This window comes from Ammodytes marinus (assembly GCF_949987685.1).
Source record: "Ammodytes marinus genome assembly, chromosome: 18".
Lineage (NCBI taxonomy): Eukaryota > Metazoa > Chordata > Actinopteri > Uranoscopiformes > Ammodytidae > Ammodytes > Ammodytes marinus.
In genome coordinates, this window is record NC_137222.1 from 25,395,257 (window position 1) to 25,447,743 (window position 52,487).

Sequence of the window (52,487 nt, forward strand, 5' to 3'; positions counted from 1 at the left end):
GGAGTGCTAACTGCAGTCACTGACAGGAAGTTAGCTAAACTGACCATTCCGCTTACTGAACCTTTAAGCCCTCATAACAAAGAGAAATCAACATTAACAGAGCTCAGTGTTGCAAAGAACCATTAACGATGGTCAAGACAGAGAAATAAAGTGATGGGTCATTCTTCAGCACTTTCTACACCAGTGTGTGTGAGTGCATGTGAGGCTACAGAGGAAAAAAATGAATAGATTTATATTAGATAAAAATGATTTATTTCATTAGTGTAAAAAGGCACATTTAGAGACCACACAGTACAAAGAAGAATCTTCTTCCAAGCCAAACCTCACCAGGTAACTGTTTGCTTCCTGCTGCAATGACTCATAGGTCAGTGTTGGTTTACCTCACAAGTGCATACACACAGTTCAGCCCAATAGTTATGGTTACAGTGGGCAAATATAATATGATTAAACAACAATCAATGAATCAGATAGTAGAATTCTTCTTTAAACTAATAGATTACATCTGAATGAGAACCCTCTACCCATCAGACCGTTCTAGCTGTGTCCCAGTTGCATTCTATAGATTCTGAATGGATTTAGCACATTCACTCTGGAAGGATTGCTAAAGGAAGTGTATGTAGAAAGAGCAGCATGCTGACTAAACTTGACTTTAGACTGAGGTGTTGATCAGGCTAAGCAATGAGTGCTATTCCCTGCGTTCCAAATCACATACTTTTTCTTTTTACTACACTACATACTAAAGTACAAAAGAGTTTTAGGGCCACAGGAGAGAAAAAAAAAATTAGATAAGGAAGATTTTTTTTAAAATGATGTCAAGAAATGTCAAGAATAAAGACGAATACTCCAAAATGCTATTGGAGTTAGTGGGGCATTTATGTATTTTCAGCATACTACAACTGACGTGCATGTATTGGGACATCCTTAATCTTTTTCTGGCATACTAAATAGTAGGGAAGTATGGAGATTGGAACGCAGGGTAAGTCTCTCTCATCATAGTGCAGGATTGAACTCTTAAAAAAAAAATGCAGTAGCAAAGCTTGACCAGCATAGCTTACCATTTTGACTATCAAATGCTTCAAAACAATAAGTCATATTCATATTGATTCAATGTTTTGTAAAGTTAATCTGGGGAAAGCATCTTAAGGCTGCCGGTTCCCACAACATGAGTTATGGTCATTTTTAATAAAACAAGATGATGTTTGGGCATCAAGTGACTTTATAAGATGTTCCTTTAGATGTACCTGACCTCAGGGACCTGTGTCAATATCTAGAGGTTATACCTTCATAATGAACTCTTCATTGTTAACATCTTATTCCCACATTCATTTGTGTTAAATCGACAGTTAAACACACTGCACATTATTACATACATTCAGCAGATGAAATAAATATAGGAATACTGGGAGAGGAGCTGGGTTTGACAGGGGCCCACATGCTCATTCTAACTCTATGGTTGAAGACATTTTTTCAGACAATAGGGAGAGTTATTTTGAGCTGAAAAAAAAGAAAGTTTGACGGTTGATGGATGGCTCCAGAAACAGCTCAGAAATGAAACAAACAAAATATATTTTGTACCATCTGTTTAAGGTTTTGAAAGGTGAAATTGGCAGGATATCATTGTATACTCATTTCTATATACAGTATATAACATATAGGAACTCAGAAAGGCCCTCGTAGGTTTCCCAAAACGAGGGATCCATGACAAACGTTACAGTATATATAATACAACTGGGACACAGTCTGTCATTGTCTGTCCAATAACACAAATCATTCAGAAAACTAAACATGGCTTCACTGTGTGTGAAGGCTGTTTCTATCAATATACATGAAGTGTAATCTTTCAACAAGGACATGATTAGTTAATATCAGAGTTGGCAACAAAGATATGTGATGGGGGCTTTCAGTCAAAGCATGTTGGAATGTCAGAAGAAGGCCTGTGAGCACAAACACCCATATCTTTTTGGAACATGTACATTTGGCTTTTGCCCCACAAGAACACCCGGAGGCTGGACGGAGAGCTAGGAGGAACCTCCCTGTGGCCATCAGCTACTTCTTCTTGCTCTCTTCCCAGTGTGAGACAGAGCCACACTGGGGGGGGGGGGGGCATGGAGCCTCACATAGTCCTGGGGGGCAGCTGCTGTCTGTAGAGCCCAGCCAGAGCCCGGGCGGCGCTGTGGAGCATGTGGCGTTGGCTCATGCCCGTCACAGCCTGGTGCCAGTCTGTGCGCTGGATGTTGGGCAGGTTCCTCTCCAGGACTTCCCCCACCGTCACCACCAGACCCGACCAGCGCAGGCTGTAGTCAGGAGGGGTCATGGACTGAGCCTGCACAGGGGGAGCAAGCAGTGGAGTGAGTCGCTGGAAGTTTGTGATGCCACATTGTATCTCCTGCCGGCTGCTGCGTAGCGCAGCATTGTTACTTTATCTAATTTTCATGGCATGCGCAGCATATAATTTTCATTTCATTTTTTCATTTAACTTTTATTTATCCTCGAGAGACCAATTGAGGGGTGACCCTCATTTTCAATGGTGTCGAGTTCAAACAAATTCGAAGGAAAAACAACAATGCATACGCAATATTCAAATAATACACCGTCATTGGTTCAAATACACATGAGGTGGGTTTTGTTGATTTTTTAAGACCACGTGACCACCCAAAAAATATGTGGTTTGCCGAAAATCACGTCAATAAAAAAAATAAAAAAATAAAAGTGTATTACAAAACAGTTAGTGGCGTTTGGTGCGCAAAATATAGGTCTACTATAGACTACTGACAAAAATCACACAACACATTGCATCTATTTATTAACAATATTTATGAATTTAGGCTATATTTTGCTGGTCCAACTCAAATTCAGCCCAGCCAGGCGGTAGTTAAGTTTCAGTTTAGTTTTCATCTCCGTGGTATACAGCCGTTTGGACCAGCTGATCGGCTCCCGACAGTCAGTCTGCGTTCCAGTTGTACTGGGAAGTCGGATTAATGGTGCCAGTGATAATTGAACTAAATAATAAAATAAAGCTATCTTCTCCTTCCTATATCTGTCTCTCTTTATCCCTCCACTGCACACTCAGTCACTACTATCCATGCTAAAAGGAAGCAGGATTATAACCTCATTTAGCACATTATTTCTAAATATTTCATATTATTTATTCTTTTTTTTTCTCCCTCATCTAATTTTGATGATTTTCAGAAAAATGTGTTGGTTTGTAAGCGCTAAGGGAGCATTTTTAAATACAACCTGTGAACCTTAACTTTTAAATGTATTTTATTTCATGTTTCTATGTGCTACACAGGCTTAGATATTAAGGTTTTGGTAGACTTTACAATTCATACTATTTTTTCAGAAAACCCTCAGGCATTAAGGACATGCATCCTAGATTGCCATAGGGTTAGCCAATGGGTTAAGACAGATTTGTAGAGACAGAGATGAAATGGGGCAGAGAGGGGAATGACATGCAGAGAACGACCTGGGCTGGATTCTAACCCGGGTCTGCTGTGACGAGGACTGAGACTCTGTTGCTTATCATGTCTAAGGCTAAAGCTGATTTTTGTTTCCATCAATGACCATGTTTCTATGCACAACAATACTGTAATATAAACCCTGTTAAGATCATACTCTGAATAAGACAACCCCATGTAAACATTACTTTCTGCTCACCTAAAGACATGTGGAGTATTCTGATCTTAGTCACATTATTGAGGCATGTACAGTATACACCTTAATCGCTCTAAATAAGTCCACCGGAGTTTTTGCTTCTTTTTTTCCAGCCACTGCTGCAGTTTGGCTGAATGCAAGACAACGATAATGACATGAAGAGGTCATGTTCCTTGGATGGGACGGTTGATGATTGAAATGAATATTGCTGTAGCTGCTGACAATGGAAACACCTGGTTTGGATATGCTGTGATAGTAAACGTGGTCAATGACAATGAACCAGACTGCAAGATGGAGGACCAAGACTGACATAAAGAATACAAATGAATTCAGAACTAAAAGATTGAAACCCCACCCACCTCCATACAGCTGACCAATCACTGCATGAGATATATTGCATATATATATATATTGCATATTCCACATTGTAAATATTTTTCATTTGAACTTATCTACTTTTTACTTTCTATTCTATTTTATACATACTGTTTTATATTGCACAGAACATTCCTTTGCACTTCTTAGTATTTAGAATGTATCTTATGTAAAGATTGTTTGTTTATCTTATTTAACTCTATATTTTTTATTTTATCGTTCTCACTTCACTGTGGGCCAGAGATAGACGCCATTTTGATTCTGATGTATGTCTTGCATATATCAGAACTGACAATAAAATACTTTGATTTTTGAGATGGCTGAATGTTTTGAAATGCTCCTACACTGATGTGATGTAGGGAAGGTGTGGAGGGGCTTAGTGGGCCCCTTACTCTATTCTCCTCTTTTTCTCCAAATATTACTTCTTAGCAGAGTATTCCCAAATAAGGACTGTATTATTGCAGGCATTGGGATACTAAAATCACATAAAAAATTTGTAAAATCAATCCAACTCACCACAATTTAAAAACCTGTACATAGCACTTATTGTTTTGTTAAATTGTGATTTTTATATTAAAATAAATACTTTATTATGATAACGTTAGATTTGATGTTTTTTTATTCAACTCAGAAAGCTCAATGCATTTCTTAAAGGCCTACTTCACCAGTGGGAATATGAAGGTGTATCTGAGATCCTATTTAGTATAAATGTGCAAACATTTTAGAAATTGTTTCGTCCTAGCCTGAGAAAAGGCAGAAAGAGTGTTTTATGGTCTCACTGTCTAACCCTACATTTTTCCCAGTTGTGACATCACAACTGGGCAAACTGTAGGGTTAGACAGTGAGACCTTTAAGCAGTGGTGCTGGCATGTACCTGCTGTACATGGTGCAGAGCCAGGGGCGTGGCCTGAGTGAACACCTCCATGTGGATGCTGTGTCCAGGGTCTTCCAGGATCAAACAGCCCATGTCAAACCACCTGCACACAACCAAAGGATTTGACATTGAGGCTTTTAGATATGTGGATCTATCATTTACACACAGTGAATGGATCATATACAGCACAAGGACAATGCTGGGTAGACAATTATTCATCAGTGGAAAAATACATTTCCAACACCAGTGGAACAGCACAGAGCCTTTGTGTCTTAACCAAGAATACATTCCATATTCTGCAGCCTGTGGGCACAACTGACTATCACTTCTAAATATACAGTCCCTGAGTTCCAAATCACATGGAGAGAAAAAAAAATCAGATAAGGAAGTTTTTTTTTCATTATGTCGAGAAATGTCAAGAATAAAGACCAATACTCCAAAATAATATTGGAGTTAGTGGGCCATTTATGTATTTTCAGCATACTACAATTGACATGCATGTATTGGGACATCCTAAATCTTTTTCTGTCATACTAAATAGTAGGGAAGTATGGGGATTGGAACACAGGGAGTGTCTGTCCTCTGTACAGCATCACTGAAATGAATACGAAAAGAAACAAAACAATGAATAAAAAAAATAACATCCCCAAAAAATGAACAGAGCAATGGACAAAGTGGTGGGTGCAATAAGTATTATTAGACTACAGGAAAAACTTCCCTGACACAAAAACATATTAAAAGTAAAGGAGAGAACGCACAGTTCCCCACACACATCACACTGAGTGTGTTGTTAAGATTACTTCTGATTTGACTCTGTAATGCATGTGACTTGTATGCATTGACGTATGGTACTTGTGATTAACATGACTTCAGCAAAAGTAAAATGAAAGAATGTTAATCAATTCAATTGAAACATTTATCAAAAGAATAATCTCTCTTCTCTCTTTTGTTACAGCGAAGAGAGAAATGTTTTATCTTTGGTTATTTATTTATTCATTTTGCTTATATTGTTCTTTGAGTTCAAAGTTCAGGTTAATTGTTATTCAATGTTACATTAAGTTAAATGTTATTAGAAATGTTATTAAAATAAAATACGTTTCAAATAAAATAAGTCGTTGTATGTATCGAATCGTGTGTCAAAAATCGTGAAACAAATGGAATGGTGAGTTGGTGTATTGTTGCAGCCCTATCCAACCCTGATGCAAAGGTGTGTGTGTGTGTGTGTGTGTCTCTGTGTCTCAGTGTGTGTGTGTATGCTGCTGTCAGTCTGCTGTTCTTCTTACTTGTCAGGAAAGAGCTCAGCGATGAAGTGTTCTATAGAGACCACCGGCTGCTTCTCATGGATCACACCAGATCGACGCAGGCTGTCAATGCGCTCCTGAGCCCCCTACACACACACACACACACACACACACACACACACACACACACACACACACACACACACACACACACACACACACACACACACACACACACACACACACACACACACACACACACACACACACACACACACACACACACACACACACACACACACACACACACACACACACACACACACACACACACACACACACACACACACACACACACACAGGAGCGTTTAATGATGTTGTTTAGATTTCTTTTTGACTGTCAGCAGAGGCACGCTAACGCTACCCTTGACTGACAGTGTTTGAGCTAAGCTAGCTAGTGATGTCAGTTGGTCTGGTTGGTCAGGAGGATAATCCGGCCCCTAGCGTAAGATGTTCCCAGTTCCAGACCAGCAAAGAGTTGGAGCTGCTCTGGCACCAGTTTTGTCTGGTCAAGTACCGGTTCTCTCACAATGGAAAAGCAAAGAACTGGTTCCACTGGGCACTGGCTACGCACCGCCCCCCCCCCCCCCCCCCCCAAGCTGTCGCTGTGGAAAAGGGTTAACAGTAACTTTGAAACAAAAACTGAACAAGAGTTTAATAAGCAGTTTGTGAGCGGACCTTGACACCAGCTGCATAGCCAACAGGCTGTGGGGCGATGTTAGACTGGCCAGCCTCTCCAGTCACCATGGCCATTCCAAACACCTCCTGGAAGGCGTCTCGCACTGCCCCAACATACTGCTCCTTATCCCAGGTCACCACTATGTCCACGTCCCCTCCAGACTCTGCACAGCAACAACACAGCATTAACCTCAGGAGCATGCCCTCATGAAGAGGCAGCATGACCTAACAGCAGCTTGACTTACTGATGTATGGAGCCATGCCAGGATCCAGAGTGGTGATCATGGACTCCACAGAGTGCTTGGTCTTGTCTAAGACAGTCTTGACTACAGTGTTACCTGCCACTCCCTGAGGACACACACAGACACACACACACACACACACCTGTCACAATACCGACATGGGCTGGGCTAAGATCAATCACACCACAATCACATGTTCACAATATGTGTTAAATTACATATTTTCTTAGTCCTTAATAAGATGACTCTGTACTGATTCATAACTTGGAGTTACAAACTATGGAAAGAACATTGTGGAGGTGCATATATATATAGTACAACATATAAACTCTACCTTGAAAAAGCCCCAGATGCCTCCACCTGTGTTGGTGTCTGCAGACACTCTGGGGTCTTCCTGCTCCTCTGGGAACGTGATGGGAGAGCCAGTGTCTATCCCCCCTGTCATCAGCGGCTGCTGCTGGACCAGAGGGCTTGATACTACACCTGGAACATTCATGTGTGACAATGACATGTTCTAAGAGAACGCTTCATGAGACACACATTCAATCCAGTTTACAGTGAACAGACAGTAGCCCCTGGAAAAGCCATGTTGGAGAAATGCATCACAAATGATTGTGAAGATCCTGTCTGGTCTGTAGTTACTACCTACACCATGTAGAGCCGTGCATATTACACTTTTTTTGCTCTGAATTATACAGTAATAGGAAAATGATAAAAATTGATAACCTTAACAAGGCACAAGCTCATTTTTAGCAGCAGTTCACTGAACTCATGTTAGCTCCGTTTGTTACGGCACTTTGCTTATAATCATGTCATAGTGGGTACAAAGGTAACATTTATTTTTTTATAAGTTTTGATTATTATTTCCCTAATGCTGGGCTTACACTACACGACTTTTCACACGATTTGACAGTCGCAGACAATCTTCCAATGTCGGACTGAAATCACAGAAGTCGTGCTGGAGTTGTGGCGCGCGCACGTAATCTCAGTCGTTAGGTATGGTGGTCTTCTGACCCGATTTCAGCCAGTCTTCTTCCCGTCTTGACGTTCCGACATTATCAAACATGTTTGATATTATCGTTAGTCTTAAGGGGTTGGCTCAAGCGAAATGATGTAAACACTGTCACACACTCGCATGCACCAAGCACGACACAGGAGGAGCGGCCTGTGTCTGCCTGTGAGGCACTTATTTCGGACACTTTTACCTAGCAGCCTCGGCTGGAAAACCAGACTGACAGCCGCGCAACCTTAACACTTTACCGTCACATTTAGGGTTGGGAGTTAACTTTACTGGGGGACGGGATCCGCAAATAAAGCTGGTCAAATAACTAAAGGAAGTCCCCCGCTCGGAATATTGAATTAACTTGTTTTTAATTAAATAATCACTATCGCGTTTGTGGAAATAATATTAATCTCAAAAGGAATCTAGCTGTCGTCTTGCAATATGAGACCCCCTGTCTTTTCAAAATCTCACTCTGTGACTGAAAACTAATGACTAGTTGTCTTCAGGTGTGAGTTGATTGTCTTTAGATGTAAGAGGGTTTCAGTCTTCAGTCTTTTAAAAGTCCTCTAGTGTAAGCCTAGCATAAGACTCCATGCAAAGCCCTCGATCTACTGGTGCAGCTTGGTTCCCACCCCCTCACCTATGGTCATGAAGGCTGGGTCATGACCAGAACCAGATTGAGTTTATAGGAGGGTGGCTGGCTGCTCTCTCAGAGATAAGGTGAGAAGCTCAGTCACCTGGGAGAGTGCTTCATCCTCCTCTTTAATCATTTTATAACATGTGTTCCATGGATAAAGGCCTGTGTGCCTGATTACCTGACAACAGTTGGCTTAAAGGTTCAGTAAGCGGAATGCTCAGTTTAGCTAACTTCCTGTCAGTGACTGCAGATCCGTAAGTCTGATAAAACATGATAAAAAACTAAACAGACATTGGGAAGGATTTTTATCTGCTCCGCCATTGTAGGCGCATACACATTCACCCATCTGTCGCTCTGCACGTGCACCGGCAGTGAGACGGGTGCCGAAGTACCATTCTCTCTTCTGATTGGTTATCAGTAGTGGGATCCCCGAAAAGTTTATTTGCCGATTACATGCAGAGCGAGTGACTGAGAGATCGGCTTTAAGAAACGTGCACGCTATATAAGTGATCACTGTATGTATAAAGAGCGATTTAACATTTATATTAACATAAATAAATCGTTACTTCCCCTTTAAGGCTCATTTTGCTTTATGAATCAACATTATGAAACAGTTCCACGTGCTGATGATAGAAAGAGTTACCTTGCATGGTGGAAGGACTGGAGAATGTGGGCATCAGCGGAGTCTGTGGTGTTCGACCAGCATGGCCCCGTGTGATGTCATATCCTGCGCTCATGGAGAAGCTGGACGGGCCTATGGGAGGGGCGGACATGCCGGCGGCCATAGGTGGAGGGGGTTGAATGGGGGAAGCCAGCGGAGGCAGAGATGGAGAGGGGAAGGCAGGGAATGGAGAGCTGCTGGTGAAGGCTGGGGGAAACGGAGAGGACAGGGAGGGGCTGGTAAAGACAGCCAGGGGCGGAGAGGGCAGGGAGGGGCTGGTAAAGACAGCCAGGGGCGGAGAGGGCAGGGAGGGGCTGGTAAAGACAGCCAGAGGCGGGGCAGAGAATGGAGGGGAAGTGATGGAGACAGAGCTGGAGCCTGGGAGGGACAGAGGGCTGGACAGACCTGAAACACACAACAACACATACTCACAGACTCACTAACGTACAGATCAACCGTTGATACAAGGCAGGATGGATCCATGCTTTCATGTTGTTTACTAAATGATGAAGCTACCATCTGAATGCCCCAAATGAAATAGAATCATCAGACCAGGCAAGATTTTTCAGATCTTCTATGTGCAAATTGTAGCCTCAGTTTCCTGTTCTTAGCTGACAGGAGGGGCACCCGGTGGGGTCTTCTGTTGCTGTAGCCCATCTGCTTCAAGGTTGGTTGTGTTGTGCAGTCAGAGATGGTATTCTGCATACCTTGGTTGTAACAAGTGGTTATTTGAGTTACTGTTGCCTTTCTATCATCTCTAACCAGTCTGCCCATCTTCCTCTGACCTCTGACATCAACAAGGCATTTTCATCTACACAGCTGCCGCTCACTGGGTATATTTTCTTTTGACCATTCTCTGTAAACCCTAGAGATGGTTGTGCGTGAAAATCCCAGTAGATCAGCAGTTTCTGAAATCCTCAGACCAGCCCTTCTGGCAATATGAACCATGCCATGTTCAAAGTCACTTAAACCCCCTTTCTTCCCCATTCTGTTTGAACCTCAATAAGTTGTCCCGTCCAGGTTTACATGACTAAATGCATTGAGTTGCTGCCAAGTGATTGGCTGATAAGTTATATGTGTTAACAAGAAATATAACTGGTGTACCTAATAAAGTGGCCGCCGGTCAGTGTATATATGATCATTTTCACAACTTCTATAATTCCATATTGTTTTACTGGGTGGATTTGATTTTCTTACAACATACTGTAACTCATCAATGCTCTGCTTCATGTCATATTTGCTATATTCTGGGATATTAGAATGCATCACCACGGACAGTATTACAAATGCTCTCAGATGCAGTATGAACCACACCATTATAATGGAACTCTGACATGGATCAGAAATGACTGTCTAACCTGACCTCCTGGTTTACTGAAGTCAACTAGAAGCAAACCACTGCCAGCAGGTGGTGTTGACTAAAGAATACTGGATTAGAGCTGCAACGATTAATCAAATAATCAATTTTTAATCCATTATTAAAATAATCACCAACTATTTTGATAATCGATTAATCGTTTCAAGACATTTTTTAATAAAACATTTCCAAATTCTCTTTTTTCCAGCTTCTTAAATGTGAATATGTTCTGGTTTCTTTAATCCTCTAAAGACAGTAAAGTGAAATATCTTTGTGTTTTGGACATAACAATACCTTTGAGGACGTCAACATGGGCTTTGGAAAACTGATCAACATTTTTCGCCATTTTATGGGTTCATGGGCCACACATACAGTAAAACATATAATGACAATGAATCGCTACAAATAAATGGTACTTAAGGTCGTGTTAACTCAATAGATATAGTACTGCTAACTGGAATAAACTTGTCAGAGGCATTCCTTTCTTCTTCACTTTTAATCACATCATTATAACAATTGTTGTTCTTACATATTTTGGAAAATTCTTATGATTCAACAATGTTGTTGGAATCATCACAAAACAGAACTACTGTTCATATGAGACAGTTTGAGCCTGTTTCAGTCAGTGAGAGAAATTGCACTGCCTTGATTTAGCTATTTCAGCATAGTTTGGCTCATAAGTTGTAAGGCCAATCCTGAGACACTCATGCAGCTTCATAAACCAGCCTTATAGGCATGGGTAAAACAGATTTACTGCATTTGTTTTATTTATCATATTACACCGTGTATTGCACACGCAAACCAGATTTGCAACAATTGTTCTAAAAAAAAAAAAAGAAGGGCCGTATTCGGCCCACGGGCCGCCAGTTGAATAGGCCTGGCCTAGAGGAAAGAGGGGACCACTGGTAACCATGAGGTCTCTGGTTGGATCCCCGGCACCGGACAGGAGAGTGTTAGTAGTAAAACAAGTGGTGGCTGCTATTACATCTACGGTGCCCACCATATGCGAAAAAGACATATTTCAAAGTGCCCTGTGTACAATGGACTACGTGGACTTACTTACCCACAGTCATTGGCGTGGTGCTGACAGTGGCAGCCACAGGAGGAGGAGTAGGGCTGGCAGGAGGCGTAGTTTCAATCCCACTCTCTTCCATCATCTTCTCCACTTTCTAGCCGTATAACGTTAGACCTGAATAAAGCTGCAATGCAATGCTGTCATCAATCAACTTGTTGTAGCTAATTAGCTTATCAATTGGAATGCTTATACAATGCGTATACACTGAAGGGCACACTGGTACAGTTAACCTTGTGAAGCAGATAGGCCCTTGGCTTCAAATTAGAGCTGATTCTATAGGTGGTTTTTATAAGTCACATTACATATGCAGTCAGAGCAGGCCACCAACTCAGCTTTGAGAGCCACAATAATCTGTGATAGCATTTTAAATGACAGGAAAATGAATCCAATGAGTTCCATGCAGTGAGACACACACTAAATCTGTTCAAAACAGTTGAGTACTCAAATTGGAGAAAAAGCCAGCCACTGTTCCTACCATCACTGCTCTTAGGAAGCTGTATAGAAAATGAAAGGCTGGATGAACTAGATGGCAAAAGAAGTTGAGCACTCTGTGGGCCCTGAGGTCACGGTGTACCTTCATATTGTTCATTTCAATTCCAATAACTATCCATCAACAGCAGGGCAGTTGAAAGATGCAGAATGTATTTAGAATATATGCACCACCATTACTCTAAGATACAAATAGGGATGATAAGGCCCTCAAGCTTCCTGCATCTTTATCACCTCACTTCAGCTGGATTGGTCCTACAGTCAGCTTATCACATGCTAACTCACAGTTTAAAGAGTGAAAACAGTGTGACATTGGCCCACAGCAGGTTAACGCTGCTCTGAGGATGTGCACCCTGGAACACTTGCTGGACGCTTTTATTATAACATTATGCCTTTATACTGACAGGAAGAGCTCAGACGTTACACACACCTGCCATGTTAATTAAAGATGGGGTCAGCGATTCTGAAGAATGCTTGTTACAGAAACCACTTTTTGTCAAAATCAGTGAATATCTTCTCACATCCCTCTACCCGTAGCCTACTGTGTTAATACACAGCTAATGCTCTGTAAACTGCTATATGTAAACAAAGGGTATGTAAACAAAGGGGGCACCATGGGAGATATTCACCCATTTTGACAACGTGCATTCTCCAGAATCGCTGTATCTACCTTTAAAATGTAAAAAAAACAAACAGACTCACAACTTATGTCTTGGACAACACATCCCAGCACTGTTTGCAATTGTTCGGGTTAATGCTGCCTTTATTGAACAGCAATGGTTCACCAATGAGGACATTCATAGATTAGGCAGGCCAATGTGCATTAGTCTGAAGCCACAAAATCAAAATGCCCACCCAAACTTAATTCAATATTAGCTTCCTAGTTCCTACTGCTGCAGTCTAACATTACACTCGAGCTGTACACGTGTACTAACCTATTTAATAGTCAGTTTATGGTAGGCTATGGCTACTAACGCGCTCATCTCCAGCTGCACAAACATAACGTGACGTGATGTACATTGCCTCCAGGAGATAGCCTACGCCTCAGTGAATGATATGCAACTGTCTTTAAACATTAGAGAACAAATATTTTGATAATTACTGACCTGCTAGATGGACTAGCTCAGAACCACCATAGACCACAGACCCACTTTGATGACGTCATTGGTTGCCACGTCTTCGTCTCCTCCCATTACCGGGAGGTGCACCTCGCGGGAGCGCGTATCGCTTAAACGACAACTACGAGAACAATATTTAAAGCTTTAGTGTGTAACTTTTTCAAAGGCTATGAATGTTGATTACATTCAAGCCATTTTCAAACTAGTTGACATAGCCCAGTTGATTAAGCCTATGAGCTTCACAAAACTCTCTCTGTATTTCTCAGTATGGCATCTTTACAAACTGGTGCCGCCCCGGTCCCCGGACACTGTTGCAGGAGCTCAGAAAAATCCCAAGAAGATCTTCCTGATACATATGACATATCTCGAGGCTAACAAAATACTTGTAATTGGGCTACTCAAAATTCCTCATGTGGGGAAGTTACGCACCAGCCTATAGCTTCCAGGCAAAGTAGGCCTACCGTTTAACAACCATATTCTTTTTCAGGTTCAGTGGTGAAAATAAAGGATCTGAAGTCTATGATTTTTACATTAAAGGCCCTTTGCCACCGCCGCGCGGCAACGCCGCCGCCTCCATTCGTTTCAATGAGGGAAGGGCGGCTGAGGGAAGGCGGCATGGGAGGCGGTTCAGCCGCGGCGGTTGGACCAGGAAGCGGTTGCCGCCCACGTGAACGCGCGCAGATTTTCCCCAACCGTTCAGCTTTCCCCGTGTTGAAACTTTCAGCGGCAGCCGCCCGCCGGCAAGGCGGGTGTACAAGGCATCGTTGCAAACGGAGTACAGACATAAACAACACGGATCTACCATGTTTTAAGTCAATGTTAAAGTGTCTGTCGTTTAAAAAAGATTGGATATATATTCGACGTTGAACACAAACATGTGGAACCAGTGATTGAAGACGATTTTCTAGGGGAAATATTTTTTAGACGGAACTGTATTTTCTCTCTGTACTTTTATTCTTCATAAAAGCTCATATAGAGAGACTATGACATCGTTATACGAGAGAGAAAGAGAGAAATAAGTGTGGTGGACTTCTGGTCGGGCTATCAACGATACGATCACCGAAGCATCTCGCTGTCATGGCCGCCGAGGCAGCAGCCGCTTCTAAAAACGCCGGGCTCACCGGTGGAGTCCTCCGGCAAGGAGGCGGTTGAGAGGGCGGTTGCCGCGCGGCTGTGGGAAAGGCCCTTTAGAGTCATCAATATGTTATTGCTTGATAAAGTAGCATTTCCTTGCGGTGCTAATCTGTATTGTGGCCCAAAAAAATACGGAAGCCGGAAATGATGGGACAGCTCTCTAGACCATAAACATCTATGGACCATAAAGAGCACCATTTTTAGCAGAGAGTGTCGAGCATGGTGTCGAGCAGTCAACAAGGGTTCATGCATGCGAGTACTCGCTGAACGAAACAAACAAACACATTAAAACAATGGGTAGCGATGCAATACTGTTGTCAGCTGTTTGTGCTACCCGCCTCACTTCCGGGCTTCACTGATTCGCTAGCCCTCCACCAATCAAATTGCTCCGACTGAAAGACTGCCTGACGCCAAAAGAAGCCCGACGACATCTACGACAGCCGACGTCACCGAACACACCAAACAGATTCGTGTCCCCGCCCCCTCCAGACTCTCCGACCATGTCCGATGGCCGATAATCGGGCCGGTGTGTCCTGGCCTTAAACTGGTATGTAAACAAAGGGTGTCTAAACAAAGGGGGCCCACCGTAGCTAGCAATATGTCAGTTTACAGAGCCTAGGTTGTTTTAACACTGGATTTTCCCCCTAGCCCACACACAGTAAGTACAGGTAGTGGATCGTGAGGAGATATTCAAGTGATTTTTGACAACAAGCATGCCTCAGAATCGCTGACTCCCCCTTTAATAAAATTGGCTTGACATTGACAAGGTTTTCTTGCCTAATCTCTCAATGATCTTAGACTGGTGAACTCATCTACATTTTGAGGTGATTGGAGCAGGAGTAGGACTTAAGATAGTTTGACTAAAATGTGTGTTGTGTTTTTTACATGGGTGGAAATGAACATGTCATTACTGAGTGTAAAGGGGTGGATGCATTATTCGACAGCTCTTACCCCCTATTATTTAAGCTGAGAGATCATTCATTCATGTTTGGGATTCCCACTGACTAGCCATAGCAGCCCATGATGAGCTGGTAAAAGCATTTGATTCAAACATCTCCTAAAATGATGTTACTTATCATATTATCTCCTTAAGTAGAAGTGTTATTTTCCTAACAAGTAGCCTGACCCTGAAGCAGCTAAAGAAACATTTGGAACAGAGTCTATTTGAAAATGGACTTGACTTATAAAGCTCTTTTCAGCCGATTTTTTCAGCGACAAAGCACTTTACATTTCTTACCACATTCACCCATACACTCATACACCGATGGCAGTAGCTGCTATGCAAGGCGCTCTCTGATCCTTCGGGAGAAATTTAGGGTTCAGTGTCTTGCCCAGTGACACTTCAACATGTGGCGGGGAGACGGGGGATCGATCCTCCGACCCTGCACTCAAGAGGCGACCTCCCTACCCACTTCACCACTGCCTCTTTAACACCAATAATGCTTGATTAAAGATCCAGTCACATTCTATTATTTTCATTCTACCATTGATCTTGTATTAAATGATCTTACTGTGCATTTCAGTGGGTCTGCTTCCTGAAAGCTTGATCCCACCACAGAACACAACCCACGACACACTGAAAAACTGACTTCATTCATCAGACTTCCTTTTCCTGTTGGCCAATACAATGCAGTGTATAATGCATATTATTCAGACCAAAGATATACCACCAGTTAAATGTTTAATTATGTTTGTCAAAATGTCATATTGTTCATCATTCATACATTTCAGCAGTTTGTCTACAACATAAGTTAAATGTTCATAAAATAGTATCTTTTTATTAGGGATAAAAATAGTGCTTTCAATTCTACGTCATTTTATTGTTCTTATAAAAATTGAATTGTGTTATCAATGACATGTCCAAGTCATTAGATGAGTGGCAGTCAGTGGTGCTTAGTGCTATGCTAGCTAAGTGTTTACAGGTGCAGAGTTTGACGTTTATTAAAGCAACACCATGAGAATAAGAATCCCGGATCATCTTGGAGAAGACGGCAAATTCTGAAAAGAATGTATTTCTCATGTATACATATTTAAATATACATGCGTTTAAAAAAACATGTTGTGCCTTACTTTTCTTTCCCCAAATGTCATATTTCAGTGTCTTTTCTTGTAAAATGAAAAAGGAAAAGGTGATCTCTTCAGGCTGATAACAATGATGTAAAAACAATCTGAAGAAGAACAATTCATTGTTGCTTCAACTGCTCACAACTTGTGTGAATGTGAAGCCCCTCACTGATCCCAGAACAGCAGTACAGACATGTGACATGGAAATGTGACCACAACATGGATTGTCTTGATTTTGTGTCTGGCGACTGTCAGAACTCCTGTATTCATTCAAGCTTTATAAATGGATCTTCCCAGACACAATGTGCTGGTACAGAGATCCAGTCAGGAGGAGATAGTCCTGCTGACTGACATCCAGGAAGTAGAGAGGATCCTGGGTCAGGTCCGGGTTAAAGCCCTCCAGGACCAGCTTGACCTTCTGCTGTTTGAAGGTCTCAGTCACATCCAGAGAGCTCTGGAAACAATGAACAATATACCTTTACACGAGGACGTGTCAGGGTATATATACTGTATTCTCATAACTGAATGAATAAACTTGTTTTTTCACAAAGGAAAATGTGATCCCTGGAACACTGTTCAAACAAAAACCTACCATTAAAGTTACTGTTTCACTGTTATTGTTTACATCAGCAGGGCCCACAGTTTGGTTTACAAACATATTATAGTCTTACACTTGGTTCCAGGTGCCTCAACATTTTATTAGCATTCATGATGATATAATTACATGTAGAGTACATATTTTTTGTAAATAAATAAATACCTCCCCACTGAAACTGCATAGTGCACCTTTAAATATACATGGGGAAGATAAAGACTTACCTGTATTCTGAGAAACCAGGGCCAGGCATATGTAGGAAGTGTTTTTACTAAATGCTTGAACAGCTGTGTTCCATCTAGTGTGTGATCCTGTTTGAGGACAATAGCAGCCATACCTGCTCGACCTTCATATCCTGCACACACACAGTCAGTTAGAATGAACAAGAGAAAACTGATGGTGATACCTTCAATGTGTGTCCACATAGTAACACTCAAGAATCCTGTCAAATGTATTCTACTGCATGTTAATGTTAATGCCGTCAATTTGAAGGATTAACAAAAATAAATCTATTGGAGAACCCCCCTACAAATTCTATCTTTAAACCTTTCAACAATAAATCTGGCGACTGTAGTTATGCCGTATGATAAATGACAGTGTCACAGACCTGGTATGGTGACTCCGTAGACGTTGGCCTCCTGGAGAAAATCAAGAAGACCTAAAACCTCTGACACCTCTGTGGTGGACACATTCTCTCCTTTCCACCTGGAAGACATGGTGACATGCACTAAAGGCTGTTACACACTCCGCCAGAAGAAAGAACAAACTTCTCGCTGACAGAGCTGCGAGAACAAGAACAAAGTTCTCTCTGGTCTGGACATTTCATACTTCACCAGAACTCAAGAGGGGACTCCTCACCGCGGCACACGTCATGTGCTGTTACCATAGTAGCGCAAGCTGATTGTCCATTCATCATTGACTTCAGACTGACCAATCACACAATAGTTCTCGGACAAGCGGACTCAGTCTAGTGACTGTTGATCAGCTGGGGTCCTGTGTCTGCCTGCTGTGTACTGCTGAGCAGACCGTGCACAGAGCATGTTGAGGGTTTTCTCTGGAAACAGCTGCTTATTGTGGATGAAAACTCTGCTATAAAGCTAAAGAGGGGATACATCTGTGTATGGTCCTTTGAGTGATTTCATATTATCACATTGTTCTCACATTCTATTTGATACAGTTTTTTTAAAGAATGATTGATCATAGCCACTTTAAGTATACTGTAAACAAGAACATCAAAAACAGATTAAAACAGGCATGTTGTTAGCTACCAGTTTACAGAGCCTAGGCTGTGTATTAACAATTTATCTTTTTTTCAGCGCACGAATAGTATGGACAGGTAGCAGATCATGAGGAGATATTCACTGATTTTGACAAAAAGTGATTTTGACAACAAGCGTTCTCCAGAATCGCTGACCCTGACTTTAACAGCCTTTTGAATTTCTACCTTTAAACCTGTTATTAAAAGCCACTGAGGCTTTGAAATCAAATGAATGAAAGCAACTGTAATCTCAGGTCTAATATTGTTACTTTTGAGATCGTTTTAGTTTTTTGATGGACGATTTATTGGCAGATGTTGTATGTGATGGCTACCACAAAGCCAACAAAGTTAACATAATGTACTAATAAGTCAACATATTTATATTACTGTCTATACTGTTTATATCTGACCTATAGTATATTCATACTTATACTGGCATACTACTGCCGTACTGTTAGCATTACATCTGCACTCTGTTATATATTGATAGCTTTGCTGTCTGAGTGAGAGGGTGTTCGGTGTTTTGTGCCCCCAACGGAGCCCTCAAGGCAGCGCTGGTTAAGGTTAGGGTTAGAGGACAAGGCCTTCCAGGCAGCGCTGGTTAAGGTTAGGGTTAGGGGACAAGGCCTTCCAGGCAGCGCTGGTTAAGGTTAGGGTTAGAGGACAAGGCCTTCCAGGCAGCGCTGGTTAAGGTTAGGGTTAGAGGACAAGGCCTTCCAGGCAGCGCTGGTTAAGGTTAGGGTTAGAGGACAAGGCCTTCCAGGCAGCGCTGGTTAAGGTTAGGGTTAGAGGACAAGGCCTTCCAGGCAGCGCTGGTTAAGGTTAGGGTTAGGGGACAAGGCCTTCCAGGCAGCGCTGGTTAAGGTTAGGGTTAGGGGACAAGGCCTTCCAGGCAGCGCTGGTTAAGGTTAGGGTTAGGGGACAAGGCCTTCCAGGCAGCGCTGGTTAAGGTTAGGGTTAGAGGACAAGGCCTTCCAGGCAGCGCTGGTTAAGGTTAGGGTTAGAGGACAAGGCCTTCCAGGCAGCGCTGGTTAAGGTTAGGGTTAGAGGACAAGGCCTTCCAGGCAGCGCTGGTTAAGGTTAGGGTTAGGGGACAAGGCCTTCCAGGCAGCGCTGGTTAAGGTTAGGGTTAGGGGACAAGGCCTTCCAGGCAGCGCTGGTTAAGGTTAGGGTTAGGGGACAAGGCCTTCCAGGCAGCGCTGGTTAAGGTTAGGGTTAGGGGACAAGGCCTTCCAGGCAGCACTGCCTGGAAGGCTCCGTTGGGGGCACAAAACACCATTGAGCACTTGAACTGCTGCACATGCTCAAACTGTACATATCATTGCCTATTCATATCCACCACTTATTGTTTATTCTATATTTTACTACTCTACATATGTACATTCTTCTGCAATTTATCTTAACTGCATTCCATTGTCTCAGTCCTGCTACACAGTGTATTCCAATCTAAAGGGTTTTTATTCAATATGACACCAATAAAACATTTCTATTGTGTATCCACATTTTTAACTTACTAACCAACTGAAATACAACTAGCTAGCTAGCTAGTTAGTTAGCATTGTTTTAATCTAGAGACAGTAACGTACCTGAAGGTATCTCCGACACGGTCCCTAAAGTAAAGAAAGTCCCTTTGGTCATGGAGCAGCAGGTCTCCAGTGTTGAAGTAGACGTCTCCAGCTGTGAACACATCCCTGAGGAGCTTCTTCTCAGACTGGCTCTTGTTCCCAGCATAGCCCAGGAACTGGTTCATAGCCGACAGAGGAGCCACCAGGATCCCTGCCTCTCCTGGACAGGGAGTGGATGGATACATGAGGGCAGGACTTTCTTTTAGAAACATTTCATCATAAAGTTGTGATTGCACAACAAAGGTTTGCATGCAATTATTATAGATTTTTTTAAAGATAATTTTTTGCATTTATTAGACAGATTAGGAGAGACAGAGATGAAATGGGATGGAGAGGGGAATGACAGAGCATGTTCTCTACACCACCAATGCCCCAATTTAAAAACTAAGAATGAAGACATGGAATTCATTTGCGTCAATGTCTTTTTAAAAGTATTCCCCCCAAAAAGTAAAAACAAACAAACATGTATATTAAAAATTACACATCAAAATACGCTATAGCACTTGGCAGGTCATTCATTTACCTTTCTGAGCTGGTATGCACCTCCCACAGTGTGTTCGGACTGGCTCATATGTTAGTGGATCATATCTCAGGAGCTCAAAGGGCATAGACAGCTGGAAAACAAGAGAGGACTAGTTGGTACTTGTGTTCACTGTCACAGTCTAACTAACAGCTTCTATTGCCAGGGAAAGCTTTGTTGTATAACATACAGTCAGTGATTCATTAATATACATTTCATCTTATCACTAGATATTTCTTGTATGTACTGTATATATTCTGGAAAAACTTGTATGATATTGTATTCTTTCTAATTTACTCTATTAGAAAGAATAAAGTTCTTCCAGAATATACAGTCCCCTCTAATAGTATTGGAACAGTGAGGCCAATTCCTTTAGTTTTGCTGTAGACTGGAAACATTTGGGTTTGACACCAAAATATGAATATGAGACAATAGATCAACATTTCAGCTTTCATTTCCAGGTATTAACATCTGGATCCGATACACAACTTAGAAGATAGCATTTTTAGGCGAGCAGAAGTATTGGAACAGATAGACTTTAAATAAATTAAAGTGAAAAAAACGTAATATTTTGTCGCAAATCCTTTGCTTGCAATAACTGCATCAAGCCTGTGACCCATTGACATCACCAAACTGTTGCATTCTTCTTTTGTGATGCTTTTCCAGGCTTTCACCACAGCCTCATTCAGTTGCTGTTTGTTTTGGGGGGTTACTCTCTTAAGTCTCCTCTTTAGCAGGTAAAATGCATGCTCTATAGCGTTTAAGTCTGGAGATTGACTTGGCCAGTCTATAACCTTCCATTTCTTGCCCCTGATTAACTCCTTTGTTGTGTTTTGGGTCATTATCTTGCTGCATGATGAAGGATCTTCCAATCAGTTTGGTTACATCTTTCCTTAAATTGGCAGACACAATGTTTCTGTAGACTTAAGAGTTCATTTTGCTGTTGCCATCATGTGTTACATCATCAATGAAGAATAATGAGCCCGTCCCAGAAGAAGCCATGCAAGCCCAAGACATGACATTGCCTCCACCGTGTTTCACAGATGAGCTTGTATGTTTGGGATCATGAGAAGATTCTTTCTTTCTCCAAACTTTAGCCTTTCCATCACTTTGGTAAAGGTTCATCTTGACAACAACACAGTGACACATGATGGCAACAGCTAAATTAACTCAGAAGTCTACAGAAACATTCGGTCTGCCAATTTAAAGAAAGATGCAACCAAACTGATTGGAAGATGCTCCATCATGCAGCAAGATAATGATCCAAAAAAACTGCAAAAACAACAAAGGAGTTCATCAGGGGCAAGAAATGGAAGGTTTTAGGCTGGTCAAGTCAATCTCCAGACTTAAACGCTATAGAGCATGCATTTTACCTGCTAAAGAGGAGACCGAAGGGAGTAACCCCCCAAAACAAACAGCAACTGAATGAGGCTGCGGTGAAAGCCTGGAAAAGCACCACAAAAGAAGAATGCAAAAGTTTGGTGATGTCAATGGGTCACAGGCTTGATGCGGTTATTGCAAGCAAAGTATTTGCGACAAAATATTACGGTTTATTCACTTTAATTTATTTAAAGTCTATCTGTTCCAATACTTTTGCTTGCCTAAAAATTTGGTGTTCCTTTTCAAAGAATGCTATCTTCTAAGTTGTTTATCAGATCCAGATGTAAATACCTGGAAATTAAAGCTGAAATGTTGATCTATTGTCTCATATTCATATTTTGGTGTCAAACCCAAATGTTTCCAGTCTACAGCAAAAATAAAGGAATTGGCCTCACTGTTCCAATACTATTGGAGGGGACTGTATATAGGTATATATGTATGATTTGTTTTCTGATAAAAAAAAAAAAAAAAATCTATTGGAGCACATACATACTGTATGAGCATGTGACAAATAAAGCCTTTGAATCTTTGAAATATATACATGTACGTATATATACTTATTAGACAGTCAGTTGACCTACGGCACATTTGAAAGATGGTTAATTATGTTTCCAAAGCAATCATTTAACTCAATATAGTGTTATCTCCAAAATGGGATGTAATGAGATGCACAGTTTATCAGGGTTCAGAAGAAATCTGTTCTTTCTTACCTTGTTAAAATAGCTTGCCCTCCCAATGGGTCCCACCTCCTCCGTGTAGTTGAGGAAGCCTATGCTGGCCTCAGTCAAGCCGTAACCCTCTCTGATCTTGACTTGACCAAAGCGTTTGACAAACTCCTTCCAAACATCTGACCTGAGACCACTGCCTGCTGCCAACCGAACACTGTTAGCTGTCTCCTCTGGAACCTGCAGACAGGAGTGGACTTACTGTTAAAAAGACAGATTTTTACTTTTAACCTTTTATTTCAATTTGATTTCTTTTTGGTATTTTGCTTTTATTAGACAGTTTGGAGACAGAGATGAAATGGGGCAGAGAGGGGAATGACATGCATAGTACAACCCGGATTTGACTCGAACCCGGGTCAACAAAACAATCCTACCTTTTGAGAAATGCGCTCATGTACAGCAATTTTAAAAATTGTACACCACATGCATTGCAGTGTCCTGTACAAATGACGGGTCTGGGATGTTTTAGCTTAACTTTCACCAGGAATGGAAGAAGTAAGAAACTGCTTTTTAAGAGTGAAAACAGACTTTAGATCTTCTTTGGTGATTTGCAGACAATATCAATGTTGAAGTGAAAATGAGATGATGGAACATATCGGACCATTTCCACTTGGTACTACACAATAATGTATAGGCTACTTTTGTGATGCGTAGGTTCATATGATTCAAGTAGTAATATTTAAATTAATTAATTAATTTCTTTCTGCAGTTTTATCACATTACCTCACCACTTATGAATAACCAGTACATCTGCATGAACCAATATTTGCCATAAGTAGACTGGCTGCTTGTGTGTTATATGCAGGGCCGACGGACTGGGTAGAAAAGCGATACAGTCGTGGGGGGGCCCAAGGCAGAGGGGGGCCCATAAAAAAATAAAAATAAATGTTTTTTTTTTTTTTTACAAGCTAAATGTGTGGCCCCGATCTTTGAAGGCCCTGAACAATGCCATTCCAAAAAAAGAAATAATTGACTGGCTCGTGATAGGCCCCTGACCCTTGCAAGGAGATCAGGGGCCTGCGCATGCCTAAGCCATGTATGCGGGAGAGTAAGCAGGAGCAAGCCGACATTGAATTGAACTGCTGGCGAAAATAAACGCAGCTATGTTTCTATGGGGATATTTAGCTGTACAGAAATAAGTGCTGGCAAAGCTAGGACAGTTTAAGACTCCACATCACTGTGGCAACACAACCTATCTATCAGCTCAGACAGCGCAAAGAAAAGTCTGATGAATACATGAGAGTGATGGCCCCTGCAAGTTTCAGTAAGTTTAAAGAAGTGCCACACTGTTACTGCCTTTGAAATGCATTTAGACATTTTAAGGGGAAAACACATTGTATTTATTATTTCAACTATTGAGTTATTTGTAGAACAGCATGCTAGTGTAAACAACAAGATTGATTTTCTGAATTTTCAATGCTGCTTTATTTTTATGTTTTAAATTGGGAAAGACATGTTCCAAAACAACCTGTATTTAAAAAGAAATCAAGCAAGTAGGCTAATAATAACCATTAATTAATTATAGGCTATCGCATCACAGTAGGCCTATTGTCCACAATATTCACAGCCCCCCATCCATAAAGGAACTTTAAAAAGTTTAATTTGCACTTGATGTGCCTACACAAGTGTATGGTCTATTATTTGTATTTAGTGTGTCTGCATAGTATTGCACAAAAACAGTAGAAGTTTTCTTTAATTGTGTTTTGTACTGTCTGTAAAATTATACTTGCACATAGCAAACAAAATTGCACATCTGTATTCAAATAAACAGTTGTTTATTTCTATAGTGCGCATTGGCATCTTTGAGCAAAATACCCCCAAAATTTTCGCCTCCTGTGACCCTGGCCTGTGACCACCTTGACTAAGACATATTATGGGGGAAACACCGGTAAAAGTAATGATTTGGTCATTCATCAGATTAAATATTGTGGAGTTGTCTGGCTCAGAGACATGTGTATTGTAAGACCGCTTTTCAGGGGGCCCATCAGGACTTTTTGTATAGGGGCCCAGAAGTTGGTGCTACGCCCCTGGGGCCTCATTTATAACGGTGTGCGTAGAAACCTTCCCAAAACATTGCGTTCGCACAAAGCCAAGAATGTGCTGCGCAAAAAAAAAGTTGAGATTTATAAAACTGTGCGGCGCACTGTTGCACGCAATCTTCCCTTTATAATTATCCACCTGCGGTGAATTGTGCGCAGACGATCTCCGCCCGTGTCATCCCACTTCACCTCCCAGTTTCATCCCACAATCTACCATACATGGCGAATGCTAAATAGCTCCTGAATATGATGACGCTCTTAATAAGCACGACATTTTGACTGACATGGGGAAAAAAGGGAGGCAACCAGCCGCAAAGAAAGCGACTGGGAAGGAAGAAAGCCCGTGCCATGCGTCGCTGTAACTGCCACTAAAACACAATTACACACGCGCGCGCTGATCACATATCATGATTGGTACAGTCGTTATAGTCTTTGGTAAACTGTTTTGCCCAACTTTGTACTGTATGAAATATCACGTATTAGCGAACCTGTTGGACTATATGTAGGCCTATATAAAATGTGTTGTGAGAAGTGAAATAATGCATTAGCCTATAGTCTATTCCAAAGCATTGTTCCCTTTCCGTGAGATCCACACATTTCCAACAACAACGTCAGATTATAGTTTAAACTTCCAGGGTTAGTTGTTATGGGAAAGAGATGCATAAAATAATTTGCTAAATTCATAACATGATTTTATCTAACGAAATATTTAGTTTTAATTAATATGTTTGGCCTTAACTTTGTACAAAACTACTTTTTACACACAGCCTAAAATATTGACTTTGCTCTCCCGCTGGCCACGGACACACCTCCCGACGTATATGATATTATTATAGAGTAGAACTATAAGATTACATGTAAAAATATAACCAAAACATGTATAGACCTACTTGATAAGTAAATCAACCTACATCATTACTGCATGCCATAGACAACAGTAGCCTATATTCGCAACAATAGGTACGCACATGTAATTGATTAAATATATTGGGTGCCATGCATTTCACAAGGATATGTGTGTTTATCCGATGACAGAGCTTTATTTCGTGGTGTTGCCATTGAGTGTCGCTGATTCCCCGAGTCAGGAAAACCTTGCGGTAGCTCTACGCATGGTCAAAAGTTTGCGTGGGAATACGCACACTTCTCCGCAAAGAATTCTTTTATAAATACCACCGTTTTGCCACCGCACATTTGACCGCACATTCTGCCTGTCTACGCAAGGTTTTTGTGCGTAGAAAGCTTTATAAATGAGGCCCCTGGTTATATGGGTAAACTAACACTGGGCCTCACTACACGGGGCTCATAAGTACCACTGTGACTGCATGTCAGTTGTTGTTTGCAGTTGTGTAGGGTTAAGGACTCAGCACCACTAAAGTACATACTGTACAGTAAATAATCATTTCTTATTATATTTAATTAATTATAATAAAACATAAAATTTGTATTAAAATTGCAACCTGGTATCACGCCGAGGCGTCTAATAGACACGCATGGACCGGCGTCTAACTCACACGCCTTGCCTGACCAGGGCGTGTGAGTTACACGCGCACCTCCCGCCGTCTAAATGAATGGAGGAATAGTCTAAATGAACGGAGGAATAGCACCAACAGGGGCCGACATGTTCTCCCAGGAATAGCACGACATGTTCTCCCAGCATTTCAATACTATCTAGCTGCAGCCCCCTCGGTGGTTAGGGTTAGGGCAAGGGGACAGGGAGAGGTTATAATATAGATAAAACATTGACGGAAAACCGCGGCCGCCATTTTGACTACGGGAGGTGCGCGTGTAACTCACACGCCCTGGTCAGGCAAGGCGTGTGAGTTAGACGCCGGTCCATGCGTGTGTATCTCACGCCTCGGCGTGAGATCGGGTTGTAAAATTGCCACAAACTAAACCACAAAACTAACTGGCACAAATATGAAAGAAGCCTCAATTCTAATCACTAACATTCATGATCATCTGAGGAAGAAGCTTTTCTAAGACAACTCACCACTAGTGGAATATGTAGTTGTAATGATCAGGTTCCATGATATTAACTGAGAATAGAGTTGTACCATCTGATACAATCATATCATTAAATAATACAACATGACTTTGCTTTTTAAATGTTGTCAGTCTTACCGTGGGATGGTTAACCAGGTATCGACAGAGCTCTCCTATGTACTGCACCACTGTCACATTGTGTTTCACACAGTCCTTCCAAAATTGGCTGGCAGAAAACTTCTTTTTTAACACACATGTTGCACCTGTGGTCCAAAATAGAAGATAGAGAGAAGGCAGAGCAAACAGTTAGTAGTGCAACACAGAATGCTTCAGAACTATTTGATACATAATACAATGTCAATACAAGTTATGTAGCGCTTTATCTGTGGTGAAACATTTCCTTTTTGCTTTGTTACAGACTTTTCTCCTGGTATTTGAGGAAGTGGCACTTCCTTCTTAAAAGGATATCCGTCAACAGGAGTCCAGTGTCCAGTGTTTTCCTTTGGCATTACATTGTACGGAACAGAAAAGGCTAACCTTCCAGGAATTGTGTATTTCATGGTCCCTAAAGCTGTGTTTACTGTGTTTGTTTTAACCCTGGTGATTTTCAGGTCAACTTCAAACCTGTTTTTACAAAGTCTTAACCCAAGCCTGATGTTAAATTGCAAAGCTAAATAAACTAAATCTTCGTAAACTGGGCCGCAGGGCAGTATGTCTCCAGACCTAAACCCTATTGAGCATCTTTGGGGCATCCTCAAATGGAAGGTGGAGGAGCGCAAGGTCTCTAATATCCACCAGCTCTGTGATGTCGTCATGAATGGGTGGAAGAGGATTCCAGTGGCAACCTGTGAAGCTCTGGTGATCTCCATGCCCAAGAGGGTTAACCTTCCTCTCGTGTTAGGGTCGCCACCGACCCGTTTTGGATTTCAAATGCATAAAAGAACCACTTACATTTTGTTTATTGCATCAAGATTTCTTGACTTTGTCAGGAACCTCGATTTCAACAAAATAAAAAAAATTAAATAAATGTCACTTAATTATAAAATGTTCTGGTGGAAATTATAACACTGGTGGTGTTAAGGTCGTTTTCGACCCGGTTATAGAATAAGATGTAAAAAACAATAACTAGAGCCAAAATTTAAATAATAAGTGCACTGTCAGCCAACACTATGACAGTCAGCTCCTCTTCCAATCATGTGAGCTCTGGGAGGGTTCTCATTTTTACTTTTTTTGCCCTTATACCTGCATAAAAGCTAAACAAACAGACGGGCATATCCAGACATGTGAGGTCAATTCAGTATAGAGTTGGTGACTTGCAGAGTGCACATCTCATATTTGCAGTATTCAAAAATGAGGAGATATACAGTGAGCCAAGTTCTGGATCATGTTTTTGGTGAAAATGGCCACCTGATTCTAAAAATAAGAGGTGTCAGGTCTGCCAAAGCACTAAGGACAGAAAGATAAACGTATTGTGCTTTACCTGCAAGAAATATTTCTGCAAAGAACACTAAAAGTGTTGCTCTTTACCACACATCTGTACACACAACCAAATATATGCAAACAGAGACTTTTACTCAGTTTTTTTTGACTAGTTTTGGAACTAGTAATTGATTTCGATTGGTTTGATTTGTTGATTGGTTGTTGTTTATTTGACCTTACAAATCTATATTTTGTGTTGTGACTTGTTCTGGTTTTCATTGTGTGTTTGTATAATGCTGAAATAAAAGTTGTTTTGCTGTTTTCTGAAATAAATATTTATGGGTCGTAATTGACCAGTAACACCATAGACGTTAAAAAGGTCAATAATATTAATATGAAAAAATAAATAAAACAAATTTAGTTAATAAACGTGTTTTCATACCTCTCAGTAATAATCAGGTAACACAACAACCAAATATTTATTTATATGATTCTCTTGAGGTTCATTTTACATTTTTTTTTTATTGAAATTGAGGCGCATACCGACAAAAAAAGGCCCAGTCTCCTACACCAAATATATTAAAAACAATATTTTCGTGGATAAGGAAGCCTAACAAGGTAACCAAGAGATGAGAAACAAACTGGATGATAGATAATTGTTTTTAGTGTTTTTTACAGCTGATTTCAGACACGGGTCGAAACCGACCCGCTAACACCATGGATGGTAGCAGAAAGTTAACACAGGAGGAAGGTTAAGGCAGTGCTAGAAAATAATGGTGGCCACACGAAATATTGACACTTTGGGCCCAATTTGGACATTTTCACTTAGGGGTGTACTCACTTTTGTTGCCAGCACTTTAGACACTAATGGCTGTGTGTTGAGTTATTTTGAGGGGACAGTAAATTAACACTGTTATACAAGCTGAACACTGACTACTTTACATTGTATCAAAGTGTCATTTCTTCAGTGTTGTCCCATGGAAAGATATAATGAAATATTTGAAGAAATGTGAGGGGTGTACTCACTTTTGTGAGATACTGTATATGTATATATTTTAACAGACCAATCACACACACACACACACACACACACACACACACACACACACACACACACACACACACACACACACACACACACACACACATACTGTAGATGGTAAATTAATTATTCATTCAGCTTGCCTGTTTTTGTTTTAATTTGAAAATGCAACATAACAGCAACAGTTATTGTGTGAAAAACATTGGGACATAAAGTGTGTACAGGTGTATATATATCATATATATATATATATATATATATATATATATATATATATATATATATATATATATATATATATATGATTGGTCTGTTAAAATGGACTCCAAAGGCTGAGCTTAAATTCAACATGGACTGAAGCTGGGCTGTTGTCACTTCTTACCCAGGTGGATGCATCCTCCCATCCCTAACAGGGAGGCAGACATGTGGTAGAGAGGAAGAGTGATGTAGATGACGTCATCACATGTGGCACCACACATTTGAAAGAAAGCCATACTCATAATGGCTTTGAGATGGCCTACACGCGCTGCCTTGGAGAGACCTGGAAGAGGATGGCAGTAGTTTAGTTAGCCTTTATGGCTAATTTCCAGCTGTAGTCCGCGGCCAGTTGTTAATATGCAACCTAAAATGCAGTTAAAATACAATCAATTACATTGCATTCATAACTACAGTATTATTTCAGTTACTGCAGAACGGGTCCACATGCTGTAGAAGTTTCAAAGTATAGGTAAAGTCACTGCTGCTTCTCTTTAGTCAGTGTATGAGTGAACTTTAATATTTGCATTATTATACATTTTGAATTGCGTTTATTATTGTTATTACTTTTATGCTCTCTGTATTGTCAGCATGGATCTCCTTAATCCATGAAAAAACACAATGCTCATGCAGTACCTGTGGTGCCTGAAGTAAAAATAAAGAGGAAGTTGGACATGAAGTCAACTTTGGGAAGGTCCCTCAAGGTTTCTCCAGACATCTGTTCCACCTTATCCAGTAAAGTGTGGACGTCCTCGTGTTGGGATGTGTGGTCCACCACCCACACAGCCAGTTTGTCCTGCTTGACTTCAGGCAGCACCTCCGACACCAAAGCAGCCAGATCTGGGTCAACACACACAATGTGTTAGATCAGAAAGCAGCAACAAGCATGTACACCATGTGTGAAAGCCCTTGGAAAAGTTAGACTTGTGTTTATATTTACTCTGTACTTACCTATGTTATCTCTGATCTCCTTTTATATTAACTCTTTCTGTACTTCTTATGTTTTAACCTATTTTATTTCTGTTCTTTCTCATGATATTCTAATGTTTCTCTGTTGAGGTCTGTATGCTTTCTTACTGGAAATAGGTTCTGCTGTGTTCCTTGTTGGGCATTTTCTATCATTGTTAAGAAAAGTGCTTTATATATAAAAAAAAGTAACAGGGTCGTTCAAAGGATTGAAGTAAAGTCAATAGAATCATATCCTTCTGATTCTAGGCTGCATGCGAACCATTCAAATACATGTGTGTGCTTTACTGATGGGAGAAGTCATTGCATCATGGTACTTTGCTCTCTCAACTATCAGTATGTATAGGTCACTTTTACTGTTCAGTTCAGGGCAGATAGTAATGTTACAACATGATAACCCTTTTACTTTGTTGTCAAAACAGGAGCAGTATTGGGCCAGTTCAAATGGCACGTTAGAATATTTGACATAAAAAAGGGTTATGTCCAAAAATTCCGGGGTTCACATATATTGAAGTTTAAGACGCTCATTGGATCAGCTTTAGTCCCGTGAACACAGTGTAAATGTTGATTTGGTGTTGAGCTGGGAACATTGTTTGTGGGAACAGTTGACATTCACATTAGTTGAAACATTGACATTAACCTTCCAGTATTCTTATCCATTATGAAATGACTGAAATAAAATGAACAAATCGTCACATATGAGAAGATGGGACCAAAGCATGTTTGGTTTCTTAATAAATAACTAGATGCTGATTCCTATAGATATAAAGTAGGCTGTATAAATGAGTTCAAATCAGCTTCACCTCGATCTGCCACATTAACATAATGCTGCAATAATAACGATAAAGCAATAGCATCAAATATATTACAGGGTGGAAAAGGGTTATCCTACATAGCAGCTGCATATTTCATATCACAGGTCCTATACATAGATAGTATATCAAATGTATGTAGCATCTGGGCTGATCTCAGTTATCCAACTGCATCCAATCATCCTGGCTTATGCACATCACCATCTTGTCAGAGTTTGACTCCACCTCATTTCCTCTTACCGAAAAAGGGCATTGATGTGACGTCGAGGGGAGGGAGATACGCCCATCTAGCTGACGTATACCTCCAAGTCGAAGTGAGTACCAACGGCGGCTAGCTTTAAATCAACAGGCCGCGCCCCTAATTATTCATACATTTTAACCTCCAATAGAATAAAAACTAGTCTGGTCCAAAAGAAATCCCCCCCCCCTCAATGTTGTCATGGAGATATGACCTAACCATACAGACTGGAATGTTTTTTTTGTACCAGGCCTTGGTTCTATATCCAATATACCCTGTATACCTTTTGAACTTTTCCACATTTTGTCAAGTAATAACCACACACGTACATTTTTTAGGATTCTTTCTGATAGAACAATACAAAGTGGAATGAAATGATACATGGTTTTAATTTTTTTTTATAAATACAAAACTGAAAAGTGTGACGTGAAAAAGTATTCAGCCCCCTGAGTCAATACTTTGTAGAACCACATATCGCTGCAATTACAGCTGCAAGTCTTTAGGGTATGTCTCTTCCAACTTTGCACATCTACAGACTGACATTTTTGCCCATTCTTCTTTGCAAAACAGCTCAAGCTTCAGATTTAGCATCAGATTGGATGGAGAGCGTCTGTCAACAGCAAGTTTCAAATCTTTCCAGATATTCTCAATTGTTTTTAGGTCTGGACTTTGACTGGGCCATTCTAATACATGCGTTGATCTAAACCATTCCATTGTAGCTCTGGCTGTATGTTTAGGGTAGTTGTCCTGCTGGAAGGTGAACCTCCACCCCAGTCTAAAGTCTTTTGCAGACTCTAACAGGTTTTCTGCCCTGTATTTGGCTCCATCCATCTTCTCATCAACTCTAACCAGCTTCCCTGTAGCTGCTGAAGAAAAGCATCCCCATAGCATGATGCTGCCACCACCATGTTTCACGGTGGGGATGGTGTGTTCAGGGTGATGGGCAAAGTAATTTTTCCACTACACATAGCGTTTTGCATTCAGGCCAAAAGCTACAATTTCTGTCTCATCTGACCAGAGCACCTTCCTCCAACCCTTGCCACAAGCCATGTGGGGGACACAGCATAGACAGATGAGACCAAACTTTAAAGTTTTTGGCCTGAATAATAAAATGCAATGTGTGGCACCCTGAACACACCATCCCCACCTTGAAACATGGTGGTGGCAGCATGTAGAGATGCTTCTCTTCAGCAGGGACATGGAAGCTGGTCAGAGTTGATGGGAAGATGGATGGAGCATATCCAAAAAGCCTTGCAGCTGGAATTACAGCAATAGGTGGTTCTGCAAAAGTATTGACTCAGGGGTGCTGAATACTTTTGAACGCTTCACTTTTTAGTTTTGTATCATTTTCATTCCACTTATTATTAATTCAGTGATTCTTGAGAACCGGGACAAAATGTAACTGCTGTTATCTTTAAAAATAAACATATTTAAAATTGTAGATGTTATTAGGGATTAAGAATAGAATGTCTGGAGCACAATTATCCCCTTAAATTTAATTTTAGTATTATTATGTCAAATTTATGACGTTGTTATCTTCTCATGACGTCAAAAACAGTGTGTCCACAGAGAGAGTTTCAATCTTTCATATGCAGAAAAACCTATTAAAAATGTACTTTAATGATTAAAAATAGTTTTTCTCATCAAAGGCAACACTAAATAATCTCTCATATCAATAAAAAAAAATTCTACAACACATTCATGTTTTATAAGGTTTCTAAGTGGGGGGACACTTTTTGTCACCACCGTCAGACATTTCATTAAAATGTAATAAAATCAGGCAATATGAAGGGCAGCTGTCTCTGTGAAGGACCTATTGTCACAAGCTATCTGTGCAGAGTACATTAGAGTCAGACAGGCTCTGATAAGTGTTGTAGTTTTAGAATATTTTACATTACAAGTCACAACCATGATACGTCAACACCGACTTACAATTTCTGGAGAAGTTATATGAAATTTTTTGATAATTTTATTTTCCTGAAGTAGTTCATAACATCAACAGAAAAACCAAATGGCTACTAGAAAAACTCTATTTGTTCTGTTTAAGAAACGTTAAATATGTCAACACCGTCAGATGTCAAAAACACTTTGAAATTTCTTTTTGTGGCTCTATCAGTTTTGGTGAATATTTGTGATCACTATACATCTCATGGGTCTAGCATAAAATGAGGGAACATTTATTTGTGTTTTTTGTGTCTGACGGGGTGTCTGACGGGGTTGACACAAAATAAGGAATGGCAAGCTAAAAAGCCCATGTTAAAAAGGAGAAGCAAGGTAAAAAGTCCATTTTGATAAAAAGGACAAAAGCTGGGAGGTTGTGTCAAAGCTTAGCTCAGTAGCTTAGTGTATGTTGGATACAAACATGTAATTTAATTTGCCTAAACATAGGGTTTGTATTTTTTCAACATTGCACCCTGTTTTGTCCCACTTCTCAAGAATCACTGAATTATTAACAATTATACACCACGTTGTATTGGTCTATCACATACAATCCCTAAAAAAAATGTACGTGTGTTGTTACGTGACAAAATGTGGAAAAGTTCAAGGGTTATGAATACTTTTGCAAGGGATTGTACATACCCTCTGCACAGCATAATGAGATTTACTGTAATGTCAATCATACTCTTCTCTGCAGGTAAAATTAAATAGAATTGATTTCAATGAACACCTTAGAATAGGTGTGAATACTAAGCAAGGGCAAACTGGCCAAAGTAAAGTGAAATGCTTTGATAATAATACTTTTTATAAATAAATTGTGTTTAATACCTCACTAAAATACATTTTACATTTTCACTTTCAATAACATGGAAAGTGTGCAGCTGAAATTCTGGGACCCCTTGATTAGGGGGAGAAAGGCCCCAAAAAGTATTTGTCCAGCCCTGCTAAATGGCAATCGTGGATCGTAACGTGTGTAATCTCAGCCACTCCCATTTCTGTGGGAAGTGAAAGCTTCCTATGGATTCTTTTTAAATGACCCACTATGATGATGTGGTCCCAGTCTGGCTTTAGAAGCCCAGGCCAAGTGAGATTGTGTGATAAAAGTGACTTCGGTTAAAGTTAGAGCCTGCGAACTGAAACAACCCAAGAGGGGAACGGGGCTGTACCTGCACCGACAACAAGCGTCTTGGCCCCGCAGCTGTGGAAGCAGTGCAGCAGAGATTTGGCTTTAATGTTGACGTTGAGAAAGGCCACTTCGCAGCCCAGTTTACATAGTCCCAGCCACACGCACATAAAGTCCGGTTCGTTGCACATCAACAGAGCGACAATGTCTCCCTGTTTCAAAGAGCACTCTGTCCTCAGCGCGTTTGCAAACTGGTTACTTCTCCTGTCCACGTCTCCGTAGGTCAGACACTGGCTCTCGAAGATGATGAAGGGCTTGTTGGGGTTCTTCCTCGCCTGGTAGAGGAAACAGTCGAGGAATGTGACGACCCCTTGCTGCATACGAGCCCGCAACGTCTTTCCGTAGCGCCGCAGCTTCAAGTAGTAAATCAAATCCGTCCAGAAGTAGGGATAGGTCATCCTCTGGTAGATCAGAAGGGCCAACAGTCCCGCTAAAGCGCTGCTAAACACCACAGTTAGCATCTTGACTTAACAACCCCACAGCGAACTTCAAGACTGCTTTACAAGCAAAGTAGACAACAACACGCTGCAGTCGCGCATGCCTTCAGGAGATCTGCAGTCTAGCTGATTGCTTCACTCATTATGCAATTTCACAGCATCACTGTGACAGCCAATGAGCTATGAGCAAGGACATGGACAGTTTGTAGATTTAACAGGAGCGTCACAAGCTATTCTGGGGCCCTACTTCACATCATGGGGTAAACACTTTCCCCTCTGCCTTTAAACAAGCACATGTTCTACTCAAAATGACACCTTGCCACCAGTGACGTGCGGTGAGGTCAGTGAGTGGGTAGACACTGAGTTCTGAAAGCCAGATTTCTCTAAAGTCGAAACATATTGTTAAATCAAAAACAATAAATAACAAACAGGCACGGCCGCTCACAAATCATTTCCTCTCTTTTTTTGTCTCTCTCTCACACACACACACATCACACACACACACACACCGACGGGCACAGAGGCAGACACGCACACGCACACACACACAGACTGGACTTATATGACACAACGGTGATTGCGGGTTTGCCCGTAGCCTACTGTAGTTTGGTCTAAACATGAACGGAAGGATCGGCTAGCTAGCTGTGCTATCAGTCAAACTGGATTACTATTGGCTTGCTTACTATCTATGCTTGTTTTTTTCTACAGCCAGGGAGTCAGATTGGTGAGTCAGAAACTATTCTTTGGTGTATTGAATAATAGGTTTGGATGAATTGATGCCGGGTGCAAGTCATTCTGCATTTTATATTCAATTGAGCAGTTCTGCTTTCATTGTTGCTTATGGACAAACATAATTGGATGCTGTGCAAATTTTGCGGATAAAGAGACGGTTACATTCTGATGCTGGACAGGTCCATAGGGCAGGTCCATAGGACAGGTCCATAGGACAGGTCCATGGGACAGGTCCATAGGACAGGTCCATGCTACTGGTATATTATCTATTAAAGGTGCTGTAAGTGGAATGGTTATTTTAGCTAACTTCCTGTCAGTGACTGCAGTTAGAAGTCCCGTCGCTCGTCCCTACGTCACCACATTAATGTACCGCGGTCTTCAAGCAGCGAGTTATCTAGCATCATTTCAGATCCATAAGTGTGATAAAATATGATAAAAAACATCAAAACAGACATTGGGAAGGATTTTTACCTGCTGCGCCATTGTAGGCGCATACACATTCACCCATGTGTCGCTCTGGCGTGCACCGGCAGTGAGACCATGAGTGAGACGGGTTTCGGTTTGTAGCGTTCTCTCTTGTGATTGGATATTAATTTCGGTATCCCCCGAAAAGTTTATTTGCCGATTACATGCAAAGCAGCTGACTGAGAGATCGGCTTTATGAAACGCACACATTATGTAAGTGATCACTGTATGAATAAATAGCGATTTAACACTTAAATTAACATAAATAAACCGCTTACTTCATACAACTGCCATCAGTTATGCTGCTGTAGTCCTACGGAATAGTGAGTGCTGTATTTTATTTTATAGCTAAACAGAAGTAGTTGGAATAGGCGAAGCTTTGACTCGTTCCCCTACGTTTTTTCAGGCCGTTTAGTTGATGGATGCGATGTTTAATCATTTAGGCTACCTGTCAGTTTGAAACACTCGAACATTGTTTGTTCCTGTTGCTGCTGTAAACCATCCAAGGCTGGCGCAGGCCTTTCTCTTGTCTGTTCTTTATTCATTTATAATCCAACATGTTAAAATTCCTCTAGTCTGAAATATCTGCGGGCACGGCACGGACAGCAATGTTGACTTTGAAATCCACGGGGGTATCGACGTGAATGAGCATAGCCGGCGTAATGACGTAGGCCTAAGCTGCGTAAATGTCCAGTAATATCTTGATTATAATTGGTCCAAGTATGAAATGTAACGTTTGGCTTCTAGCACACCATATTTAAAATCAAAATAAGCAGAAATAATCCTGTTTATTTGCGTACATGTTCAAGAATACAAAATCAAGTGCGCATGCCCGAAAATATTTTTTGTCGTCTACAATGAATAGGCAGCAAAAGCACTGCTTATTTTGATGTAACTTACTAACTGCCACCTTTCTCATCAAAACGTCTGCACTTTTTAAAAGTAATCGAGGATTACATATAAAAACCACAAGAATTAACAGTAATAACACAAATATAAGTTTATTAAATAAAATAATTGTTTTTATTTATTATTATTTTTTTTTTGCTGGATCTGTCTGGGTAGGCAGTGCCTACCATGCCTACCCAGACCGCACATCACTGCTTGTCACACATCTATCGATACAAAATACTTCCATCAAAACCTACAGTGCTCAATCGACAATATGTTTTCTCATTCATTTCTCATTTAACATTGAAACTATTGAAACTACAGCTATGCTATACTTTGGCTTTAAGACTGAGAACTCTTACTTTAGTACAGCGGATGAGCACAACAATTTTGCACTTTTTGAGAAAAGCATGACATTTCTACCATGGTTAGTACGCCATGAGGTTTATTTTCAGATGTGGAGGGAAGTCAGGGAACCACCTCTAAATGTATGCTGTACCTTGTTAGTTGTGTATTCATTGTGTATTTGTTTAACCTACTAATCCTACTAATGAATTATCCTGTTTAACTTTTCTTTCTTTCTGTGTCTCCGTATTTGTATATAGCAAATGTTTCTATTGTATTGTAACATCAACCTGCCAAATGGACTACAGATGGAAATGATCCCCCGGGCTACAATCTGGCATTTGCACGTGTACAGCTGTACATGTTCATTAATGTGCATTGTCCTGAAACAAATAAATACATTTCCAAATGATCTGACATAGATCATTCAGAAGTACTGAATCAGAAAGCATTATATGATTATTTCAGTTTTGTCACTGCCCCTCTTTATCTGTCTTTTGGAGCGACACAGAGAACTAAATTCATATAAGACTGGACATCGGATAAGAATTATCCCTAAAGACTTAATTACCAAATTTGTCTCCCAAAATAAATTGTTAGAATTATTGACACATCTTTTAATTTCATTTGGTAAATTCTATATTCATAAAACAAAGTTCTCTAGGTCCCGCCGAGACATTAATATGATTGAATTTAACATGGATTGTTTTCTGATTAAGTTATATTGACTTATTTATAGTATGATGTATATTAAAAAAAAGTAATGACCGAAAGAACGAGATCGCGGGTACAAGCGGCCGAAATGGGCTTTCTCAGGAGGGTGGCTGGCGTCTCCCTTAAGGTACGAACACACTGCACATCGCCGCGCGGCGAGTTTCAATAGAAAGTCAATGTATTTCGAGCGCCGCCGCGCGAACCGGCGGCCCGGCGGCGAACGGTTCACGCGGCGCGGCGCGAATGGGGCGGCGCGCTGATTGGCCATCGCGGCGCGGCCGGCGGCGAAAAGTTCAATATTTTCAACTTCTGCGGCGGCCGCAGCATTCGCGCCGCGCCGCCCCTGGCCGCGCCGCGTGATCCGCTCGCCGCTCGCCGCCGATTCGCGCGGCGGCGCTCGAAATACATTGACTTTCTATGTAAACTCGCCGCGCGGCGATGTGCAGTGTGTTCGTACCTTTAGAGATAGGGTGAGAAGCTCAGTCATGTGAGGAACTCGGGGCAGAGCCGCTACTCCTTTGCATTGAAAGGAGCCAGTTGAGGTGGTTCAGGCATCTGGTAAGGATTCCCCCAGGGCGCCTCCTTAGGGAGGTGTTCCAGGAGCGTCCAGCTGGAAGGAGGCCTCGGGGAAGACCCAGGACTAGGTGGAGAGATTATATCTCCACACTGGCCTGGGAACGCCTCGGGATCCCCCAGTCAGAGCTGGTTGATGTGGCCCGGGAAAGGGAACTTTGGGGTTCCCTGCTCAAGCTGCTGCCCCCGCGACCCGATTTCGGATAAGCGGTTGAAGATGATGAAGATGATGATGTATATTAAAAAACATATTTTTATTAATTTAAGAGAATGTATTTTTATTTTTGTTGAATGGATGTTGCGCTGATTGTCTGAGCATTCTGATTGTTATGTTCAAAATGACAATTGGAAAAAAACACACCCATTATAAAGTCAAAAAGATGCTAATTAAAGACACTATGAGTAACATGGCACGTTGGCGTCCCCTTTGGACAAAAGTGGTAGTATTTTTACGACGCCCGCTGTCGCAAAGCTGTTTTCTAGCTCGTGCCAGGCGTGCGAGTGTGAACTGAGAAGGGCGCAATATAGTGCATGTCCGTGTGTTGAAAGTGTGAGGACTCTTTTCGGCTCCGTGAGAGTGGTTAGTGACACAGCATCAACTAATGCCAGTAAGTGCTACACACACCTGATTGCAATGAGTTGATGCAGCAGTGTCACCTAACTACTCTCTCTCTCACGGAGCTGAAAGATTACGTGTCCTCACAGAAAGCGAATGAACGAGAGACGGTTAGTTAGTATGGATCACGATGAGGTAATGTGTTTGTGTTGTTGATGTAAATAATTACTATTTCAGATAATGGTTATCTGATGATGGTGAAGCAAAGCAAACTTTGTGTTAGTACCAATCGCTCATTCATTTAGGAGTAAACACTGCAGTCTAGTTTCACTCTCGTGAAATTGTGTACACGTTGCTTGGCAACGCCCTCGTCCCGCCCGTAGCCTATATCACTCTCCCTTTTAGCTTTTCTTCATTGCATTTTCTTTTTTTTCTTTGATTATGATGGTCATTATGACGACAAATAACTGTATCAAACAAGGCTCCCGTTCCCCTTCCCTCACCTGGAGGGATAGGCTTCTCAAATCGCGTTGCTGCGCCACACTGAAATCTGCGACCAATATGGATATGTGACCATAGAGCCTGCACGAGCGAACCGAAAATCGGACTGGGTGTGCGACCAGACCAAAAGCAGTAATAAAAACTATTTAAAAACGTCTTTCTTTGCACTGATGGTCTCGTTTGCTGTTAAAGGTGATTTATGATTATCAGAGGAAACATGAGGCTGTTTAAAAGATATTTAAATGTTACTCGTAGCCGCTTTAAGCGTGAAACTCAAATTGTAACTATTCAAAATATATGAAAAAGTTACCAGCTAATAGCTTAATGCTTTGTGACTTTAAATTTAAACAGTATAAAAGGCTAAACTGTTTCACACTAATTATATATCTGAACATATTCCTGATTAAGAGCTAGTTCTGAAGATGATCAAAACCCACAAGGTATGCAGTGATCGGCTACAAGTATCTTTCAGACTCGCTTTAATGGCTCTCAAATTCAAAAAGGACGCAAAACTATTTCATTGTATTATGTAATTTTATTTCAAAGCATTTGCACAAAGAGCACAATAATGATAAAAATCAAAAACCCCAAAAAAGCATAATAGTGATTTAGCCAGTGTGTTACTGGCTAAATCACAGTGGGACCACACTCACCTTATTGGGGAGCAAACCACTTAAGATGAATCTGAACAGATGCATGTGGCCAAACATTTGAAATGGTAGTATGAATACACAGAAACAGATAAGATTACCAAAGAATGCGCTGGTATGTTTACAGGACAAGAGCCTTAAATGGGCCACTTTGGTCAAGTGCTGCTGAACCACATGACACATTTGTTCCTGCTTTCAATATCGGACATAAGACATTGGGTGAGGTTAATATTTTAGCATAAAATATTCAAACTATATACATTATTTTACAAACATTTCTAATTGGCTCAGAATAGCTTTAAGACTGTTTGCTATTTTCAAGGCCATTCAGAATAAAGGAAAGTCAAGAATGTAAAAATCAAATCATTCCACAGCCACATTTTACTCCAACACTTTCCTCGGGTATATGGCCATGTTTATTACAGATGAATGTTCAGAACGGTTCAGGTTGCATTTTCAAAAAGCCAAAGTCCAGCTTGAGCTTACATTCTATTAGATGTGTTGAGACCCTTTAAATGCACTGAAATAAAAGATAAGCAACCATGTTGAATGCATTAGGTGATGTTAGGAAGTTTGCTTGTGTACTGCTGTCACAAAAGATGAAGATAAAAATGAAATGAAAATCTGAACCACGCAAGCCCATAAACCCTTATATTAAAAAATCTCATATAGATCCGTACCACCCCAGGAAGCTAATTAAATGTCAAGTGTATCCATTGTTGCTGTTCCCAGAGCCTCATTAAAGAGATATTTACATAAATAAGAAAGAAAATAAACAACATCAGTGCCACTGACTCCATTGTTATCTTTCCCACAACTGCTAACCGACATTTGCTTTTACAATTTAAAATGTGTATCCAAGATGCCAAGTTTTTGAAAAGCAGTGGATATGATTTTGCATTCTTTATGCTATACAGCCAAACTATTTATTATTGATTTAATTGCAGTGGGAATGAAAGATGTACCAAAGACTTACAAGTTTCTTATAACTTGGCTAAGCCCTACGTATTGGTTCCTGCAGTGGAAAAGGACCACAAGTGTCTCCTGCACTTTTGCTCCATTTGAGTGGTGGACATTTTGAACATGCTGCATGCCTGGTGCCCTTTCACACAGAACCTTGTTGTTTTTAAGACACTCCATTAATGCACAACATTAAGTTTTCCAGTACAGTATGATGACATCAGAACAATCTTATTAAATTGGTGCTTTCATTGTGCTGATATAATACTATGCACGTATTTGATGATCATTTAAAGTGAACTGAACTGCTTAGCAGAACAGATACATGAATCATTAGCCCCTTTCACACTTGCACTGTGACCCAGACTTTACCTGGACTTAACCCAGGTGGTCCCCTAGTCTTAAGTCCAGGTCAGGAGCGGGGGATGGGGATAACACACACAACCTCCTGCTCAGAATGTGATCTGGTAGATCTGGACATTCTCCTGGTCATATTCTCCGGATAATGTCAGGATAGTGAGAAAGGGGCTCTTGAGAAACTGTAGATATATGTGCAGGAAAATGAGAAGACGTTTCTTCACTGAGCAGTTTGTATGACTGATATGGTATTCATGAATTATGATATTTATAAATAATGTTTTAATTGTTTAAGATGAAATGAGATCATGTAGAAACATATTGTTTTGTACAATGTGAAATGAGTTTCATTTAAAATTGTTTCAATTTGGAAAAAAAGGCTCTCAGCTCGGAACTTCCTGGATGAAACAACGTGCAGACCTTTGAACTAAGCAGATAAAAACACTCTTTAAATGGAAGTTGTACTTTTGGTTAACCATGAACTTAAATACTAATACACACTGACTGACTGACTGTGATGTCACTATGATGGACAAACATCCAGAATACTGTCAGCAGCTTCATTCTTCATCACGTACTCACAGAACATCTCATCTTTGACATTGCTAATATTTAATCAAATGTGCAAATTCTAATACATTTGTTACAAAAATAGAGATTTGATTGGTATTGAACGTGTTATGCAAACATAATGAAATATTCAGTATGCTTGAAATGGTGTACTTAAATAATTTAACAGAATCTCAAATAACTTTTTTTTCTGGAAGGAATTGAGTAGGGCAGCCAAATAGTCCAATTCAGACAATTCAACAATCAAGGCCACTTTTACACAGCAATTGGTCAGGTTTGCGGAGGTGTGGAAGACTCACTTTTTATGAGTACAACAAAATGCAACATCACTCAAGTTTAGCCTCTGACTAACCCCAATTTGTACAATGTGTAGTGTTGAGACTACAAGACACACGTTCTTGGAGAGAGAGGGTGACGCTAGCCCGACGGCAGTTTGTTCAGCCCCACCTCCTAGTGTGGCCATTAAGGACAGGTCAAACACTTAAGCAGGTTAGCAGTGGTCAGATAACAATCAGCATACTTCACACACTGCTTGGTTTGAGGCATACCTAGACCTTACCTCCCAGACATGTGGAATAGCTCTAAAGAAGAGTTCATTGTGGTTTCAAATTGCTGTGAAGAAATAACAGCTGTACCTCAACACCAGCCTCCAAAGTCATATAAAGCTTTAGAAAGTCACCATACATAATTACAATGATAGTGTCAAGTAGAAGAGCAAGAGAACAGGTGAAGGTATGTTGTGGGTGTATAAAGTGTGCCTGTTGATCATTCACTGTCTTTGTGTTGTGAGGAGGGACTCTCTCTGGCTGGCAGCAGGTCGTAGTGACAGGGGATGTGGCTGTTCTTTGGTAGATCGTATGGATCTTGACCGAACTGGCCGGGGCCATAACTCTCTCCATTGGGCTGGATGGTGCTCACAGTGGGCTCTGAAATCAAAGACAGTTAGCAAGTTAGCAGTAGCAGAAAATAATTCAGAATGAAGCTTTAAACTCTCCCTGCATTCCGAATCGCATACTCTTTTTTTTTCTTCTATTCTACATACTACATCCGACGATAAAAAGAACCTAGTTAGGATTCAGTATGCTACAATTGGGACATACGTTTACTTATTTATTTCATCATAACATCGCACCTTGATCTTGCCTCTTGCTTTTATATCCGTCGCATCCCCGTTTGTTTTCATATGGAGGCTCAGTCGATGTGACGTCACTTCACGTGCGCACTAGATTATGGGTCAGAATCGTCCAAATAGGATGCGGTTTTCAACACAAAAAATCTTGGCCGGATGTAGTATCCGGGTACTTCTAACCATCCTAAATCTGTCCACAAGAATCGGGACATCATAAATCTTTTTTCTACCAAACTAAATAGTAGAATATGCGATTCGGAACGCAGGGTTAGAGTCCAACATTGAAAACAATTTCAGATGATTTATGATCTGATCTCTGTGCATCCAGGACAGAGATTCAAGTTAACCCTCCAGATGTTGCTGCTTTCATTCATTTTTTGGAGGCAGAGGAACAAGCTATGAACACATCATTGAAAGGTTAACATGTTATAATATACCATGAGAGTTAACACTGTAGCTATCCCTTCAATATCTCTTTATCACATGTATTGTAAGGTGTTTATTTCATCACATTAGCCAAAAACATTCACATTTGGTTCATTTATCCATGAAATGATTCTCTATTGAATTTCCAGAAAATTCACTGCAGCATATCTTTGTTATAAATCAATATTGTAATGTCAAATTTACTACACTGTTATAGAAGAGTTTTACCCCTATTGGATATAGCATTAAACTACGTAGCTAGAGCAACTGTAGCACACAATGAAAAAGTGACAAATGTAACCTTGAGCTCCTCACCAACTTCATAGACATTGCGGTTATTGGTCGGGCTGCTGTTGCTGATCTCAGCGTACGGTGAATCCCGTCTCCCGGGTGACTTCATCTCCACGTAGCCACACTCTGTGTGTTTGGCTGTGAGCAGGGGAGGGTCTTTGATGGTGGCGTAGGGGTTTTCAGAGCTGTTGAGGGAAGAGGTGCTGGCGTGATATAGTGTGTCCTTCTCCAGATCTGGATCATACAGACAGAGGAGCCAGTTAGGGGAATATACCAGCATTATTAATGCATTCAAGTATGAATGAATCTTTGGTAAATAAGGGTACAATAATTATTTTTATTTGATTTATTTATTTAACTTTTATTTATCCTCCAGAGACCAATTGAGGGGTGACCCTCATTTACAATGACGTCGAGATCAAACAAATTCAAAGGAAAAACAACAATACATAAACAATATTCAATGCAAATACATCAAATACACAACAACAGATGAAGAGAGAAAAAAACAATTGAAACATTTACATAGTGGTGAAGAGTGGCAGCAATTAAAATGAAATGGGTGAAAGTACAATATAGCCTAATTAAAACAGTTACAGGTAGAGTTTGGCAGATTTAAGATAGTTTGTTTAAATTGGTTAAAGGATACGAAGTTATTTAGTTTAATTTGTTGCTGTAAGTTGTTCCAGGAGTCAGGGGCACTGAAGCTAAAAGCTGTCTTTCCCAGCTCAGACCGGGCTTGTGGGACATAAAGCATAAGCATGTCAGTGGAGCGGGTCTGATAAAGCCCATCTGAAATTTGCAGCATTTCTGTTAAATAACGAGGAAGCTTCCCGGTCAAGGCTTTGTAAATAAAAAGGTGCCAATGTGCGTCACGTCTCTCTTTAAGGGAGGACCACCCAACCTTTTAATATAAAAGACAATGGTGTGTGTCATAAGCATCTCCTGTGATGAACCTTAAAGCAGAGTGAAAAACAGAGTGCTGGGGCCTCATTTATCAACCATACTTACGCACAAATCTGTGCGTAAGTAGGGCGTAAGAACATTGCCACGCAAAGTATGGAATTTACCAAAATGTACTTAGACTTATGAATGTGTGTAAATGTAAGCACAACTCTGACCATGCTTACGAACAGAATCTAGTGGTAGAATAGCGATATTACAAGCACAAAGCAAAGCAGTTAAGAGTTTCAACGTCTGCATTAACACTAGAACCGCCAGCGGTCTCTTTATATCTATAATCGCCACGCGTCAAATCCACCCGTGCATTTCTAGGGTAATATAAAGTCATACATTTGTTTGTTTAATCATCATCTGTGTTTTGGACCTCTTGTTTTATAATCTAAGTTTCTTTAAGAACACTGATCACGACTCAGTAATGAAACTGAAAGTAGATATAATATCGCCAATACATCAATGAAAACAGACGGTCAAAACAGCGTCCAAATGAGCTAACATCCTAAATGCAATAAATAGTTATATGGCTCACTTATTTTTAGGTAAGCTCTAATTGATTATTCATTAAATGTGTCACACGTTTACATATTTTGAAGTGGAGGATCCCTCCGATGCTCTCTGTGCGTCTCATCTGACAGCACTCAGCTGTCAGTTGGACGAGCCGCGGTGACTCGCCAATCACTCATTTCACTTAGTAACTCTAATGTTGTTAGGAACTTATCTTCATCTCTTATTTATTGAAAGAGTTTATGAATGACTGCACGTAAAGTTGTCAGATCACGGACCCCAAACAATGCCGTTGCCTTACAACTTGCTCGAAAATATCACATTTTCCCATGCAGCAAGCTTTCTTTTGTTTTAATGCCTGCACTAAGTGAGCCAATGTTAACTGGCCCCAGGGGCCTCATTTATCAACAGTGCGAAGAAAAGGTTCTAAATTCACTCTTACGAATGAAATTTAGTATGTGCTTAAGTACAAAAAAATCGGTATTTATCAAACGTGCGCTGGCCTATCGTACGCACACCAGTAAGTCATCAATCTTGATAAATCCCACATGTTCTTAAGTACCATGCTCGTTCACGCTCAGACCATTTGCATTCAGAAACGCCTCCAATTAACCATATATGGTCACAACATCCCTTTATCAACCATGTGAATGTGTTTTATCCCTCTCCGCTACAATGGCAAAGAGGGCAACGAAAAGAAACTTCTCCAACACATAAATGGAAACCCTTGTAAACGAGGTTGAATCGAAGCAAAACATATTTTGTTGGCTCACTTAGTGCAGGCATTAAAACAAAAGAAAGCTTGCTGCATGGGAAAATGTGATATTTTCGAGCAAGTTGTAAGGCAACGGCATTGTTTGGGGTCCGCGATCTGACAACTTTACGTGCAGTCATTCATAAACTCTTTCAATAAATAAGAGATGAAGATAAGTTCCTAACAACATTAGAGTTACTAAGTGAAATGAGTTATTGGCGAGGCTGGCGAGTCACCGCGGCTCGTCCAACTGACAGCTGAGTGCTGTCAGATGAGACACACAGAGAGCATCGGAGGGATCCTCCGCTTCAAAATATGTAAACGTGTGACACATTTAATGAATAATCAATTAGAGCTTACCTAGAAATAAGTGAGCCATATAACTATTTATTGCATTTAGGATGTTAGCTCATTTGGACGCTGTTTTGACCGTCTGTTTTCATTGATGTATTGGCGATTTTACATCTACTTTCAGTTTCATTACTGAGTCGTGATCAGTGTTCTTAAAGAAACTTAGATTATAAAACAAGAGGTCAAAAACACAGATGATGATTAAACAAACAAATGTATGACTTTATATTACCCTAGAAATGCACGGGTGGATTTGACGCGTGGCGATTATAGATATAAAGAGAACGCTGGCGGTTCTAGTGTTAATGCAGACGTTGAAACTCTTAAATGCTTTGCTTTGTGCTTGTAATATCGCTATTCTACCACTAGATTCTGTTCGTAAGCATGGTCAGAGCTGTGCTTACATTTACACACATTCATAAGTCTAAGTACATTTTGGTAAATTCCATACTTTGCGTGGCAATGTTCTTACGCCCTACTTACGCACAGATTTATGCGTAAGTACGGTTGATAAATGAGGCCCCAGGAGTTTAAGACATGAATGTGATACATGCCGGTAAACCACATCACCGTAATCAAGGACAGACATGAAAACTGCCTCAATAATCATTTTCCTACTAAATAAAGGGAAGGTGGTTTTGTTCCTATAAAAATAGCCAATTTTTGTCGACAAACAAGATTTTTTATATGAAAATTAAAAGTGAGTTTATCATCTAACCAGATGCCGAGATATTTGTACTCTGTGACTCTTCCAATTAAAGATCCATTCTTTGTAAAAATATTAAAATCATTCAAATTTGTAGTTCTTGCTCTGGAGAAACACATATATTTGGTTTTGTCTGTATTTAGAACCAGCCTGAGGTCCACTAGACAGTCCTGCAAAGTGTTAAAAGAGCTTTGTAGGTTCTGAATAGATTGGTGCACCGAATCGGAAATGCAATACAGTACTGTGTCGACAGCGTATAGATGGGCGTGGCAGTTTTTTAGCGATGAAACAATGTTATTTATATAAATTGTGAAAAGAACTGGACCTAAAATTGAGCCCTGTGGGACACCATTTGTAACAGTTAAAAACTCAGACTGGTATCTTCCGAGTTTAAAGCCACTACGAGTAACATGGCACGTTGGCGTCCCCTTTGGACAAAAGCGGTAGTATTTTTACGACGCCCGCTGCCGCAAAGCTGTTTTCCAGCTCGTGCCAGGCGCGTGAGTGTGAACTGAGAAGGGAGCAATATAGTGCATGTCCGTGTGTTGAAAGTGTGAGGACTCTTTTCGGCTCCGTGACCGTGGTTTTGACACTGCATGAACTAATGCCAGTCACTACCACACGCACCTGATTGCAATGAGTTGATGCAGCAGTGTCACCTAACTACTCTCTCTCACGGAGCTGAAAGATTACGTGTCCGACTCCTCACAGAAAGCGAATGAACGAGAGACGGCAGTTAGTATGGATCACGATGAGGTAATGTGTTTATGTTGTTGTAAATAATTACTATTTCAGATAATGGTTATCTGATGATGGTGAAGCAAAGCAAACTTTGTGTTAGTACCAACCGCTCATTCATTTAGGAGTAAACACTGCAGTCTAGTTTCGCTCTCCTGAAATTGTATATACGTTGCTTGGCAACGCCCCCCCTCCCCCCTCCTCGTAGCCTATATCACTCTCCCTTTTAGCTTTTCTTCATTGCATTTTCTTTTTTTTCTTTGATGGTTCAGCCCCGTTATCAGTCATTATGGAGGGATAGGCTCAGGGCCGCTGCTACGCTTTTGGGTGCCCTAAGCAGAAATTGTCAGTGATGCCCCCCCCCCCATCCCCCCCAAAAAAAAAAACACCCAGAAGCTCGCGTCCGCAGGGCGCGAGCAAAATTTTTTTGCCATTGCAAGATCTCTGCGACTGCTTTTTGGCACATTTGCCAGCATTTACTAACAGAAAGAACAGCTTAACTTGTGAAAAAACTGCCAAAGGAATTGAGTGATAGGATCATAGACTGATTATGAGATAATGGGCCCCTGGGCTTACACTCTTAAAGGGCCCCCCACTTGTCCCTATCCAGTCAGGTACACTGAATTTTCTACACGGATACATACAATTAATGGCAAAAACATATTAAGGAAGTCAGTGTTTCCCACAGGATCTTGGGGTATTGTTGGAGGGACCCTGTACCTTGTTGGGGGGTGGGTGGAATTTTTTTTACCTTTTTAAAGTAAAATGCATCAATCTGGTAGCCTGGAAATCCTGACCCTGATATCTTGAACGATAGAGGGTCTGGCGACGATCAATAGTAATTTCCAACTCTAGGGGCGGCTCCTACTCGTGCATTTCAAATGCCACTGCACGCAGTTGGATAGCACTACAACCAATCAGAGCGATGCACAAGTGACGTAAGCCCCGTTCGTTTAGCGAACAGCTGTTAAACTGTTCAATTAAACGTTTGCCGTTGTCGGTCGGCAAAACAGAACATTCCACTTACTTGCTAGTGAAAGCTATGAGTCCCGTCTTCCAATTCGTTAAGGGTCGAGGCCAAAGCAGTCTCAAACTCACACAACATATCCGCAGCCATCTTTGATGTTTACTATCACAGCTTTGACGTCGCATGCACGTCACTGTCGTCATCCGGTTACGTCCTCCCCAGAGCACCATATAAAGGGCTCTGGCGCGCCCATATTAGATAGAACCAATTGAAACGTTATACCAGATTTCTGGTAGTCTTGATAAGCTTCAACGGAGCGTCTCCAGACCAACACGCGCAGCAAATTTAATTTGCCAGCGCCTAGTGGCAGGTCTGGGAATGCCAGGCTATCAATCTGGTGCACTTTGTGAGGAAATTTTAGAGACTAGAGAGATATCAAATCCTGAGATGCAGAAGGAACATTATTTTTCAGATTTTTCTTAAACAGGTAGCACTCTTTACTCTGCAACTGTAAAAACAGTAGATTGGTCTGCAGACCCATGTTCTATGATGGAGAGGCCCATTTCAACAGATAAAGGGTGGATATGAACAATTTAGAATTCACACATATAACGTTTATTTGTGTATGTGTGAGGGGGCCTTCAACCCCCTTAGACAGAGCTACTAATGCTGTTGTTTTTAACTTGCTTTTGTATTTCTCCCCTACTAGTTGAGGGGCCCATGATGATTTCTATCTTGTTACATTTTAATGAGTACTTATATTTAGGCTATTCCTTTTTGGACCCTGTTATTGACATCAGTGACTGAGCTCTTTGACTATGCAACATGAAAAGTTACTATCAGTATCTCTGGCTAAGGGCCCCCCTGAGCCCTTGGGCCCCTGGGCCTGTGCCCGGTGTGCCTGTGCAGTAATCCACCCCTGGATAGGTTACACAATTAAGAAAAAACAACGATGGGCCTGTTCATAACTAATTTATGTATTTTTTGTAATTTAATGAATATCATGAACTTTAAAAAAAAAAAGCTATTTTGGGGGGCCCCCGGACCATCTCTTTTTCCTTTTTAATTAATTAAAAAAAAAAAAAAAAAAAATTATAATTATAATTTTTTTTTTTTTGGGGTGCCCCCCCCCAGGAACTTGGTGCCCTACGCAGTCTGCGTACTATGCGTATAGGGAGCGGCGGCCCTGGATAGGCTTCTCAATTCACGTTGCTGCGCCACACTGAAATCTGCGACCAATAGAGCTTGCACGAGCAAACCGAAAATCGGACTGGGTGTGCGACCAGACCAAAAGCAGTAATAAAAACTATTTAAAAACGTCTTTCTTTGCACTGATGGTCTCGTTTGCTGTTAAAGGTAATTTATGATTATCAGAGGAAACATGAGGCTGTTTAAAAGATATTTAAATGTTACTCGTAGCCGCTTTAACTGACTGCGGTCTATCAGAGAGATAATCCCTAAACCAGCTACATGCAGAATGATCAAAACCAATGTCATGCAGCCTCTGTAAAAGCAAATGGTGGTCAACAGTATCAAAGGCCTTTGAAAGATCAATAAAAAGTGCTGCACAGCGCTTTTTCTTGTCTAATGCTGTAACAATGTTGTCTACAACCAAAGTCACAGCAGAGACAGTACTGTGGCCTGCCCTAAAACCAGATTGGAATGGGCTCAAAATGGAAGCACTAGTTAGAAATGTTTTTAACTGATTATTAATAAGTGATTCTAGAATTTTTGCCAGGCATGGGAGTTTGGAAATTGGCCTGTAGTTATTAAGATTATTTTTGTCACCACCTTTATGTAAAGGAATTACGTGAGCTTTTTTCCAAATTTTAGGAACTATTCCAGAGGAGATGGAAAGATTAAAAATATGGGTTATTTGTTTTGATATTATATGTGTCGAAAGCTTGATTGAAAACGGGTCCAAATTGTCCTCTCCCATGTACTTCTTGGGGTTGATGGCGAGGAGCGCATCTACAACAACACTTGTGGGAAGAAGATCAAGGCTGAAAATAGGAGTTTGAGAGACAGGCGGTACGTTACTACTAGTTGTAGAAGGTGTACATCCTCCATTCTGAAAGAGTTGACCAGCAGCTACAAAATGTTTATTAAAAGCTAAGCCAATCTCTTTTTGATCATTGAGAGTGTGACCATTTAATTTGATCTGAGTGGGAACTGTGCTAGAATTGTTTTTATTATAGTTCACAGCTTTCCAAAATAGTGCAGGGTTAGAGTAGCAGTCGGAGATTAATTCAAGGTAATATTCGGATTTGGCTTTCCTGACCATGGCTGTGCACTTATTCCTAAATTGTCTAAAAATAGTCCAATTGGTATTATCTCCAGAGCGTCTAGCTAGAGACCATGCTTTATTTCTTTCGGAAAATAAATCAGACAGTTCACTTGTAAACCAGGGGTTTGATCTACTTTTTACTCTATGCTTTTTTAGGGGCGCATGCTTGTTTATAATTGAGGTGAAAGTATTGATGAAATGGTCTAAGGCTAACTCAACATCTGAAATTTGCGTAGTCAGTTGAATGTCACTATGATGGAGATCACTTAAAAAGGCTTGCTCATTAAAACCTTTAAAATCACGCTTAATTATGATTTTAGGTTGAGATCTTTTTAAATGAATACTTCTGATACAGGCCACTGGGCAGTGATCACTAATCCCAAGCTCAAAGGCACCAGCTGAGACTATTTTATTTATCTTATTTGATAGGATTAAATCGATTAAAGTTGATTTTGCTGGGTTTTTTAGATTAGGTCTTGTGGGCTCAGTTATTAATTGTGTAAGATTAATGTTGCTACAGATTTCTTTGAAAGGTTCAGAGGCACCAGAAAGCCAATCAACGTTAAAATCACCCATCACAATTACCTTTCTATTTACATAACTGGAGAGCATATGTGTTAGATCGTTTAAGGAGCTAGTTACAGCTGAAGGGGGCCTATACACACCAATTACAACAAAACAATCATTTGACGATAAAGATAATTCTAGCGCGATGAATTCAAAACTATTTGGAACAGAGACAGCATGTAAAAGTGTTACAGAATAACAGGATTTAACATACACTGCCACTCCCCCACCCCTTGTGTTAACTGTTAGTTAATGCTATTAATGGTTAGTGAATGTGTAGTTAATGCCTATTAAGCATTAAGTATTGTGTGTTAATTATTAGCTATTATGGGTTAGTTAATGCTTCGTTAACTAATGCTTAGTTAAGCATAAACTAAGCAAAACAGTTAGTTAATGCTTAGTTTACGCTTATTAAG

General features: G+C 40.7%; 3 protein-coding genes across 4 annotated transcripts in view; all 3 read right to left on the reverse strand.

Moving 5' to 3' along the window:
• Nucleotides 1–269: 269 nt before the first annotated feature.
• prrc1 (proline-rich coiled-coil 1) lies at nucleotides 270–13,491 on the reverse strand. Its single transcript, XM_080046799.1, has 9 exons — nucleotides 13,453–13,491; nucleotides 11,846–11,981; nucleotides 9,408–9,830; nucleotides 7,459–7,607; nucleotides 7,128–7,230; nucleotides 6,883–7,046; nucleotides 6,187–6,290; nucleotides 4,904–5,006; nucleotides 270–2,323 (listed from the first exon to the last, which is right to left on the reverse strand). Exons 2-9 carry the CDS (start codon nucleotides 11,937–11,939, stop codon nucleotides 2,114–2,116), a joined length of 1,350 nt encoding a protein of 449 aa, XP_079902925.1. The 5' UTR covers nucleotides 11,940–11,981; nucleotides 13,453–13,491; the 3' UTR covers nucleotides 270–2,113.
• Nucleotides 13,492–16,328: 2,837 nt separating this feature from the next.
• On the reverse strand, nucleotides 16,329–35,180 carry LOC307265368 (long-chain fatty acid transport protein 2). Of its 2 annotated transcripts, XM_080047078.1 has the most exons (10): nucleotides 34,624–35,180; nucleotides 30,140–30,343; nucleotides 29,631–29,789; nucleotides 26,926–27,050; nucleotides 22,751–22,945; nucleotides 20,664–20,754; nucleotides 20,102–20,300; nucleotides 17,865–17,962; nucleotides 17,482–17,612; nucleotides 16,329–17,116 (listed from the first exon to the last, which is right to left on the reverse strand). In XM_080047078.1, the coding sequence occupies exons 1-10, from the start codon at nucleotides 35,099–35,101 to the stop codon at nucleotides 16,940–16,942; spliced, it is 1,857 nt and encodes a 618-aa protein (XP_079903204.1). In that variant the 5' UTR covers nucleotides 35,102–35,180; the 3' UTR covers nucleotides 16,329–16,939. The 2 variants fall into 2 exon arrangements, with proteins under 2 accessions (XP_079903204.1, XP_079903205.1); XM_080047079.1 differs by lacking the exons at nucleotides 16,329–17,116; nucleotides 17,482–17,612; nucleotides 17,865–17,962 and adding an exon at nucleotides 18,122–18,354.
• A 7,976-nt stretch (nucleotides 35,181–43,156) lies between these two features.
• megf10 (multiple EGF-like-domains 10) overlaps nucleotides 43,157–52,487 on the reverse strand; it is a gene marked incomplete at its 3' end in the record, with an annotated part of 86,760 nt that continues 77,429 nt past the window's right edge. Inside the window, exons 24-25 of the mRNA XM_080047264.1 lie at nucleotides 44,262–44,471; nucleotides 43,157–43,317 (exon numbers count right to left, since the gene is read on the reverse strand). Coding sequence (XP_079903390.1) covers nucleotides 43,157–43,317; nucleotides 44,262–44,471 — 371 coding nt within the window. The remainder of the gene's footprint in view (nucleotides 43,318–44,261; nucleotides 44,472–52,487) is intronic.

Coding starts and splice junctions, on each gene's coding strand:
- LOC307265368 (XM_080047078.1), bottom strand. CDS start 35,101: ATGCTAACTGTGGTGTTTAGCAGCGCTTTAGCGGGACTGTTGGCCCTT. Junction 29,790..30,139: donor TTTTACTTCAGGCACCACAG/GTACTGCATGAG, acceptor ATCCTCTTCCAG/GTCTCTCCAAGGCAGCGCGT. Junction 20,755..22,750: donor GGGCAAGCTATTTTAACAAG/GTAAGAAAGAAC, acceptor CTTGTTTTCCAG/CTGTCTATGCCCTTTGAGCT.
- prrc1 (XM_080046799.1), bottom strand. CDS start 11,939: ATGATGGAAGAGAGTGGGATTGAAACTACGCCTCCTGCCAGCCCTACT. Junction 7,608..9,407: donor CAGTCCTTCCACCATGCAAG/GTAACTCTTTCT, acceptor TGAATGTTCCAG/GTGTAGTATCAAGCCCTCTG. Junction 7,231..7,458: donor GCATCTGGGGCTTTTTCAAG/GTAGAGTTTATA, acceptor GTGTGTCCTCAG/GGAGTGGCAGGTAACACTGT.